General features: G+C 46.0%; 1 protein-coding gene across 3 annotated transcripts; it reads left to right on the forward strand.

The window, feature by feature from the left end:
* Positions 1-15692: 15692 nt before the first annotated feature.
* IRF1 (interferon regulatory factor 1) lies at positions 15693-33574 on the forward strand. 3 transcript variants are annotated; one of them, XM_086931554.1, is made up of 10 exons: positions 15693-15802; positions 18622-18716; positions 20665-20764; positions 21583-21759; positions 25331-25380; positions 26070-26208; positions 26902-27024; positions 30394-30437; positions 31672-31801; positions 32767-33574. In XM_086931554.1, the coding sequence occupies exons 2-10, from the start codon at positions 18630-18632 to the stop codon at positions 32877-32879; spliced, it is 963 nt and encodes a 320-aa protein (XP_086787680.1). In that variant the 5' UTR covers positions 15693-15802; positions 18622-18629; the 3' UTR covers positions 32880-33574. The 3 variants fall into 3 exon arrangements, with proteins under 3 accessions (XP_086787680.1, XP_086787681.1, XP_086787679.1); XM_086931555.1 differs by lacking the exon at positions 15693-15802 and adding an exon at positions 17340-17360; XM_086931553.1 differs by lacking the exon at positions 15693-15802 and having other exon boundaries at positions 18555-18716.
* Positions 33575-72089: the final 38515 nt, after the last annotated feature.

The raw sequence follows: 72089 nt of genomic DNA on the forward strand, positions 1-72089 counted from the left end.
ACAGGAGAGGACATGTATTACATCAAATTAGTTAAAGTGATTATGAAAGTTCCAGGTCGTTAAGTGGAAGCCCTAAAACGCTGCTGACTCTCACTGTCAATTTGCTGTATCCCACCGCCACACAATTCATGAGTGTCTTCCCTACATCTGAAGCAGTCTATAAACAGGTAGCCTCACCAGATACTGAAACACGTTTACTGACTCGATTTACAAGTGATACACAAAAGTTAAATTAAAATGATATGTCTGACTTTTGTAGAAATTGGTGCAGTGTGAATATGGGAAAGGGACAGAATGAAGCGTTCTCATTTTGGTACCCATTTTACCTTATAGCTGCATACATAGCACATGCTGTGTCAAGATATAAACATCAAAACTAGCCCCGATCCGGTAGTTTACTCTGCATATCTTAAGATTCCTGTCTGATGTGTTCCTCCTTACCTATTGAGTATCACTTCCTTAGTAGCTGATCCTGATTTTGACTTTTAATAATTGTGTTTGGAAGTGTGCAGAAGTGTGTAAAATTGTGATATTTCTATAACGTTAGACTCTTTGTACTTATCATTCATCGATGATGTAAAATCTGAATGAAACTAGGAATACAATTAAAAATACATCCAAGAAGGGGATATAAAAGTAAGATCAGTAAAATGTGGTGGGTTTGAAGTCTAGGACTCGGGTAGGAGCATGCCCATTCAACTACCTCCCTGAGAGTTAAATCAAGGTGTTGACACACCGAGCTTTGAGTATGTTCTGGAAGGGCATCTAAGACTCTTTCTAAATATGTCTTCTCTCCTGTTTGCTCTCTTGTGGCCATATGGAAATTCAACCATGGTCAGCGGGTAAATGTATACAAGAGTGCTTATGGAGTCTGTTCTGGTGTCCATTTTATAGCTTGAAATATCAATTGCTATGCCCATGAATCCCACCAAAGACTTATTAAAATAGTTTTCTTTACCTCTGCAATTGGTTGAGGGAAAATAATTATTTTTTTTTGCCTTCCATATTAATGTTTCCTTGCACATGTACATCACAACATACACTGATTTCATCCATTATCGAATTTGAATATCAATTTTATATTAACCTGAAGTGTTCACATGCATGTTAACTTTTGTGATTCTCGTAGGCCTAGAATTCGGTTTTTTTAGGTAGTACATCTGCACATTTCCTGAGTCTCATAGTTAAGCATTGCCTCAATTTCAATGTTGGCAAACAGAAGTGTGATATTTAAAAAACATATATGTTTAAGTATATTTATCTGTGATTGTAGGAATTCTCACATTCTCTTTGTGAGGCGATGCTATCTCCTGCTCATTATATAGTTTAGTTGTTGTGTGTTTATGCTCCATAGACTTGCATTGAGAGAAAAGTGTATAAGAACCATTCAAATTGCAAGCATTTAAGCATTACATGCTTTGACTGGCTTTTTGAGTTAGAGCTCTTATTGGTTGAAAAAACAACTGTTGCCTTATTATGTGCTGTGCCTTTTTCTTTTTTGCATTAAATGCATGTTAGATGTTAAAGTTTCCTGAAGTGTTGTGTTTTATTTTAATATGGTGTATTGCCATCTGGGTTGGCAGTCAGAAAGCAGCCTGCAGCTCTCTGAAAAATAAGGGGACAATATATTGGTCCCAGCGTTTTGCGGGTCTGGCTGCACTGGTATCTACCCTCTATATTTGTAAAAAACACTGGTGTGATACTTCTGAGAACTGTACTAGGAATGTTAGGATGACTCAGAGGATGTGAAACTACATTGGTTAGTCTAAGTAAGATGGCATCTTGACTTCGTTGTTTATTAATAACTAAAGCTGTTTGATCACATAAGGTGGCTTGAAAAGTCTCTCTTCTTGATTCACAGTCCTTGTATTCTCTTCCACTACTAGCTGCAGATCTTGTTAAGCCGCAGCTAGTTGTTGAATCATGGAGTAAAGCGTTATTGGCTAAGACATCTGAGAAATAAATCCCACTTCTCATACCTTTGTCATAGCCAAAACCAGATAGAACCTTGAAGGGCATGTGGGTCTTGACTTAAAATACTATATGATTCAGCCTGTCAGTTTCTTTTATTCCCAGTCTTAGTTTTAATCCAAAAATTGAGCACTTGGTGAAAGTTTTCCCACTTTCTGCTTGTTATCGTTATTCCCAGCCATCTCCCAGCAGGGCTAGTTGTTCCTCAACCAAAATTTTACAGACAAGAGTCATCAGCTCTAGGATACGAGCATCAGCTACGCCAGCCACCACTGATGTGCTCAAAATCATAGCCAAGTACTCCCAAGATCACACAACACACTTCTTATTACCTAAGCTCCCCATATTGCTCTTAAACATGGTTCAGTGCTCCCTCACTTCTCCATGTGCCTTCCGAAACCCCATGTGACCCAAACTTGCATTTGGCCATGGTTTTCTCCTAGATATATGGCGGACCGGAACTCTGCATCCTTTCCCCTCGAGCGTCTGAGTTTCTGCAGGCGTTCTTTTCCCTCGACAGAGTTGTTGATCCAACTGCTGTAGCTCCCATGCTTTGACTATCCTCTACTGGCAGCTTCTCCCAGTCTTGCCTCAATCTGACCTCTGATTCTTCACCTCCATTCCACTACCTCTTCTCCTGTCTGATTGACTTCTACACTTTGATACACTCTCCTGCCACTCTCCCTTGATCCTCCTCTCAAATTCTTCCACTCTGCTTCCTCTTGACTCCCAAACTATCATCTTAGTTCCACTGTGCCGATTCCTCCTTGTCTGTCTTTTCAAACCGTGGCCCGTAAGCAGTTACTCCACTCCTTCAGGTGTAAACATCCTCTGGTTCTGTGTGTCACCGATGTCCCTCAACTTCATAGTGCTCATTAAGTTGACAATGGTGTCTATTCAAGTTTTGAGATGTAAGGATGCAGTCCATTGTGGCTCTGTCTGTTTTTAAATTAGTATGGGCTTCGCACGGGCAAGTTAGTAAGCAGGAAGGCTAGGAAGTGGCCCTCATCCAGAGGTTAATAAAAGTATCTGGCTTCCCATGCCATGTAACCAAGAGTATAATTAATTCCCTTGCTGCACCAGCCTGCCTGAACATTAATGGGTGACAGATGGTTCAAAAACATAACAAACTGTGTGGGGTATGATGTTTGCAGGAAGTGCAGGCACTGTATTTTGCAGAGCAGATGCTTTGATACAAAGTTTCTTTCTGGGTGGTAATTAACAGTGAGGACCCCACATCCTGCACAATCCCAAACACCATTTTAAGCAGGCCGTGGGCCGCGCTGCCCTTCACAAGATCCTAGCCTACAGACTACATCCGCTGCCTCTCAAAGAACTATACGCCTTCGGCACGGTCGGCTCAGGAGTCCGGGAATGTAGGCTCTGCAGGTACAAACGTGAGTCACTGGCTCATCTACTATTCTGCTGCCCGGCCCTGCGCATGGTCCGCAGTCTCTATCTCAGGCCAATTCTAAGACAATCAGGAACCCGCACCGCAAAGGAGGCGACCATCCATCTTTACACCTTGACAACGGTAAAGCACATGGCCTCCTTCGGAAAGTTCATTCACCAGACACGATCCTTGCTGATGGCCCAGGAGGGCCTGCCCTTATAGTGACTTTGCAGACCCATGCCTCACCACGAACCTTAGTCATCGTAACCCCACCCCCAGGGCGGCACAAACTCCCTTGGTTTTAATTTTTGTAACTTTGTAACCTTGTATGTTGTTTTTAATGTAATGGTTTTGAGTAACCAAACAACAAAAAGAATTCATTCAGTGAGGACTGTCTTACGAAATGGTCAAGTCAGATAATTATCTTGACAACTGAGGGATTGGCTAGCCAAGAGGGTCTGAGCAGATAGCTGAGGTCTCTAATGGAAATATTGTTTGTATAAAGTCTTTGTATGACACCAATAACACTAGTCCTCCCTCTGATGTCTAAAAGCCCTATGGTGCGAATCTGACCTGACATCTACAAATGTTGGCGATTTAAGTTCCTACCGCAGCGCGCAGTCCCGGGACCTCTTGGTCCCCAGCAGTTGCCATTTATTCCCCTGCCTCCCAGGACACGTTACCATCCATGAGAAAGGTTGCTTCCACTATGAATTCGTTTTTCTGGATACACTTTCATTGAGTGGTCTGGCCCTGAGGAGAATCCCCCCCGACTACTAAGGATTCGAAACGCGTAGGCCCCCGCTCCCTTGGTCTGCTTTTGGTTGTCCTAGTGTTTAACTGTGCTACACTAGTTTTGACAATTTTACACCCACTCTTGTAAAAAACTTCGAAAAAGTTGATTTAATTTAACTCTAAGGAGTGTATTGTATTGATTTTGAATTTCCGTCCAGTGTACAGCAGACTTATTACTTCCCCCTCTGGTGTATTAATTCCCCAGTCTGTGTGAAGTATCTTAGTATGAATGTATGAATGTTCGTGGTATGACTGTGATATGTTTGATTTATGACTGTATGGTTGATATTTTACCCTATTCTGTGTCCTTTTTCATTATTGTCACAAAATATTTTATTGACATTATACACTAAGGTCAAATTTATTGTACCTTCAATATATTTTGTAGAATAAAACAGCTATTAAATAGCACCTCCCAGTTTTGAATAGTAATCTTTATTTGGTTGACAAATTGGTATATGAATTACAGTATCAGTATTGGCACTTCTCCTCTGTTGTTCTGTTTATCAGGCTCAGCCTTACTGATTAGAGCCAGCCCTAGTTGTTTCTAACTATCTACAAATGTTGGCATAAGTGTTCTGGTTATAGGAATTCAAGGTAGGGCAGAGGAACCTTGATAGCCGCACTATCAAGGTTCCTCTGCCAAGGTTCTATCTTTCTATGTGTGCCGCAGAATGCAGCACACATAGAAAGAGGAAAAACAAGGAGAAATAAAGTTGAGCCTTCCCTGGGGAGACAAAAGGTTTTGGTGCCTCCCAAGGTTTGCATGGTCTTGTAAATCTGGGGATGCATCAGAGTACAAGGGTGTAACGTGGGAACACCCACCGCAAAGCCCTTGGAATGCCTTCCTAGCGCATGGTGTAAGGCAATACAGCAGTTTGCGCTGCATTGCCTTACTCCATATTATGAGGCATTAACCGCATGCGCGCTAGCGGTTTTCCCGCTGAGCGCTGAGATTTTTAAAATCCCGCGTTACGTGACAAGGTCAACTCGTCACACGCACAGCACAGGTAACGCCCATGACGAGCTGACCTTGTCACACGCATCGAAGGGGTTAAAAAACGCACAAAGTGGCTTTGCGTGGTATCATTAATGTGGTGGCTCCCCTGTGTCACAAAAAGTGACACTATGGCAGAGCAAGGGGCTCATAAATATGCCCCTAAATGTGAAATAGAAGGGTCACTCGGGGCCCCCGAGAATATCACACTGCTTGAACCACAAATATGCATCTCTGAAGATAAGGAGTCTAGGATTAATCAGAACCAAAATCAAAATCAATTTGGAACAGGACAATCTCCAATAAGTATGAGAGAGGATAACTGACTCGATGACACAAAAAGAGAATGTGACACCTCTTGCTCCATGGAAGCAGAGGAAGACACAATTCTACAAGAGGATAATATCAATGTACGCTGTCACGTGTCCTCAGAAACAGCTAATAACAAAATCCAGGAGTCTCAATGGGAAGGCCTATCAAGGAAAAATAAAATAAGAAGCGCTTAAGAAACTAAACAAGAAAGGTCAATAAAAGAAGCCCATATAACTCATTCTCTACCCAGTGTTTACACCAAAAAGAGGAGACAGGGGAAAGTGAACTGGTCACAGCAAGAATATGTCCAAAGACAGGACGGGTCATAGCAGAACCAAAGGCCCGAGCAAAAACTAAAAGTATGGACACAAGCACTCAAACAGCAGCACCTACTACCCCCGATGAAGCACTGAAAGTAATTGAAGCACCACCTAGGGTGGGTGCATTACAATTATCTGAACTGTCAACAACATTAAACCGGCCTACTAGATAAAAGGAATCAGAGAGGAAGGCAGAATGAACGGGGAGCACCAACAACCATCTGTGAAGCCAATCTTACCCAAGTCGCACCAAAGAAGTCTGTGACAGAGGCAACTCATCGACCACTGGACCCCTCTAGGGGCAAGTGTACACTGTGGTGGCAAACCAGTTACTACAGGGAATACAGATACAACTGGAGTAACATAAGGGTGTCATTTAATGAATCCAGCGGCAGATGGGCTATATTAAATAGACAGAATATACTCAGATTAGCCTCAAAACCTCCAGGATTGGGAAAACTGAAGCCATATGACATCAAATACGGTACCTTTAGAGTGAAATGCATGAGCGAACAGAGGTAGGCCTTAAGGAGGAATTAACTGCACAGAGATTCAAACAAAACAAATCCTAACTGTCTTCATAGTATAAAGTTAATCTGTAATCAACCCTCCCAATATCTGTTAAAACTAATTTTTAACTCCCCAACCCGCATGGAAACACCATCAATGGGAGCCACTGGTTGGGAAAACTACATCCGTGCTAAAAAGGGCAAGAAGATGAGTGGCTACTAAACAGCGAAAATGATTGGCTCCCAGAGTTCTGGGAGGAAGAGAAGGAGCAGAGCACCAGACCCAGTGGACCAAGGAAGGTGACAATCTCAAGAGGTTGGGTTATCAAAAATGTGCAAGTGAAGAGGATACAGAGACAGTAGGAGCAACAAGCATCTGGCCCAAATAGTTACCCTGTTAGCATACCCAGCCCAATAGAATGAGGGTGAGAAAAGAGGCAATATGCCCAAAGGCCGCGCAAAGAAAGGAAAAGCATCAACGGTCAAATTGGGACTGGTTAGCAAGATCAATAAACAACCCGAATGAGGAACAAGGAAGTCATCAAGCAACTAAAGAATTAAAGGTGTACTTTTGGAATGCAAGAAAGGGTCTCGGGGGGCAATGACAAAAAAAGAGATATAAATGAACTAACGGTGAGTGATGTTAAATGCTTGCAAGAGACCTGGAGGCCGGAAGAAGATACCTCTCTAGATTATATGGAATTTGCTGCCCCAGCTTGCCGTCTCTGCTTGAAGGCTGCCCATGCCGCAAAGTGTTAATACAAATAAAATCTGATTGGGCAATAAATGCTTCGAAAATCTGGGAAGGCAATGGTGACGCTATTTTCCCCCGAGAAATGTGGCAAATGGTGATCATTTGGAATATATATTTACATCCATTACATACATGGAAACGTGAGACCACTAGGAATCTGGTGGAAAAACTAGAGGGCATAAAGTCAGAGCATCCTAATGCTCTGCTACTGATTGGAGGTGATTTTAACACTAGCTTATCTTGGTCCAGCCTCTCTGAAAAATTTAAAAATACAGAGAATGCCTATTAGGAAATCCCCCTCGGTGACCCCGCAACCTCAAAAAATAGAGGCCTTCGGTGAACATCTCATCTAGCAAACACATTGGAAGCATTAGGGATGTCATGCTTAAAAGCAGGTCCAAAACACACATATCTGTAGCTTTCACTCGCATATCCCCTTTTAGACTAGCAATGTTAGACTACATATGGACAACTATAGAACACTTCCACAATATTCAGGACTTTCATATAGTTCAGCAAATCTCAAGTTACTACGCAGCTCTGTCATATAAGAGCATCTCTAATTTACAGCGATAGTCAAAAATCCTGCGCATGGACAATAAAGTAATGTGGCGCCCCTCAATCAAATTGGTTGGAAGTGGTAAGAATCCCTTGGAAGCAAACGAAATATAACAAACCAACTACATAAATTTGGCAGGATTTTGGGAGAAATAGTAATTCGTTTGAGGGCTGGCTTAAATTGATATACTCCTTATAAAGTACAACGAAGGGTAAAAGCAACTCGGAAAGTGCTCCTAGAGTTGTACCCCAAATTCTCTAAGGACAGAAAGCCCAAAAATTAAGAAGAAACTAAATAAAGTTATAGCAACAAAAATGTAACTTCCAAAAAGCTGAATCAAAAAAATGTAATCTTTGAGGTGAGGTTACAGAAAGGATGAGTCAAATTGGGCCAAACTTAAGGTGTCCCTTAAATTATATGATTCAAGGAAATTCTGGTGCCTCACAAAAAAACTTTCCTGGAATAAAAAAAAACTTACACTTTAACATCTCCCCAAAGCAGTGGATTGAATACATAAAACAACTATACTATATGGAACCTGCATTACTGGCAAAAGGGCCTACACCAAAAAAGATCTAAACAGCAAATACATCGACAGGATTACCAACACAGCTGGGGTAGCCTAATTATACAAACAATAATCAATTGGCAGATAGGCCCAGCTGTAAGTTAACTGCATCAGGGGTCCTTCATCTTGAGGATTTGACAGCTGCTCCAGAAAGGAGTATGGAATCCTCTCACCCAGCAAACAGATTTCTAGCTATTGCATCCATGAGTCAGCCTGAAGAATCTGAAGTTACCTCTTGGCTTAACAAGACAAGTGTTTGTAAGACGCAAAGTAAATTAAGAGTGGCTGGCACCCCCGGCCCAAACGACTTGCCGGCAGCACTTCCTTAATCTGACCCCTTTCTGTAGATGCAATTTTTAACTACCATCTTTTTGCTTCCGCACCAGCTAGCTCCCTGATAGCTGGTGAGGGTCTATCTTGGATCAAATACATAAAATCAAGACAGTTAAATAGAGGCACTTGAACAAGGAGAAAGCAATTCTGTTATTTTACTGACCTCTACTTGTCGTTTTCTATCAAGACAGTTAAATAGAGGCAGTTGAACCGAAAAAAAAGTCCCTAAGCGGAAGCAGACAAGTCCTAGGGCTGATCTCCATAACCCACAAAGTGCATACACACATACATATATACTAAAGTATATACTAGAGGTCTTGAATGCTCTACCTAACAAGCATTTACAATGCAATGGTCTCGGTATTATTAAAGGTAGAGCTATCGGCATTGCTCATGACATTTTTTTTTTTTTAAATCATAAATAAATGGCATTGTCATTTACATTGCCAATAGCGTAATCGTTAAATAAATGGCATTGTCATTTACAATGCCAATAGCTTAATCGCTCGCAAATGCATGACCTATTGCATTTACACCCACACGGAGCCACACACACATAATCTGCACTCTGCACTTAGAATCCGCACGCTGCACTCACAATCTGCACTCTGCACTCACAATCTGCACTCTGCACTCACAATCTGCACTCTGCACTCTGAATCTGCACTCTGCACTCTGCACTCTGAATCTGCACTCTGCACTCTGAATCCGCACTCACAATCTGCACTCTGCACTCACAATCTGCACTCTGCACTCACAATCTGCTCTCTGCACTCACAATCTGCACTCTGCACTCTGAATCTGCACTCTGCACTCTGAATCTGCACTCTGCACTCACAATCTGCACTCTGCATCTGCACTCTGCATCCGCACTCTCAATCTGCACTCTGCACTCTGAATCTACACTCTGAATCTGCACTCTGCACTCTGAATCTGCACTCTGAATCTGCACCCTGAATCTGCACTCTGCACTCTGAATCTGCACTCTGCACTCTGAATCTGCACTCTGCACCTGCACTCTGAATCTGCACTCTGCTCTCTGTATCTGCACTCTGCACTCTGAATCTGCACTCTGAATCTGCACTCTGCTCCCTGGATCTGCACTCTGCACTCTGAATCTGCACTCTGCACCTGCACTCTGCACTCTGAATCTGCACTCTGCACTCTGAATCTGCACTCCGCACCTGCCCTCTGAATCTGCACTCTGCACTCTGAATCTGCACTCCGCACCTGCCCTCTGAATCTGCACTCTGCACTCCGAATCTGCACTCTGAATCTGCACTCTGCACTCTGAATCTCCACTCTGCACCTGCACTCTGAATCTGCACTCTGCACCTGCACTCTGAATCTGCACTCTGAATCTGCACTCTGCACCTGCACTCTGCACTCTGAATCTGCACTCTGTACTCTGAATCTGCACTCTGCACTCTGAATCTGCACTCTGCACTCTGAATCTGCACTCTGACTGAAATCTGAGTCTGCACTCTGCACCTGCACTCTGCACTCTGAATCTGCACTCTGCACTTTGAATTTGCACTCTGCACTTTGAATCTGCACTGTGCACTTTGAATCTGCACTCTGAATCTGCACTCTGCACCTGCAGTCTCCACTCTGCGCTCTGAATCTGCACTCTGCACCTGCACTCTGAATGTGCACTCTGCACTCTGAATCTGCACTCTGCACTCTGAGTCTGCACTCTGATTCTGCACTCTGAATCTGCACTCTGCACTCTGATTCTGCACTCTGCACTCTGAATCTGCACTCTGCACTTTGAATCTGCACTCTGCACTCTGAATCTGCACTCTGCACTCTGAATCTGCACCTGCACTCTGAATCTGCACCTGCACTCTGAATCTGCACTCTTCACTCTGAATCTGCACTCTAAATCTGCACTCACAATCTGCACTCTGCACTCACAATCTGCACTCTGCACTCTCAATCTGCAATTTGAATCTGCACTCTGAATCTGCACTCTGCACCTGCACTCTGCACTCTGAATCTGCACTCTGCACTCTAAATCTGCACTCTGAATCTGCACTCTGCACCTGCATTCTGCACCTGCACTCTGCACTCTGAATCTGCACTCTGATTCTGCACTCTGAATCTGCACTCACATCTGCACTCTGCACACTGCATCTGCACTCTGCACTCACAATCTGCACTCTGCACTCACAATCTGCACTCTGCACTCACAATATGCACTCTGAATCTGCACTCTGCACCTGCACTCTGCACTCTGAATCTGCACTCTGAATCTGCACTCTGCACTCTGAATCTGCACTCTGCATCTGCACTCTGCACTCACAATCTGCACTCTGAATCTGCACTCTGAATCTGCACCTGCACTCTGAATCTGCACTCTGCACTCTGAATCTGCACTCTGAATCTGCACTCTGCACTCACAAACTGCACTCTGCACTCTGCATCTGCACTCACAATCTGCACTCACGTTGTATTGTCCCTTCTGAAGTACGTGTTGTGATTATTAACGCAAATCCAGTCAGATGCGAATAAGTACCAATATGAGATGTAGCGTAATTAGGAATAATTTTAAACTGTAACACCGAGGTTGAAACGTCCACAATTGCGATCATCACAAGGAAGCTTTTGATGATAACGACTGTCAAAATAAGTACTTTTCTAAAGAGCCCTCTAAGTAGTTGTTATTGACTGTTCTTCACCTTACCTCGTGCAAAGGTAACCTGATCCGTTGCTCAAGGCGTATTTGACGACACCTTAAGACTCATTAGTTTGAGCAAAAGAAACAGTGGCCTGCCGAGTCAAAAATCAGACTCCTGCCCCCCTCAACACAAAAGCTCGACTGTGTCACCTCACAATGGCTGATGAAGGGTTTCCTGTCAGCGGGACGGGTCAATAAATAGGCTGCACCTCACCTGCCCACGAGCACAGAGCAACGACATTGTTTATGAGATCCTCAGGTGCAAGTGTCATGGCCTGCAGCCCTCTAATGAGTGGGAAAGGGCAGACCCCAGCACCATCGACAAAGCATCAGACAGCTATCAACGGGCTTCCCTCTGGTGCTCGGTCGCCGCAAACGTCCGAAAATTTCGGATTCGAGGGAGTGTTTTTGGCGTTCTGAGTGACGGATGACGTCACAGTCGAAAGAACGCAAAAAACACGCCCCGAATCCGAAAGAGACGGGCTTGAACTGAGTGATGCCCCTCTCATCCAATGGCTGGCCTCCGTTTAGGAAGCCAGCCAATGGAGGAGAGAGGCGGGTTCAAGCCCACATACTAGAAATCATTAAATCTCCTACCGGAGACTGCGCAAGCGCAGCCTTACGGTCCTCGACCTAAAAAAGGAAGCTGGCATTCTCTGGGGAACTACCCAATAATAGTGCTGTTAGACAATGAAGGGAAATGTTTTCCCCACTCCTAAATGAGAAGTTTGAAGATTGGCCTACAGAGAAACAGCTGATCACTTGGTTCCAAACCAGGTTCCAAATAGTACCACTTTGGAGAAGATTGCTACAATTAAAGGCCTAAAACAAGGCTGTATTTTTGCCCCACTGCTATTTAATCTATACACGGCGGCGTTAGGAAAGCAATTTATTCCCAACTAGGATTTGCCTCCCAAGTTAAGTTAGTCGAAAAACTCAAATCCTTCAATACGCTGATGATATGTTTATATTAGGTCGCATCCGTCTAGACTTTCAGAGGTCGCTTAATGCCCTTGCTCGCTATTGTACAGAGAATGCTATCATTATCAATTTAACACAAAGAAACATTTTATTTGGAAGGAAATTGATTAAACATGGCATCCGGCACATCAAAGTATCAAACTTAGAAAGAGTGAAAAGCTTCAAATATTTGGGGGTCCACCAGGATGAACGGAGTAGTAAAGGGATGCAAGCAGAAGCTTTAAAGGGTACTGTCAAACACCTGATGTGTTCAATGGGATGCTTAAAAAAACAGAGCTTAGCTTGTCAAAACACCAGAGCATTATTGATCCTCATGGGATGCAAAGTGATGCTCACAATGCCTAATGGAGCAATCATGTTTAAAGGCTACTTATTTGATTGGGCTAACCACTTTTAAGATTTAACCTGAAAGATGGGGTCCAACATAGGCGAGAACATTGGGAAAGGTGGTGGTGGGGGAGGGGTGAATGTATATATTTACCATATGTACTGATTGTAATTAATTGAACATATTAATTGAACATTAATATATTTAAAAATTTGCCAGACTGTGGCCTTACACTGCACAGAGAAAAGTGTGATTTCATGGACTCTCAGCTGGAGTATTATATGAAGAGGGCAAGGACTGAGATAAGGCAGACCACTAGCACTATGGAGAGGGCAAATCTTCGGACTAGGAAGAGGATTATACATTTATAATGAGGAAGAAGAATAAGGCAAGGAAGAGAACTAGGCACAGAAATAGGCAGAGTCCAGGAATAGTAGGACAGGGATGAGACCAGTACTTGGAGAGGAATAAGGCAAGGAGGGTAGGGGAAAAAAGAGAAGGATCAAGAGTTGGAAATAGAAGGCCATCAGGAGGACCTCGACAACGAGGCCCAAGACCAGGAGGACCAGAAAGAGGAGAGGCAGGACAAGCCCATGAATACTCAGAAGAAAAGGGGCCGAGGCCCAGAGGACAAGGACCTGTAAGACCAAGATCAGGAGGTCTAAGAATAGGAGGACCAGAACAACCAGGACAGGACCACCAGGAGGATCAGGAGAACTAAGGGGAAGATGGGAGAGTGACAGGAGGTGGCGGGCCCTAGGATGTCCAGGGCCCCCATAATCATGAGGAGTGGGACAAGCAGGATGATTAAAACCAGGACCAAGTGAACTAGGGTATGTAGGAAAAGAGGAACGAGGAAGTGGATCAGCCATTCATGAGATTGCTTTCCCTGAGCAAATTTCTCAGATTCTTAAATTTCCTTCCTTCTCTCGATCCTTCTGTCAGTTTGTGCTTCCTTCTATCCATCCTTGTTTGTCTCTTTCCCAACCTTATTCCTACAACTCCAAGAAGTCGTTTTTATCAGCTTCTTGAGACCAGAGTCTCTGATCATGGTTAAACATGCCATAAAAACTGCATAGACTTTATACTCGAATTGAACAGCGACAACCCACCCCACACCCGTTCAAACTGCTGAAGTGGCAGGTTAATATCTGCTGCACTAAATGGAACCATAAAACCTTTTTGTTCAAAAATAATACCCCACGTTGCAGCTCTGAAACTGTATCTATTGCAGCACTTTAAAATCAGTGAAACCTTGTAAACAAAGTTTAAAGACTGAGGGGCATATTTGTTAAAGAGTTGTGTCACTCTTGCGCCAGGCAACAGGGCTCAAGAGCGACGCAATTCTTACGTTTGATTTATCATGGCACGCAAGGCACCAAATCGCTGTTCCCACGCATCCACCCAAGGATGTTGGGGCATCCCCAGATTCACTGATTTTGGAAGACCTGGGAATGAGTCAAAATGCTATGCTTCTCCAAGTAAATGTAAATATAAATGTACATGTATTTATATAGCGCAAATCGCCCACATCGCAGGCATCTATGCGCTTGCTTAGGGAACCCATCCTGGTATTCCCCATGTGAGATACCGCGGCAGGGTATCCACAAGGTGAAAGCCAGGCATCCCGCCACGAGGGGCCGTTGTGGAGATTAAGCAAGCTATTGCCCAGAGTCGCAGAGTGTGAACCCGTGAGTCAAGTAGGCACCGGAGCGAGAATTATCGAGTCTGTGGAATTATTGAGCCCAACCCCCGTCGGGGCGGGGAATTGAACCCTGGTCCAGGGCTGATCTCAGCTTCCGGGTCTGCCGCCTCTAACCCCTGAGCCACACTTCTCCACAATGTGAGGCTTAACATGGAGAAATATCCTTATTACTCCTTGTTATTTCCCCTTTCTATGAGGAAAATGCCTCAGGGGATTGTTTTTGTACAGGAAGGTGTCCCTTTTTGCACAAAAACAATCCTGCTTACAAGGCAGGCACCCTTGCACCATGGTACAAGGGTGCCTGCGTTGGCGGTAGGCAGCGCAATGTGTGCCAGCGCTGAAGAAATTACAGGAAGGCACTGTATATTGTTACAGTCGATCATTCCGGCCCTTTCCCTATCACAGAGCGCAACAAGGTGGCTTGCAGCGCTGCATGATTTTCTAGTAAATATTCCCCTGAGTTCTAAAAATAATAGGCCTCATTTATTAGAAATTGGCATATGGCAGCGCCGCAAGTCTTCTTGCAGCGCTGCCCAATGCAAATGTGAAAGGGCACTGTATTTATGAAATACAGTGCACTCCTGTACTTTTCCCCTGCGCTGGCGCACAATTTGCTGCTTAGAGCCTACGTAGGCACCCTTGAACCATGGTGCAAGGGTGCCTACATTGCACGCAGGATTGATTTTATGCAGGAAGGGATACCTTTGTGCACAAAAAAACCCCGAGACATTTTCCTCTTTCTATGTATGCAGAACACATGAGAAGAAGAAAAAACAAGAATAATTAAAAATATTTCTCTTTGTTTCGCCCGCTCTGGGGAGGTGTAAGGTTTTGTCGCTACCCCAGATTTACGTGATTAAATAAATCTGGGGCTGCGTCAAAATCCATGTGTGTTGCGTGGGAAAACCCACTGCAACACCTTTGGAGTGCCTCCTTGATGCAGCAACTTGTGCTCCTTTGCCTTACTGCATATCTATGAGGTCATTCTAAGCCACGCAGAATTGCTTTGCGTGGCCTCGTGGACATGTTTGAGAAGCTTGCGCCGCCGGAGCCTTGAAAACGTAACGCTGAGGTGTCTTAAGCCTCTCGTGAAAAAGCCCCTATATTTGGGAGACTCCCATAAACACAGGAGGAATTGAAAAGGAAATGTTAATTTATCAGAGAAAAAGTTGGCCAGCGTAAATCCTGCAGCTGACGGCGGGTCTCGTTACTCCGCGGCACATGCATTCTAGCGCTGTGAGGGGCGTGCGCTGCGCCAGAAGAGGAAGCCAGAGCGGCATTGTTTGGAAACGGCGGCCGCTTCAATCGGGGAGGAGAGGGAGGAGGCGGCGGACTTCCCCAGCAGCTCTATATTTTTCAACGGCCTGATTTCCCCGAAATGATGCTGCCTCGAAGGCTTCCAATAGGGTGCGCTCGAGCCTCTGATTGGCCAGGCTCAGCACGCGCCGGCCTGGGAATTCCGCGCACTCACAGGTTAAAACAGGGGGCACGCGGGCTGGGACAGCATTGAAGACCTTGCAGAGCGAACGTGCGCGACACTGCTCTTAGAGAGGATCAGCTGTGCACACCGCCGGGATTGCAAGCCTCAGATCTACAGGTGGGCAGCGCAGACCAGCCGGGTGGCACCTATGCATGCATGATCGTGTGCATGGGGGCTCCCACACCCAGCGCGTCAGACCAGCCGGGTGGCACTTGTGCATGGGGGCACCCACACCAAGCGCGTCAGACCAGCCGGGTGGCACTTGTGCATGCAAGACTGTGTGCATGGGGGCACCACATCCAGGTCTAGCGCGTGGAGACAGAATGGGCAGTCTGTCTGCATGTGGAAGTACGCGCTGTGTCAGAGTGCACACAGCTGATGAAATGTGCAAAGAAGTCGGGGAGAGTGCACCTAAGCGGATAATGTTGCACTTAGGAGCTGACGCGTGGATGCGGGAAACCGTGTGGGCAGAAATAAATGGGCATTCGAAAGAAAAATTGCGCAAACTTCTGGAACCTTATTTACAAGCCCCTTGCTTTACGCCACCGGTGCGTGACTTTTAACATGGGGGAAAAGTGACGCACAGGCAGCGCATGGGGGCTTGTAAATAAGCTCCATGGTGTACACATGCATTCACTTGTGCAATCTTCTAAACTGCATTTATGGAACGGGCAGGAAAGGTGATAAGTAGCAGACCGTGGTGCACCTAGCAGAATTCGTCGCACATGGTACGGGAAGCTGCCCGCTGTAGCCCACTTGGAAAGGGGAGTGGGTGTGTCAGATTCGGTTCACTGTAGTGAGCTCTGGGAATATACGGGGGATCAAGTGTGAGACCTTCCATTTTTTTACATGCACAAATACACATGAAATACTCCTTCCTTGCAGTTAACCTCTGTGCACTTCCTGGAATAGCAGAGAGACACCGTTGCACGCAAGCGTTCGCATACGTGTAGGCAGTAACATTTGCTTAGTTATTTTAAGTTTGCCTAGAAGTGAACTGCTCTACTTCCAGCCCCGGGTGTGCACGTGACCATTTGTTGAATTTTCCATAACATGCCAGACAGACTACGTCCTCCCACTGCGGTCGGCCTGTTATTGTTATGTCATTGCATAGTTTGCTGATATATGGGGTTGCTTGGTTGTTTTTATTTCACAGTAGTGTGTGCCAATTCTGTTTTACTATTTTACATCGGTGACATGTTTTTTGTTTTAGCTTCTGGAAATAAATGTTTTTCTGTTTTTAGTGCTTAACAAAAATATCGTACTCCTTTGTTGTATACAATATGTTTCAAAGTAGCTCTTTGTCATAAAACTACTGTGCCCCCGAATTTTTAAAGCCGCAACTCCCTACTCATATCCGGGGTATAGACCACAGGTGGGCTGGTCGGTGGGGGCATCCTGACGAGTTATTGTTGCAGCATTTACGTAAGACCAGGAAGTTCAAGAAAAAAAAATATACAGAACGCGTGTGAGTGCAGACGACTTGGAAACACGCTGCAGCTCTGCGAATTCCTTTCTGAGCGACGGCGTATCTTTTCTCCACAGACGTTTTACGCCCAAGCACGGCTCTGATAATGCATCTATTTAAGTTCTTTAATCGGATGGTAAACTATGTTCCCCATGCATTGCAGATGACCGATAAGGACCCTCTTGATTTCTGCACACTCGACTAAGGGTGACTGCGCGGACTCATTTTTGTTCCTACATTTAAGATAATTTGCTGCCAGGGTCCACGTGCTGCTGCAGGCTTGCATGTTCCTAGCACCGTAAATAACTCGCAGTGCCCTCAGTCCCAGGTTATGTTATGTGTATTTGTTTAGCGCACAGCTCTGCAGGCGGTGAGTGAGGAGTTTAAAGAGAGTTCCTTTGTGGATTGGGAGCCAGTGAAACTCTTGAGGTGCGGGGTGGTGTGAGTGTGGGTTTGGGGGTTGTCGGCGAGCCTGGCTGCTGAGTTGTGTATAGTCTGCAGTCTTCTGGGCAGTTGAGGTTTAAGTTCAGCATACAGTAACTGTATTCACTTGGCTGTTCATGGTGAGTTGGTTGTTGATTACTGTTCCACGGTTCTTTGTGTGAGTTGCCAGGTGGTTGTTGGTCCGAGTTCTCCAGGCCACCAGGTGGAGACCTGTAGCAAGGTGTCTGTGCCAAAAATTAGTACTTCAATATTTTCTGTGTTGAGCTTGAGGCAGTTGGTTTCGTCCAGGTCAGTTGTTTACCTTTTTATCAAACTTTGTCAGGTGAAAGACTAAGCGGCCAACCGATTTTCAACCCCCGGGCCCTCTTCATGTTACGAACGCACACCTACCGACCCTAGTTACGGTGCGTGAACTTGCTGAGCTATCTTCCCCGGTTGTTCGAATCCTATCCATAGCACTAGCACCTGTATTGTCGCTTTCTTACCCTCAGTTAAAGCAAGTGCATTGCATTGGTTGGCGATCCATAGGAGCTTCATAGGGACTGTAAGGTGTAGACTTCCACTCTGCAAAAGTTATGTGGCTGCAAGTTTCCTCTGCATATCAAGCCTGGTGCAGAGTGCAAAGGCCATTTCTTGATTGGATGTTTGCACTGCTATCTATAGACCAATTCACGTTAGCAGTTAATTGTTGGACCTGTTCTCAGGTAGCGCAAAGGTTGAGTGAAAACACCTGCCTGTTCAACTGTCTTTTAAACAAGTAACTCCTTTTCGAACGGTTTCCTGACCCAGAATATGTGAAGCAGTTTGTGCGTTTCGGCCCTAAGACCCCTTTCTTTCAATTCCAATGTAATATTGTGCCCACTACGCCAAAACAATAAACAACAGTTTTAACAGTCAAAGTGATAACTACGTTACCTACTGTAATAAAACACTAATCTTCGGTAAATGTGTGACGTGCTGACCTTTCATGTTATGAAAATTCAGGTCTCATGTGTAACCTCAATGCTTTATTTTGATTTTCTAGGTAGCATAATGGCTCCCACAAGAATGCGCATGAGGCCTTGGCTGGAAATACAGATCAACTCGGAGGAAATTCCAGGCCTGCGCTGGGTCAACAAGGTAGGCTTCCCAGTTTTGATGTCCTGTAGATGGTTATAGAGAAAATAGCACTCAGTGTGCATTCCATGTGTTGATGTGACCAGTGTAGTGTTAATGCTGAACTGTGAGAGGCTTAGTGAGTCAGAGGTGTGCCCTGGCCTCCTGATGTTTCCACATCAAATGCTGGTGTAGTGATCCATGCCACATCCCACTAATGCCCAACATTATTTTGAGCACATAATGTATGGTTTCCTAGCTTTGCAGAATATCAATCATTTAGATGCATAGAGCAGTATCTGCAGAACACTCGGTTTTGCAAAATGTCAGCTGGTGGGTGCAAGAAACCACTGGCGGCTAGGCACCACTACATGTGGCATAGCAAGGGTGCGATGGGTCCCAATTCAATCAGGAACATTAGGCTCACATCCCCAGTTTAGGCTATAATTGGGGTACAGCGTGCCCCTCAGACCTCTAGGTCCCGGTGCCAGGGCCCCTGCTGCCTGCTTCATTCTTACTGCATGTTGCCACGCAAAGGGCGGCTGAGGTCTAAGGAATCATGGCCAAGCACTTGAGTGAGATTTGCCATGCTATGTAAGGTGGCTCTGCGTGGAATGGGAAATATGGAGCGACGCAAGGCAGCGCACGTGCTGCCTGCGTTACTCTGCCCTGAGAAGGCGTTCTATGGGTGGAGCGAGGGCGTTCCCACGCAGCCACCCATGGATTTTGGTGCATTCCCAGATTTACTAACACTATTAAACCTGGGAATGTTTCAAAATACTATGCTTTCTCAAGGGAGGCGTAACGAGGAGAAATATGTTTATTGTTTCTTGGTTTTTTTTTCCTCATTCGATGTGTGCTGAATTCTGCAACACATAAAGAAAGCGGGAAAAAAAGCCTCCCAGTACTGTTTTTGTGCTGGAAGGTGTCCCTTCCTACACAAAACAATCCCCCCTTGCACCATGGCGCAAGGGTGCCTGCGTTAGCGCAACTCTGCACACAGTGCGCCGGATAGAGCAGGAATGCATAACCTCTCAGTAGATATGACGCATTCCTGCGCTCTCCCTGTCACACAATGCAGTGCAGCCAGTTGTTGTGCTGATTTCCAGCTTGCTTTGTTAGTAAACCTGCCCCTCAGCGTCCATAGTGATGCATCGCATGGCATTAATCTGGCTGCACTCACACTGGTCAGTCAGTCACAATGGCGGAGTCTCTGGACAGGTTCTGGGCAAGGTGCCTGTCCTCAAACCTCACCAGTATTGTTTTTCAAAGTGGTGCTGGAAACGTCTCTTTACAGAGTAGCGACCGCAACTGCAAGTTTTACTATTAATGCAAGAAGGGGTAGGCCCCCGGCAACGAGCATGTGTCACCTGAGAGCTTGATGCTCCTAAATGAAACGCTTCGTGACCCGGAAGCGTTACGCCGGCTCACGTTCGCATCCTCGAAAAGCGGCAGCGTGCCTCTGCGGTGGGACGTTACCGCTCTGCGTCACTGCTCTCCAGCCAGACTTCTGCTGGTTTTGTATCAGGTGTGCAGCGAAAAATAATCAGGTGCCATGCAGTTAATATGAAGGCCATTTTTGGCTGAAGTCTGCCTTTCAGGGATTATGTAAATCAGTGGTTTATGTACCGATGACAGTGGTATGCGGTTCTAATATAAGGAATACGATGCGACCAAGTCAAGAGTTTAGGTTTCACGGTATAACTACTGCTATGTGCTCAGAGTTGTACTTCAAAGATTCAAGATTCAAAAATACTTTATTCGGTTAAAAAAGAAGAATAACCATAAAAGTAGCATGAAAGGTACAATTTACAAGGGGTCAAGTAAACATTTTTTTAAATCACAAAGAAAAAACACCAAAATTAAGTACATGTGTGAATCTTGAATCTTGAATCTACTTATGATGCGCAAATTCTCCTTTAATTGAAACTGTAGAAAATGTAATTCTAACACGCGCACTCTTTCCTAACAGGATGAACAGATCTTTGAAATCCCTTGGAAGCACGGAGCCAGACACGGGTGGGAAATGAATAAAGACGCTTGCTTGTTCGAGAAGTGGGCCATTCATACAGGTAATATTCTGCGTTAATGACATCTACATACCCAGCTTAAATACTTTGTATGTTAAATGTAGAGGACAAGTGTCTCACACGCTCCTTGATGAAAGTATTGAGTGTAAAATTCTTTGTAACCTACCTATACATGCATGGTTAGTCATAGTTGGGGGAATTTCATCTCCACCTATTGCTTTGCCTGAAAATGTCTTACATCACACAAGATGGACAGTTACAAGAACAGAGGTATTGCTTTGAGTAAAATGTTCAAATATTTTATATCCTGTCTAGAGCTTTTGGTGGCCATTTTGAGCAGCTATGGTAGTCTGTTTCTGTAGCAAGAACAAGGAAGCATAATTAATTTATTAAAGATCTGTGATACTAATGGTTTAGTAGGTACTGCCTATATTAAAGTACTAACTGCATTTGTTTGAGAACTTTAGAGCAGGGAGATATCCTGTCAGAATGCAGTTTTCCTTGGTATAGTGTGTCTACTCGCGCAGGCCTGGGCCAGCATACCACAAGCAAAAACAAGCTTGTTTTTTTTTAATAAGAGTACATTTTATTAACCAGTGCAACGCAAGCACAATGGCACAAGAACCTCAAAAGAGGAAATCACATACTTAAATCACAGGTCAAAGGAAGTATTTGCACACACACCACTCACTAACGATAGAGTATCCAGAATGGCGGCTTCTTGTAGTTGAATTACTTTTACTTGAGGCATATTGCAAATTAAACCATGTTGTTTAAATGGAAACTACGATGTTGCTAATGTTTTTTCTATTAGTGATAAAACGTTTTCGTAATAGTGACCTTTTTTGTTGTTAATTTAGGAAGGTACAAGATCGGTGAGAAGGCCCCAGATCCCAAGACGTGGAAAGCCAATTTCCGCTGTGCCATGAACTCGCTGCCAGACATTAAAGAAGTGAAGGACAAAAGCGTCAACAAGGGCAACAGCGCCGTCCGGGTCTACCAAATGCTTCCGGTATCTGCGAAGATTGAACGTAAAGGTAACTAGACATTCCTAATATCTGATAGGACATAGGAGTCTGTATGGGTGTGCTTACTTGGTCCTGGTCCTGGAGCTGCTGCCAGGCAGCTTCTAAGCAGTTCCCTATTGCAGGTAAGGTCAGGATTCACTTTCAGTTTTTTCTCTTTTGGTAATGATTATGAACATCAGCCCCTTGGATGCTCTTTACCCACATCCCAGCTGAAATTGTCTGTTTTGAAGGCAGCATGCTCCACAGGGACACAAGGATTCCAGCGAATCTTGGTTTGGCCTGGGTGTAGAGTCCGCAGACTGTTCTGTGTGGCACTAGTTCCTACTGCTAAGTGAATCTATCTGGAACAGCATTTACCCACTTGCTGTTTTTGTTTACATTTTTTAACCCTCCATACCTGGTTACTATTAGCAGAGCAGGATATAGGGTTCTGAAGAAAGCACTTACACCTTATTTGAGGGTGGCAGACAGGTGAAACATGTTGATCTCTCTATACGAGTCGAATCAACCCTGTGCCCCTTGTTAATCGACCGTTGAGGTTATGAGTAATGTTACTTATATCCACCCATAGGTAGATTTAGCTAGACACGTTCCCCCTGCGATATATGTATTTTAATATCGATCACATAAACCCACACCTTCTTTGTCCGAATAGACAACCACCTGACTGGTTTCAGGAAGACACATCTACATCTCCCCTGCCTGAGGGTCGTAACTCGCCCCAGTGCTTGCCATGCTGGTACAAGGAGGGCAGGGTGATGATAACGAATGCCACCTATGGGGAGCAGGTGAGGGATTTTTGTCCTTAAATAAAAGGCCATCTAAGTATTCTAAGTATTCTTTCTTATTAAGTATCCAGCAAGGTGTATTTTTGGGATTTAACCATTGTCTGAAGGATATAATCTCTTCGTTTCCATCCATGTACCCCTTTTTTGTGCACACTTCCTTAAAAGGAGAGGCATGCACAAATGCAGCTAATCCATGTGTCTTAATAAAATCTTTTTTTATTCAATACCCTACTTTCTAAGACACTTTAAACCCTAAAATGGTGCTCTGCGGGGCTTCAACGTGCCCTGTGTTAGCCAATAGATCTCTTCGCTGTTTCTGCCGTATTAGAAAGTGTTTCGTGGAGCAGCATAGGCCCAGGGAGAGCTTTGTGTGGCTGTTAAGAGGTCTCTTCTCTGTTGATCATTTTAGAATTGGGAAAATACATGCTTGATAAACTACCGGAATCAAGGCAATCGGCCATTAGTTCACCGCTGAAAGTTATGAAAATGCAAAGTAATCAAGTATTTCTAGCTTTCTTGTGCAGAGGAAGCGACCTGTAAACAAAGTTTGTTGTGGAATTTATTGTAAATACCTATTTTTTAGCATATGCTTGGTCTTTACTACTTTTATAAACAAACTTAAAACCGTTTATTTAAACAAAAAACGGTAAGTGTTACATTTGTCGGGCGTGGGGCTCTCAAATGGACAATTAGCACACATGTCACTTTGGAACCAACAAAGTTGGACCCAACTCGTAATCCTCCCAACATGAAGATGTCCCGCACTGCACTCTTCCACCCTTAAGGTTTGATGATTCACCCTGTGACAGATAATGCACTTTGGGCTTCCTTTCTTCCGCTCCTGGGATCCATCTCTGCGCCTCTATTCAAGCACAGTTTGAACAGAGCAGTCTAGCACCTAATCTACAATCTGATGGATCATTTCTGATCCTAGCCTGGCACTCCTGCGGCCCCTGGTCTCATCCGGCATGCCCCGTGCTCCAAACATACCTTTGTATTCACAAATCTCTCCTCCTTGTGAACTTGATGCTCCAACTTCCCTAACACTGAAGGTGGACTTTTCTACCCTCTTGCTTCCCATCACTTCACCAGTTTAGTTTCGGGATAGTCTCTAAACGGAATATTTGAAATAACTTTTTCTGTTCTCCATTATCTATTGGAGCTTGCCCCACTTCCTCTTTCTCATCAGAAATGGCAGACAAGCTTCTCACAGCCGGTAGCCACGTCACTTCCTGTTTCCTGTAGGGAATGAGCCTGTATTGAAAGAGGGTGAACCTGAACCCCAACATTGTCCAAGCCCCGAGGCATGTAGGCAGTAGGGCTCGTCATGGAAGGCCTCTCCTGAGTAAGTTGAGGATCACAAGGAGGCACCTGCTGTGTACAAGCGCATCCTCAGCCTTCCTTGCTGAATCTTCTGTTTGCCTCGCTAAGGCATGGACTGATGTGGGTGCAGCGGGGGCAAACTGTTGTAAAAGTGGTACGATCGCTGCTACGATGTTAGTCCAGTGCTTGAAATGGAAAAATAAAAGTGCAGGTACTCTGTAGCAGAGTACCTCCTTTTTCTGAGAAGTGCCGGTACTCTCCAACTAAAGGTATTGCATTTCTCTTGAAAAGTGCTGGTACTCTCCTACTCAAAATAAAAAAGTGCCGGTACTCCGTACCGGACAGTACCGGCCCAATTAAAGCACTGTGTTGGTCCACTGTGAAGGCTTCAAAACAAGAAGCCTACACGGCTGAAAATGTCTGGTCGAGAATGGAAGTTTGAAGTTATGAACACCAAAAAGCTGACCCTGCGATAAATTCAGCGCAATATTGTTTGTTAATCAACCCTGACTCCTGAACATGGCTATTTGTGGTCCCCTTGAATGTAGAAAGTATAACACATTGTGAAGACACCGATCTGAGAGCCATACTTGTTTTTCTTGAACTTGACTCGAAGGTATCGGAACGCTTTACACGAGCACCAGTTGAGTTACACAAGGACACATTCATTTTTGCACGGGGATATAAAGTGATTTGCCAAGAATCATAGGCTGTTAAGCGTCATTGCCGAGACTCGAACCCAGTACCCCACATTTGAGATCAACGGCCCTAGCCACTAGACTGCATCTTCTTCATATGTCCACTATAGATTGGGGCAGTAGTTTGATTATATACCAGCACAGTGTCAATTTTTTTGTAGACATTCCAATAGTATTGCCGACATATTTAAATGGAATAAAACATGAGCTACCACCACCTCCCACAAGTCTGACGTGCACATCACACTGAATATGCCCTCAAACACTTGTCCTTCCAGTTTTATGGTATTCCTACAGCGCAGCTCTTCCAGAATCCCTTGTCATGGTGACGTACCCTTGTTTTTAAATTAAAAAGTCGGGCTAACAAAATCGCAGGTAATACCAAAGGAAAGCAAAATCATTGGATTAAAAATTCGAAAAGAGCACAGCAGAAGACTTGGCGGTGTGGTGGAGAGGAAATGTCCACTATAAATGTAAATAAAAAAGGAACATTTTAGATTTGCATCAGATTTCCACAAAAAGTTAAGCATAAAACTAAAATCCTTTTTTTTTAAAAAAGGATCCAGAGATTGACCCTAAATAATAATCACCCATAGCTTAATCCAAAAGTGAATAGCCCAAAAAATATAAATGGAGCTTTTGTAACTTTCGCATTGTGGATCTGTGGTTGCGAGATGCATTTAAAGTGTTTTTTTTATTGTTGTCTCGTGAATCTCACTTAATGATTTTTTCGAAATCCAAAGACAAATGTATCTTGTTTTTGTTTTCCAGAGCGAAAGTCCAAGCTTTGCAGAGACTCGAAGAAAAAGATCCCCAAAATGGTAATTTTTGATTATGAACATTGTATTGCTTTAACTGGGATTAAATGTGGCCGCAGGCTACTTAACACTAATCAATAATAACACTGACAGACCACTTAAAAACAGGGGTCTCCAACCTTTCCTGTAATGAGAGCTACTTCGGATCAGTGAAAATAATCATGTGCTACTGAAAGCTAAGGAACTGGCGCATTGCTACCAGACACCCTCTTGCCCAGCGCCATTGACTTTAAGCCTAATGTCCATAGAAACGTTTGCTGATCATAAGGAGGGTCTAGCTCTCCTGTGGAGTATATCTATAGGGGTAACAGGCACAACATGATTGAAGGCATGCAGTTTTAAAGGGGCTGTCTACAGAAAGATGTCAAAATTGGTTTCATAGCCCACCCAGACGTCATCAGAAGAAAATTCCGAAATCCTTGTTTTTGGTGATTTTGATGATGTGAGCTTGGATAAGAAAGTCAGATTTTTCATTTTCATTGGATGAACCCTGTAACCAATGACCCATTGCTGTGCTTTACCATTGCTTTACTATTGACAATCAATAACCTAATGTGACTGCAATAGTGCAATGTTTCACCAGTAGACGCTCCATGAGACTATTTCTACAATAAATGTTTCTACTTGTCAAAATGCTGTATACTTTCACAGGTGTGTCTTTTTAAATCGCATAAATGTTTTTTTATTTACAGGAGTTTGCGGATAATTGCTCAGAACATAGATCAGAAGCCAGGCTACGCGACACCATCGACGAGCACGGCCGCTACACAGACCACAGCTACTCCGGGCAGGAAATGGAGATTCACAGCACAAGCACAAGCCTGTCTTCAGGTGGGGTTCTCACTTTTGATAGCCCACATCCTCAGGATGCGTAGAGTTTAGTGATGTGAGATTTTAGCAAAATGATGCGTTATGCAACAGCCGTAAGATTTGGATACATCTGCTTCTCATTACCAGATTCTGATCTGTGTCATAGCAGAAGATAGAACCTACCCTTGCACAAACCCTAGCCCTTGTTGTCCTGAAGAAGACAAGCAGGCGTATTCCCATCTCTGAACCTCATAACTGGTCCAATTCTTGCTGTGCGTTGCTTTTAATACGCTTAACCCACAATAGTTCACTGATTGTGCCCTACTTCACAGCTTAAAGGCAGCCCTTCTGCGCAAGCTGCAGCATAGGTCTGTGCACTCCAGGTAGGCAGTGAGTCGTTGCCAGTTTTAGGCCCTTATGCTTCTGCATCTGTGTCTTCGACACGTCAGGTAACAGTTTCAGTGCTGTTTTACCATGTTAGCATTGTATCTGCTTTAGAGAGAGATTCACCAAAAGACCTTAATATCTCTGGTCAGCAATATGATATATATATATATATATATACTAAATGCAAAGAATGTACCTTGAAAATAATCCCACAAGTGCTTAGTTTCTTTCACTTGATCCAAGTTCACATAAATAGCACTGTGCCTTGTGGAAAGTCATCCTGGACATCTGAAGATCTTACATTTGTGTCTGTTGTTGTTTTTACAGCCCCCACACAAAGTGATACAAGCAGCCTGGCAGCGATAGGAAGAGGCTTGGAAATATCAGTCGCAGACAGTACGAACGACCTTTATCCATTCCAGGTGTCGCCATCGTCTTCCTGCACATCAGGTTGGTTGATGCACTGTTATAATATCCATTCAGATATGCTCACAAATGCCTGCATGTTAGTGACTGCTGAGAGATAATGCATCTGCATCTGAGACCTGACTGGAAGCAACCAGGAGGGAAAGGGGTCAGATCGGAATAGAGCTAACTCAGTCTTGATTTCTTCTGAGGTTGATGACATGAGGGCCACTGAGTTGGCTCGCAGTAACTCATCTGTTGTTTACAACACTACAAGCCACATACATGTCTGGCAACAAACCATTTACTCAACTTGCTCTTATTGACTTTAATAGGCCAACAATAGGTATCGGGCCAGCATCCCATTTCCAAAAGGTCATTTGATACATACAAACATGTACAAACCCATTAAGCAGTCTACAACTACCACATACTAGTGACCCCATCTATTCCACCCTAGGACTACAAAAAGACCACAACCCACAACCATCCTCGACCCACCCTGCGAAGAAACTGGAACAAAATCACCAGCGACCAGATCTCCTCATCGCTTCTACTAAACCCCCCCGCCCACTCCTCAAACCCCCACCAAGCAGCCATTAACCTCACCCAATGGCTATCCAACAGCGCCGACATTCTAGCACCGTTGAAAAAACGCCAAAGCAAACCAGGCAGCAAAAACGCATCTTGGTTCAACGATGATCTTAAGAAATCGAAGAAACACTGTCGCTCCCTCGAAAAGGCCTGGAAAAAAGATCCAAACACCAGCACCAGGGACGCCTTCAAAAACGCCACCCGCATACACCACCAACTTATCCGGTCTGCCAAGAAAGCCGCATTCAAAGACCGTCTAGATAACAACGCCCACAACAGCAAGGAACTATTCAACATCGTCAAAGAATTTACCAACCCATCAGCCAACTCCAACCCTCTGTGACTCCCTAGCTTCCTTTTTCCACAACAAAATCGCAGACATCCACAACAGCTTCGATAACCAACCCGAAGATCAACCCACCCAATCTTCTGCAGGACCTTCACCCCCCCTGAACATCCTTAACGACTGGAACCCAATCTCCACGGAAGACACCATCCGCCTGATGAACTCCATCCACTCTGGATCCCCAACAGACCCATGCCCTCACCACATCTTCAACAAAGCACACTCCATCATAGCACCACACCTCCGAGATGTCATCAACTGCTCCCTCAACTCCGCCACCTTCCCGGAAAGCTAGAAACACGCAGAACTCAGCGCCCTTCTGAAAAAACCCACAGCTGACCCCACCGAACTCAAAAACTACCGCCCCATCTCGCTTCTTCCATTCCCTGCCAAAGTCATTGAGAAAGCTGTCAACAACCAGCTCGCCGCCTTCCTCGAAGCCAACAAATCCCTCGACTCCTCACAGTCCGGCTTCCGAGCCAAACACATCACTGAAACTGCCCTCATCGCAGCAACAGACGTAATTCGAACTCTACTGGACAATGGAGACCCAGTCGCCCTCATCCTCCTCGACCTCTCCGCTGCCTTCGACACAGTCTGTCACAGCACCCTTCTACAACGCCTCAGAGACGTAGGAATCCAAGGAAAAGCACTGGAATGGATCACCTCGTTCCTCACCCGAAGAACACAGAGAGTCCGCCTCCCACCATTCAAGTCGGAGGCCTCTGAAGTCATCTGCGGCGTGCCACAAGGATCTTCACTCAGCCCCACCCTCTTCAACGTATACATGAGCTCCCTTGCGGCCATCGCTCGCCAACACAATCTCAACATCATCTCCTACGCGGATGACACTCAACTGATCCTATCACTCACCAAAGACCCTAACACCGCCAAAACCAACTTACACGAAGGAATGAAAGAAGTAGCCGAGTGGATGAAGCACAGCCGTCTGAAACTGAACTCAGACAAAACAGAAGTCCTCATCTTAGGCACCTCTCCCTCCGCATGGGATGACTCTTGGTGACCATAAGCCCTTGGAAAAGCCCCCACCCCGACGGACCACGCACAGAACCTGGGCGTCATCCTGGACTCCTCACTCTCGATGACCAGACAAGTCAACGCCGTTTCATCATCTTGCTTCAACATTCTCCGCATGCTCAAAAAAACATTTCGCTGGATCCCCACCGAAACTAGAAAAACGGTCACCCACGCTCTGGTCACGAGCCGCCTGGACTACGGAAACACACTATACGCCGGTACCACCGCAAAACTCCAGAAAAAACTCCACAACGCATCCAGAACGCTTCAGCCAGGCTCATACTAGACATCCCGCGTAAAGAACACATCTCTGGTCACCTGAAAAACCTCCACTAGCTCCCCGTAAATAAGAGGATTACTTTCCGCCTCCTAACCCACGCACACAAAGCACTTTACGAACTTGGGCCCGAATGCCTCAACACACGATTGTCCTTCTACACCCCCTCCCGTCAGCTGCGATCCTCCAACCAAGCCCTTGCCACTGTACCTCGCATCAACAAAACCACCATGGGAGGTAGATCCTTCTCCTACCTGGCGGCTAGGACCTGGAACTCACTTCCCACTCACCTTCGCCTTACTCAGAACCACCTAACATTCAGAAAGCAACTTAAAACTTGGATATTCGACAAGTAATTCCCCACCCTTCCTATAGCGCCTTGAGACCCTATGGGTATGTAGCGCGCTTTATAAATCTCTTGACTTGACTTGACTTGAATGGCGGACTTGTAGGCGCAAATTAAAACACAGAGTCAGAGGCGTTGTGCCGGAATGTTTGAAATACACCCTCCTCCCCCAATCCCACCTCTACAAACTAACAACCAACCACCCAGGAACATGAACTCTCGCCTTTCACCCCATCCACCCTAAACAAACCATTTTATGTGGATATCTGTTGCACCATCCACACATATTGTAAATATGTTGCCATTGCAGTGCTGAGAATGTAGTATGATACATTTTCTGGCCTAAAAGATACACGTGTGTATATATCCTTTTGAAAAGTAAACTTAGGTTGGAATACAAAACAGACACATTTGATTTCAAAACTCCTGGTATTAAGGAATGGTTTTATACTTTGGTTCCCAATTTGCACGCCCCTCACAATCTAATCTGTCAGTCTGCTAAGTGGTATTTGTTCCATTTAGCAAGAGCTTGCACATGCCCATAAATTATAAAAAATGTATATTAAATTATTGTTTTTATTTGTTATCAATTACACTTCTCATGTGGGTAAGGAGGCAGGTTTAATATAGAAACACCCTGCTATAAAGGCATTTAATATTTACAATACTGAGGAACACTTTTCTGGATATTCTTATCACTTTGGAAAGAACGGAATTTGCCCTTCACTAGAGTAAATCCTGAAGTATTTGCTGGATCACGCCTGGAATAGAAATTTTAAAGTAATTTATCTCTTCGGTTTCTTCACAAAACAGGAGAAGAAGAAGAAGAAAGTGAGCTGCCAGAGGAGATAATCAAGGTAAACAAGGAAACCTTTTTCAAACCATGCAAAGTGCAAATGTCAGATACACAAGTGTTTTATTAAGAGACTGATAAAACATCAAGAAAATAATGATGTTGCCAATCAATGATATGAATGTGCCAGCCATGTTTAGGTGAACAACTCCAAAACATAGTTCTTATGGTTTGTAGTTACCTTAATTAATGACCTAGTCTTGGCAGGAAGGGGTTACTTACTCGAGAATTCCCCTTGCAAAGAAGGTTGGTAGTTAGCTTGCCACGCCAAGAGTGAGCCTGGGTCTCAAGACATTTGGCGAAACAAGTCACTCTATAAAAGAAGTCCATGGTGTAACATAGGTACAACCAGAATTCTGCCCTAGTTATTTTCTGTGGTTTGTTAGTTTGTTGTCATGTGGGTCATTGTTAAAGCCTGCCGGTGGCCAACACCAGTGCATACAAGATCACTGGATTGGAAGAAAAGGACTCTGCTTTTCGAGGAAATTTTTGAAATGCAGCTATTTTTCCTGCTATCCTTCGTGGGCGCGTGGGCCACTTTCAAAATTAAGTATCTGGATAGTTTCGCATAGGTGCTGCTTGTAATCGGTTTGACGGAATCATATGACAGACATTTACTCCAGCAACTGGGTGTCAGTGTGATCAGTTTTGACTTTTGTATGTTGACCGAAGCCTTGTATAACCAGTGTTTGTAAATGGTTGTTGACGTTCTGGTCACCACTTGGATCTCTGGCAGTGGCATTGGTATATTAGGGAATCCAGGAAGGGGCAGGGTGTGGCTACTGCTTGCTGCCTCGTGGTGAGTTTTCTGGCTTTGGCTGCTTCTCGCGGGAAAGCCTTGATGTGGGCCTGGTTTATGTGTCACAAATTGGTAAAATATCCTGCAGAAAACTTATATTTGCATGAAGACAGCAATTAAGTGTTTGCTTCCAATAAAACTGGAAAAGTGGGCAAAATGTTAGTGAGTGTTTTTGGTGCTTGTTTTATTCCATTATTAAGGTATCTTTGATACATTTTTAAGTTACTGTCTAATGTAATTAACTTGTGCAATAAAGTACTGTTGACCATTGAGTATTTTCGAAAGTAAAAATATTTATGCAAAACCATGGTCTTACTTTTATAGAGTGATTTTGTTTAACATGCCATAGGATAGTTTTCGACAGATATCCTGTAATGTGTCAACATTGGGTTGAACATCAAATCAGGAGAACGCTTACATTTCTTTTTAAATCTTACAGATGATATACCCAACACAACCTTGGCATCAGGCAAATGTAGATGGGAAAGGCTATCTGAGCAATGAAGCGGGCGTCCACTTCTGTGACCTCAGCTCTAGGGATCCACCCGCAGAGTTCGAAAAAATGACAGGTACTGTTAACGCTACTTTAGGTAGAGGCATAGGGTCAGTGGGTTTATTCTGTGCTTTTGGGATACATCATATGTCTGGTAAACCTAAAAAAGTAAGCTAATCACATTATTGTAGGATGGTAGGCGGTAGTACGTGCCGGTGCTTACTACTGACCAGTAACAACATTGGCCAAAAATACCCCCAATAAACCGCAAACATTTTAATCAAACGAATACACTTGCAAACTGTGATAACTACTGTAATCAGCTTTCAACTTCTTATTATACATACATATACCAAACATATGTAATTCCATCCTTTTCAAAGGCTGATGGACTTTTTCAATATGTAAGACTGTTGGTGCGTGTGTTGTATGAGAAAGATTTGTAGGGGTTGTGTTTTAATTATATGTCCTGAGGAACGTTGGATGATTTTTGTATGAAGTTTATAAAAATACAAGGAAACATTGTCGAAAAAGTAGTTATAATGACAATACTTTAACTAAAATGGAATGATATTTATTTATTATATATGTCATAAGCAGTTAAAAACTGATTACCATAGTTGTCACAAAACGCAAGTGTATTCATTTGATTATAATGTTTACGGATTAGTGGGCGGTTCTTGTTTTGATCCGTCATCACTGTCTCCGTCGTATCAAATTACTTTTAGGGGTAACCTTTTCTGAATGAACTTACTGCCAACCACTGCCAGTGGAAATTCATAAAGACCAAACAAATAAAAAAATGCTTTACACAAACACTGCTTAGTCTAGAAACTATAAACCCTTTAAACTGCGCCCACGCGAAAAGCGCGCAAAATAAATACATGGGTCTAGTGATCTATACTTTGATCATTTGTTTACGGTTAGATGTTCCCCAAAAAGTGACAGGTCCAGGAATGTTGACATCAGGAGATAGGTCAAGCGTTTACTATAAAACTGGCTGAGAATAACCTACACCTTTGTTTTCCTTTTTTGTTGCAGGAGAAATAGAGCTCAGATTTTCTACTGACATGATGAAGACGACAGCTGACATTGTATCGTGGTTGGATCCCAATTACGGATCCTACCTTCCGGCAATTTCTTGCATGTATTAGCCCCTCTGGACTATGAACTCTAATCGTGCAAATGCTGTTAATGGAAAAGCATAAGCTTGCCACTGGTGGACAGAGCCCATTCAGCAATGTTTATCTTACACTGGCCTTTCAGGAATATGGACAATAAAAAGGCATCCAGTAAGGAAAACCCCACTACCTTGGACCCTGTCTAGAACGCTGCTTGATCGCCATGTCTACTTTAGACTTGGCATCTCACTTCCGGATGGAAAATATTTTTTTGTCCGAGAGAATCTGTACATAGACTCTTTTTTATCCAATTCTGCTGCATCATGCAGACAATTTGGGGAGATATTAAATATGTTCAGCGAAGAAACCAGCTTACAGAACAGTTTCTCAGAAAGTTGTCATGCACATAAAGACAGTTTACTTTAGGCCAGCGTTTGTTTTGTAGGAGCCCTTCTTTTTGACAATCCTTAAGGCCTTTTTTTTTGTTTTGTTTATCGCTCTGCTTTGTTGATATAAGTGGCCTAAATGTTTGGCCCATAGCTTTGGCGCACTTGAATGTGATATTCACATCCAAGCTATGTTTATGTTTCATTCTAAAGCCACTCCTACAACCCGGATAATACATAAACCAAATGTTGTAACTTTTCTGTATATACAATATGTGTTGTTTTGCCTGTGTCTTGTAAATTAGTTTTGATATAAAAATAAAAAATATATTAAATATAAAATGCAGATTTACGGAATTTCCTCTGTCAGTGTTTCATGGAAGGAATTTAAAGCGTGGGATTCAACATTTTTGTAAAAGGTCTGTAATGTATTTAAAATCAAAATTCACAACAAGCATAATGAGAACAAGAGTGGTAACAAAGTATTTGAAAGCACAGCAGACTGTTCCCGATGTACAATAGACTAAAGTTATTTACACTGCTCTGCAGGAGGAAACATAGCTAGGATTAAAAAGATAGAATTAAACTAGGAGTGGGAAGAAAAAGAGAGAGGGCATGAGTAAGAACTAGACTGAAGGAAAGTTTATTGCAAAGCAAAGAAGAAAGGTCTGTTGGTTCACGTACAGTCAAAAAAAAACTACTCAAAGGGCTTTACCGATATGATTTGTGTCACTTTTGGTGCTTTTCCAGTGCGGAATGTGTACACATTGCCAAGATGAAGGCACCAATACTTGCAGCAAGTCTCTTTGCCAGATGAGCAACATTATTCTTTTGGCGATCCTTATGGCCCTTCCTATGAAATGTCTTAGAGGAATACCATTATTATACCTTTGAGAGGTATAACTTGTGTTAATGAATGGGTATGTTGTCCTAATGGCTTTGGGGTTCTTTCCATTACTTATCTTCAAAGTGGGAGAAGTTTGCACACTCGAGCATGAATGTATATACTATTTGGAGGTTTACAGGTCCATCAAGAGGGGTTCACTCTACTTTCTTTACGGATGGGAAGATGAATCTCTCATCTGCTTAGGGATGACAATGCCGTACTTTTTACACTGGAGGACTGGGGTAAATTCCAATATTAAGTCCCTTTTAGCAAGAGTAGCCTTTCGCTGGAATGTGAAACCTTCCGTAAGACAGACTGTACCCATGAGCCATAAGCATGCTCCTTCGGGCATCAGATCGGGCGACAGATCTAGGAGGTGATCAAATGAGTAAGGTCCAGTTGAAATAATATTGTAACTCCAGAATACAATGCCTGAAGAGTGTACAATTGGACAATTCCCTTCTCAATTATGGAAAATGTAGAAACTGCACTTTAGAACTGGCCTTTTTATGGTAAGAGACACATGCAGGAATTAAGTTATTCATGAGTGCCAAATCTATGACAGTTAAGTATATACTTGCAGAATTTGTAAGAACTGTAAATCTAAATGCAAAAAGGAGTCCTTAGAGAAATACCTGTTTTTTTTAATACAAATAATTAAGTTTGCATTTTACTGTTAATACTATAACAAGGAGAGCCTTTGCCATGGTTTATTAATTGAGACCGCCTGTCCCTGCATAGTTCGTATAAGAATATGTGCTGGCGTCCAAGTTTTTGCCCAGAAGCCGCAGCTGGTGCTACTGAATGTGGACATGCCGAACACCAAGTCTGCGTAGTCTTGATTCCACATCCTGCCTCTTTAATTCACTGACACGTTTCCTGCCTCTTTGTCTTACTTTTTAAGGCCCTTGCTTTCTCCAGTTGTCATTGTTTTACGCCGTTCGCTGCCCCCTCCTTTCACCCATGTGTGCATTTTTTTTACTCTGTTGCTCTGCGTCTAAGTCTGATGAGGAAAAAGAGGTGCCAGGCCTTAAAAATGATCGCAGCAGGGCTCCACGTGCAACCATTGGCCAAAATTAAGCACTAATGTCTACTGTCATTACTCAGTACACCGAGTACTTGGCTGTCTCTTCAACTACTGGATGGGTCCAACAACAAGCAACATTACACAGTTCTTTTAGTATTTTTTTTAAATTAACTCTCCTTTAGCGCTGGGACTCTCTGAACCTGTTGAGCAAGAGGTTTGAGGTTTATAGGGGAATAGGGTGGAAAGTAATTTAATAATAAGTAATTAATTAATATATGTTTGTTAATATTTTTAATTAATAATTGATTGATAATTAATTAATATTAATTAGTTAATTAATTAATATAATTTTGAACATATTTTGTATTAGTAATTAATTGTTAATTAATTATTTGTAATTAGTTAATTACATTAATTAGAGTAAATTTTTAATATATATAATTTTGTGTTATTTTTAAGTAATTAATTTTGAAAAAATAATATTAATTATTAAAATAATTACAGCTAATGTTCTAATATATTTACTTTATTGTTATTGTTAATTAATAATTAATTGGTAATTAAATAATATTGATACATTTTGGGTAAAGGAGCATTTTTAGGGTTCAGGGTCAGTTTTCAGTTCTTGGGTAAAGGGGTATTTTTGGGGTTCAGGGTCAGTTTTCAGTTTTTGGGTAAAGGGGCATTTTTAGGGTTCAGGGTCAGTTTTCAGTTCTTGGGTAAAGGGGTATTTTTGGGGTTCAGGGTCAGTTTTCAGTTTTTGGGTAAAGGGGTATTTTTAGGGTTCAGGGTCAGTTTTCAGTTCATGGGTAAAGGGGTATTTTTAGGGTTCAGGGTCAGTTTTCAGTTCTTGGGTAAAGGGGTATTTTTAGGGTTCAGGGTCAGTTTTCAGTTTTTGGGTAAAGGGGCATTTTTAGGGTTCAGGGTCAGTTTTCAGTTTTTGGGTAAAGGGGTATTTTTAGGGTTCAGGGTCAGTTTTCAGTTTTTGGGTAAAGGGGCATTTTTAGGGTTCAGGGTCAGTTTTCAGTTTTTGGGTAAAGGGGTATTTTTAGGGTTCAGGGTCAGTTTTGGGTTTTTGGGTAAAGGGGTATTTTTAGGGTTCAGGGTCAGTTTGGGGTTTTTGGGTAAAGGGGTATTTTTAGGGTTCAGGGTCAACTAATAAGATTGTAAAAAATTATTTTTATTATTTTCATTTATTATTTAATTATTATAATTTAATTTAAGTAGTTTTAAGTATATTTTAGTAATTTAAATTTAATATTAATTTAATTTAACACTGTTTTTAATAAAGTCGATATTTTTTACATCTATATTATTGTTAACGATATTTTGTACTCGATATTTTTGTACTTACCTGTTTGTAGATACAAACTCGATATTTTGACTGTCGATATTTTGTCCACGATATTTTGGCAAGTCGATATTTTGTCCGTCGATATTATTTCAGTGATCCGTTTTGTAAGGATATAAGCAATGGCCATTGAAATGGGTCCATTCAGGGCCCTGTAGTCGTGTCCTTAACTTTTCAGGTGAAAGCACCCACTGATTTCTGAATAGTGAGTGTAAAAGCATGGTTTGATAAATTTTGCATTCCCTATAAGTGTTTGCTTCTTCCAGGATGTTGTTCCTTTTTTTTTTTTGTAGGCCGCACATTGATCTTGTCTAGTGCGTAATTTAAATTGAGCCGCATCCAGGTGTTTATAGCGGGCAACAATTGGGTTGCAGTTGAAAACAGTGGGAGTTTTTCTCAGTGGGGCAGTACGGTGTTCAGTGGGGGAGAGGATGTGGCACTATGGTCAGAGCTGCTGAATTTGGAACTGGGAACCAGGTTCAGCCTTAATAACCAGCCCACCAGACCACTCTCCTGCGAGAGCACAATCACATGCTAGACCTTAGAAGGCTTCGCAACACCTTAGAAGTCCTGGTGTCTTCGTACCAGGAGGTGGACCCTAGCATGACAAGTGTAAGTTAACCTTCAAGACTTGTCCACCACTGTCCATACTGAAGTTCACCTTCTGTCTTGCGGGCAGGCCTATGAAGCAGCACACCCTAGAACAACAGTCACTGAGGTCACAGGACCCTTGAGAAGGGCCAGCTCTAGGGCGGTGCAACCAGTGTGACCGCACCGGGTGCTGACTTTAGGTGAAGGCATCATGTTTGCAAGTATATTATGGTTTTAAAAACGCTTCCTGCCTCCTTCCTGGCTTCCAGCAATTTTCGGCAACAATACAAATGTCATGATGACTCTGGTGATTAATGTTCTTCCTAGAGAGAGATCAGAATTTTGTCTAGTGGAAGTTTTGCCACATGGAAAGGTAGCTCAGATAGTTAATGTACCGGCTGCAAAGAACATGCACCATGCAGATAATGTAAACAGGACGGTGGGCTACTGCTTTTGTCAGAGATCCTTTTGTTACTTGCAGTTTATAAGTTAAAATCCTAACTTAGAACAGTGAGCTACTAAATGTCATCTAAGAGCTGCATACAAACTGCAAGGTATAAATTTGAGCGTTATGTGACTCCAACACCTTGTAGTCCTTAGTCTTATGTAGCATTTTCTATACAGTGATTTACACACATATTAATTGTCTCTGTGTAATGTGTGTGATGTAAGGTGCTCTGACACCCTACAATGGTATGAGTGGCACTGTAAATCAAATTAAATGCATCTGGGAGAGAGTGGTTATGGAGACTTGGGGGGAACAGTTAAAGGGTGGTAGTGAGGGAATCCATGGCAGAGGTGGTCATTGGGGGGCACTAACAAACATTAATGGACAGGACACCACCAGTGCTATGGCTGGCCCTGCCCTTGAGGCCAGTCTGCCTCACCCAAAGGTACCTCCATTGGCCTTGTTTCAGCAGCAGTAGCTGCAATTCACCAGGGATTGGCAATGCAGGATTTTCACACACCAAACTAAGTTTGGAAACTTCACAGACTCCCTGCTTCATTCACAAGCACTTTTAACTGGTGCTGCCTGCTGTGGGGCCACTGGAATTAATTATGCAGCAAAGGATGACTACATTATGCCGTAGTGTTGACTAAATTATGCATTAAAAAAAAAGGCTGCAGCGTAATGCAGTATATTTTCAGATATTTTATTATTTTGACGTGTGTACACATGCTAACAGTCTCTGGAAAGATTTTGCCTTATTAGTACCAGTGTAACATACAAATGCAGCAGTGAGAAAGGTGACAAGTCAACCTTTGCAATAGGCCATCCACTCCGCAGCAACACAAGTCACATTTTATATTAGCTTTTGATATGTTTGAGCTACAAACAATTTATTAGTTTAAATGGTCAGATCATGCAGCAGATCTTGCATTATGAGGCAAATATGGCAGAGCCATAATTTTAGAGAAAACATTGGCAAACTAGGATATTTTGCCATTCATGTTTGAACTGCTGTTGAAAAAGGGTGAAGTGCTGATGACAGAAACTCCATGGTTCGGAGACAAAGTGCTTGTGTTTCCACATTTTATCACATTTGGAACATTCTGTGATTAGAAGCATATCCCACTTTGTGAATATATTTTAATGTCATATAACTCATTATAACCTTAAATTATCATGTGTATCCATTGGTTGATTAAACTGGGCAGTGAAATGCCAAACAAATACTAAAATTTGGGATGTCTGCGCATTCTAGCCACACCTCTGGCTTCACCCACAGATCCAATCCTTGGGTTATTCCCGCCCTCTGATTCACCGCCCACTTTTCCCCTACTTTTTTTTACCCCACTTCGACCACTGTGTAAGACTGAGCATCCCTGAACCTGTGATGTGGTGCAGCTGCGGGCGCCGCCTGTGCCACACATTTACAGTGCCGGGCTTCCGCATAAGGGAGCTGGCCATTATTGTATCCCTAAACGTGCGCACGATATCAGTTTGACATTGACTACACGTAGAGGGACTCTAAGTTTCTTTTAAAAAATATAGCTAACATTTGGACCTATACATTTTATTTTGTATAAATTAATTGAATGTGTGTAAAATTTAGCAATGCCCGGGGAATTCTAGTAAAGGGAGCACCCAGTGTCAAATCACTAGCGTGTGTGATTGCTGCATTATTTATTACTAACTTTGACGTTGTGCTTTAACTTTGGATAAAAGTTATCATGAATTCTAGCACCAAGAAGCCAATATTGGTAAATATGTGTGCTACAAATAATCCCCAACATACACTGTGCAACAATCTGGTGCTTTAATCATAGGCTGTTTCAAAGTATTCTGATAAAAATCGAATCGTGCTGAAGACAGCCTTGATTGGTGTTGGATCGAGGACCCAGAAGTCTGCTCACCTAGCAGACAGAGATAAAGCACCTTGTCAGAAAGTTTAGCGTTTTCCCTACAGGTGGTGTTTGTTGGCCCGTGGCAGGGTCAGTCACATGTCCTGGATTCCTGGCATTCAATTGAGTCTATCCTAGTTCTGCGCCCCAGTGTTTCGTGTGCCCCACCTGCAACACAAAATGTCGGAGGATGGTGATGATGTTAACATTTTGCCCCCCCCCCTGGAAAAATTTCTGCGGACGCCCATGGATGAATGCTTGTTTCTGTATTTTTTGAGTATTGTTTTATCTCGAGACCCCTGTAATGATCCAGTGTGTTTTCCCGGGTTCCAGTAATGATTAAGTGGGGGTCTGCAGAAGTCAAATGGTTAAGGAACGCTGCTATTGATTGATATTCAGACCCTTTGTATGCTTTTACCTATAGATGAGTGTTCTATAACTTAAATACTAGATGCTGGGTCTTACCCATTTTTCATGAAGAGAAACGAGTTAACGAGTGGTGAGACTGAGGGCCATATTATGAGTTTTTGGTGGAGGGGTGGCGCGGCGGTGCAAACTGCTGCCCCACTACTCTGCCAAAGGTTGTGCCGTCCGCCTGCCAGATTACGATTTATTAGTATTCTGTCTGGCAGCAACGTGGTAGTCCCATGGGGTTGCCTCTTTTAAAGGCATGGGTGACATTAGAAAAGGCATTGCAGTGGGACCGCACTACAAGGTTCCTTCACGACATGGACTGGAAAGTCCATACTGCGCAGGAACCTATGTGCATTCACACTGGGGGCAAATGTTATGCCTGCTGTGTGCATGCACATGGGGTTGAGGCACAGGGGGACCCTGTAGGGATCCCTTTGTTTCCTCTCAAATTTCGGCCTCTGACCACCACTCCTACGCCAGGGAACGTCGGTTCCCTGGCAGAACTGGCTGTCTCAGGGCGGTCCGACTGTCTGAGTCGTAATCAAACTGTCGCACCGCCGGTGCAGCAGTGGCTGGCCACGCCACCGACGCGCCACCACGAGTCTGGCAGTCCTTGACCGCCGGACTCGTAATAGGGCACTAAGAAGGATAGTATTTAGTCATGTATAGATAGCAAGCATTGGTAAAGCCAACAGACCTAAGTGCAATGTGCTAATGTATGCAGCTCTAGTACTTTACAGCTACTCACACAGAAGGGAGCTAGCAGGATCCTATAGCAGTAAAGTACTCTCTCATGCAAGATACAAGAATACACCCAAATCCCATTAACATTAGGTGAGAGATGAATGCTCCATGGGCTGTGCCAAGGTGTGAATCACAAAGTCTCAAGTAAATGTCCTAAAAAGGCTGGTTGAAGAAAGCCAATGTTTGAAAGGGGTGGACCCAAAGCCCACTCTATGTATATTGTTAGCAAAAGGATACTTTAACAGCTGCATTATAAAAACCCAGATCAAAAGACGAGTTTTGGAGAATTATGTCTGAATTTCGAAAAGTGTCTCATGCTTGTCATTGAAAGTATGTAAAGGTCTCGCAGCTCATATGAATTGCATCTATGTGACTTGCCTGGGTTTTGTATGCAGCAAACGTGACTGGCAGAAACATGAAGGAAAATAAAAAATAAAGAGAATGATACTCTTTGCTGCTTTGGCCCATAGATGCAATGCAATGCATTGGCATCCCACCACTAGAGGAGTAACAATGCAATGGTCTCGGCATTATTAAAGGTAGAGCTATTGGCATTGCTCATGACATTTTATTTTCTTTTTTAAATCATAAATAAATAGCATTGTCATTTACATTGCCAATAGCTTAATCGTTAAATAAATGGCATTGTCATTTACAATGCCAATAGCTTAATCGCTCGCATATGCATGACCTATTGCATGTACACCTCCACAGAGCCACACACACACACACAGAGCCACCCACACAGAGTCATTCACATAGAGCCACCCACACACACAAAGCCACCTACACAGAGCCACCCTCACACAGACAGAGCCACCCACACATAGAGCCACCTACAAAAAAAGCTATCCACACATAGCCCCACACACACACACAGATCCCCCCCACACACACAGAGCTCCACAAACACACACACAGAGCCCCCCACACACAGAGTCCCCCACACACACAGAGCCACACACACAGAGCCACACACACAGAGCCACACATACAGAGCTACACACACAGAGCCACACACAGAGCCACACACACACAGGCAGAGACACACACACACAGCCAGAGCCACACACACACACACACACAGACAGTGCCACTCAAACGCAGACAGAGCCACACACACGGACAGAGCCACACACACACAGGCAGAGCCACACACACACAGGCAGAGCCACACACACAGAGACAGATCCACACAGACAGAGCCACACACATTCCACTACAAGGCCATCACATTTACTGAACTGAGCCCTGAGGCTTTCACAGTCTGCACAAATTGATTCATTACAATATTAGTGCAATGCTGGCTACCTGATAGCGTGCTCAGGGTAGCCGGTTGGGCACAACAGCCCCCTCTTTGTCATAATGTCCAAATGGCAGAGAGAGCAGTCATTGGCAGTAGTGTCTGTTCCTGTCTCACCATAGCTCAGACACATGTTTCTATTATGCATCAGGCCCTTGCTTGCTGTCCTCTCTCCGTGACCTCAGACTGACCCACAGTTTGGAAAGGCATATCCATGCTGACCGCCTGCAGCTACTTCTACTCCCTCCCTCAACCCCAGCCGGAAGAAAATGACACTCGAGGGCTGTGTGGTTACTACAACTTGTGAATCTGCTAATCTACAGACACAAGTTATTGTTGGGACTACCTCTCCCTGCCAGACTCACTCTCACAAGAGACACGAAACTGAGGCTTGCGAGAGAGGCCACGAACTGAATGAGCACATTCCCATCAGACTGAACAAGCATTTACAATGCAATGGTTTTGCCTTTGTTAAAGTTAGAGCTATTGGCATTGCTCTTGACATTATTTTTATTTATGTTTTTTGTAAACATAAATAAATAATCTCTTGCCCCTCTTCATGAATGATGAGATTCTTTAAAAGATGTCGGTATTTGTCTAACAAGGTTCCTTTTAAAGTTAAACTGACTGCTTGGAGCTAAGGAGTGGGTGTTCCCCATTGAAGGCGATTCACTTCTGCGGTTCTGGGGAGAAGCCGTTCAATTACTGGTTGCAGGGCACCATTTATGTATTTTGTCATTTATGTTTCTGCTGCATGCAATGCTTAATTTGAACCAGTGGTTGACGGTGGGGCCCACAGGCTCATTTTTGCAGACCGGCACTTATTTTCTTGCATCAGACATTTACTGAGAGCAAGAGAGGGGAAAATTCACAAAAAGGAAAGAAGGAGGAAGAGAAAGAAAGAAAGAAAAACATTGCAAAGGGATAAAGCAGGAACCTGCAAGAGTTGCACTTTACAAATACTGACTAAGATACAGGGGGCGGGAGTGCCACGTGGTGGATTAGAGAGGCATGAGCTGGATTTAACACTACGAAGCCTTGGTATACACAAATTTCTTTGCGGCTTTCTGAATGGAGTTATTTGGAAAGGCAGGCAGGTAGGTGGCAGGCGTGGGGGTTGGGTTCATGCACAGGTGTGCACGCGCCTGCCCGTGTATAGTGACACCCACTGGATAATGTCCCGGTCAGCTGTGCAGGGAGGAGGAAACCCAGAAGGCTGTTGATGTGGAAGCTTATATGGACTCCATATTTCAGTTGCTAGACAGAATATTGTCAGATGGGGCAAATTAAATACAAATACTTTTGTTTTTTTGCTTGCACAGTATGAAATGCTCCACGTCACTCCTCCCATGGGGCCCCCGGATGTGCTGGTGAACAGTCCCGTGTCGGATGCTGGGGGCTGGGTGGATGTAAACAAGGAGACCCTGCAACACAAGAAGTATCCCAATGTGTTCGGAATTGGAGACTGCACCAACCTCCCAACATCGAAAACGGCGGCAGCTGTTGGTAATACTGAGCACTTATTAATCTTTTTAAAGTGTTGTTTTTACCTTTGTGGCCCACAGTCTGACACATTATGTGCAGAGCAAAGCATATCCACGCACAACCTGCCTATAGACGATTTGTTTATCTGTGGCAGCCATGCACGTGTCCTGGAACTGATAAAGATGGACGCAGGTTCTGAACTTGACGCCTTCCCTCTTCGCAGCACAGGGTGTACTTAACACTGAATGTTCTCATGTGACAGTGCAGAGACAATTTTTAAACGTCACCTGTTGTGTTTGTTACAACTACTGTGACATCGTGGCTTTCGGGTTCATGTAGCAGAATGATCTTACTGAACATGTGCATGATATCAGATAATTCTGCGGCTGGCCTCGTGAGACCCCGCTGGTTCAAGAATATCAAATATGTGCCTTGATAATTTTTCGGAAGTAAGACTGTGGTTTCCTCTGCAAGTCTTTCTCCTGCTCGCACAGCAAACGAGTCAGTGACGTGGAAACGCCCCGTCCATCTTGACGTCACCTCGTTATACAACTCGCTTGGGTACAGCTGTCGCGCCTCTGCTATCACGCCGAGGAATCCAGGGTAGAGAAATCTAGGCTGAAAACGTTTTCTTGGCACCTTATCGGGTCGCGCGCTCAGCCTGTCTGCTGTGACATGGCAATTTCATGGGGCCTGGGCAGTGACACCTGCCTTTAAAAAGAAGCCAACAAACTTTGTGCTTACAACAATATCAAGAGGGCATAAGCGCTATACAAGCATCCAGCTCCCATAGTATCCCCCTCTTTTCCCGTTCCATAATTCAGCACAGCGCTTTGAAGCAGTATTAGTAATACACAACCACATGACCTAACAAAAACCGCGCTACTGCAACAAACATTCAGTTGTGTGCACCATAACGCAGGCGTAAGGCTTCATCAGCAGGTTTGCAAACACTCAAATCATATCTAAATGGAAATGAGGGCAAAGAGAGATACAATGCTTTGCCCAGTATCACACTGTGTGGTCAAGTGCTGGAGCCGGGAGTGTGAAAAGGATTGCCAGGTCCACATCTCGTCCAGGAGCGCCCTCCTGGGCCGTAACGCTGCCGTGCTAATCCGTATCTGAGACAGGATCACACCAATACATTCAGCCGCCCACGCCTCTTCCACCAGGATTCAAACTAACTACCACCACGGCAGGTGAAACGCAACAAGCGGGGCGAGGGGGTAGATCCGACCTATATTTCTGCCAGGCAAAAGCAGCCGAGAATTACGTACTTTCCACTCCCTCCGCTTGCATTCCCTCGACGTGGCCAAAATGCAGCTCTTCCCGAAAAAAAGATGTAATCCTTGGGGTAGGTTACGCTCCAAAGTCACTCACTAGTGCACACTCTCTAGTGCCATGCTCCACACAGCCTGACCGGCTTCCAGCACGGAGGTTCGAGGCAGACCACGTCGGGAGCTCACGCGACAGGTCCCTGGTGACTGCTCCACAGTGGGCGCATCCTTCCAGAGCGGCGCATCCCTGCCCGGCATGGCCTCACCTGGCCCCGGCCACGCCACCTGTCCAGACTCCAGTGGCCTGCGATGCCGCGTAAGGGTAGGTCGGAGGCAGACTGGTCCTCAGGGGGTGCACAGAGCCACCTTCACGGAGGGGCCCAGAGCCACCGGTTGGTCGTCCCAGCGGTCGAGGGAGGGGGGGGGGGCGCACTGCAGCCCGGAGAAGCCCAGATCAGCGCGGAGGGGGCCAGGCGTCGCCGCGCTCCGGCAGAGCAGTAAACGTGTCCCGATCTCTTCCCTCGGGTGACCTGCGGGCTCCGCGCATCCGAATGTGACCTCCAGGCGCAGCCAGCAGAGGACCGGCCCTGGCACCGGCCCAGGTTGACAAAGGGCGCGGCTGGCTTGGCACTGCTCGCCTTGCCTTTGCACTCTCTCGCCCTCTCCCTCCCTCCGTCTCACCGCCCTCCCTTCCCCTTATCTGAATGTCAGCCCAGTGAGTGATCCGGGAAAACAAAGCTTTCCATTTTCATTTGCTCTGAAGGAGCTATTCAAGTGTAGCAAAAAAGGATCCGTGCCTCCCTCCCCGCACCCCCGGCCGCCCGGCTTATTAAAGGGGCCACTGATAGATTAGCAGGTCCGAGTTACAGATACAAAAACGCCGACTCTGTGCCGCTTTTGTGTACAGTGAAAACTCATTTACTTCTGCAGCCGAGCCTTTTTATTAACCCATTGAGAGCACGTGCAGCCGAGACACGCGGATACCTTTCCAGGGAAGGTCTGGTCGATACACCGCCTGCTGTGCGGGAAGAAACTTTACAGCACGGCTCCTCGGCGATAATGAAGCCGTCATCACTGAACACGCGGTGTTCTTTTCATCGCGCCTAGAACTCTGCGAAGTTTGATTTCGAACCCCTATGAACCCGAGAGAAAGTACGCACTGTACCGCTTTCTAAGCAGGGAAAGGCTGAGCCGGGATTTGAACCCGTGACCCGCCGGTTATAGGCCCCTCCGTCCAATTCCCTACAGTCCAATTCCCTACAGTGCCGGCAATGCCGGACCAGACACGGGGGCGTTCCCGGCGTCCCGTGACGTCGGCAAAAGCCAAAGAATGTCGGGAACGCCCCCGTGTCTGGTCCGGCATTGACGGACAGGCCCCTCGTCCAATGGCAAGGCTCCGTTTACGGAGCCAGCCAATCAAGGACGAGGGCCGAACCAAGCCACCCTACGGTTCTCAACAGGATTTCGCCTGCGCCGAAAAGATGCGCAGAGCGCATCTTCGGCGAGGCAAAACCTAAAAAGGGGCGATATGCGCTGGTGGGCAGTGTGAGGAGGTTTGCAATGTCATGGAAGAAGCAGAACAACAGGAAGCACACAATCCAGGCATCTGTCACCTCCCGGGGAGAGGTAAATGGATTAGGCAAAGCCACAAAGGCACGGGAAGTCCCCTCAGAGTGTAGAGAGTGAGAACGGAGAGATGGTGTGCATGGAGAGAAAAAGGAAAACGAGAAGACAGAAATTGAGTTAAAGGAAGGAAAGGAAGAAATGGCGAGAAAGCAATTAAAAAAAAAGTGAACGAGGTGTACGTGAGGAAGAGGTGTGGGCTGAGATAAAAACCAAATGAGGGAAATGGATGCGAGGAAGCATACCAAAAAGTTTCAAATACTTGACAAATTGGCATGACAGTTCTTCCAAAACAGTCAGTTAAAGTGATATAGAAGCATTACAAACTGCCAACAGCACAACATCTGCTGTACATTGCTTACAATGCAAATGATAATATTGTGATAATCAGATAGAAACACTAACGTTTTAAGCATAGTGACATTTCTACGGTCGCTATGAGCCGGCAAAGTGCTTCGGCGCATCGTCGGGAGTAGTAAACGCTATATAACACCTAATACCATAGCACATTATACTGAGCCTGGAAGCCCAAGGCAAAAAATGACATGGAAGGAAGTATGAATGAACCCGGATCATGCCCTAAATGACAGTGAAAGTTTCTATAGTCATTCAACATGTATGTGCTTCAAACACCAGGGAATGCTCCGAAATTTAACACCACCTCGTGTATTAAGGGACCATTAGGAATTTGCTGGTACATCCAACTTTCGAAGACCATCAAGTGTTAATTCTCATACCTGCAGGATGACTGAAAAAACGGCTCCTTGCAGCCTCACAGTGCTGTCTGGCGGCAGGGTTGGAGTCGCTGCTATGTCCCTTTTTCCAGCGCTTTAGCTTGCCGGTCGTGCCAGGGCGCAGTTTCCCGGTCTTCCCCATGATGTCTACCGGCAGCAGGGTACAGAGTCAGCGGGGTAAGGAGAGGGCCCAGACAAACACACGTGCATGCAAACACTAAAGGGCATGAACACAAAAGAAGGACAAGCACCGTAATGCTTACCGCAGCTTGTAATGTAATGAAAACATTGTAGCCATTTTAAAACGGCAATATCGGTAGTTCGGTGGAATACTTTGTGTACAGAAAAAACAAAAATGTATAACAACAGGTTACAAACTAAAAACAACTTTACATTTCTTTAAATATCTTCAAAAGTGGTAGCTATTTGGCAGAAATGTCAGTTTTCACTCTTAGTAAATATTAACCGGTCATACCAATATGCCGCTTCCACACGGGCCCGCCGAGATAAGACCCCCGATATCGGACCTCCGCAGACTGTAATCGCCATCGAGGAATTCACTGCCAGCTGCAATTAGGATTTGTGCTGAACATCCCAGGTTGTGTTAGGCAAGAGGTTTACTAATGCAGGCGAGCTCCTCCTGGGAAAGGCAGCCTTACGCGGGCTTGGATCTGCTCTGTAACTGGTGCACACTGCTGAGTGAAGTTGCAATACCGGCCAAGCGTGAGAGTGGACAGGGGAAAAGGGGCCCGGAGCAGAGATTACAAGCTTACAAGCCTCTGATGATAAGGGCGGGCACGGGAAGGGGCTGAAGCACCACCATCTTTCTCTGAGGCGAGGCAGAAATGCCTCGGAGAAACACACGGTCATTTTGCGATTTGGGGGCGTGTTTTTTTTAGGTTTGAGTGACGGATGACGTCACAGATAGAAAGACCCTAAAAACACGCCCCCAAATTCGAAAAAGACGGGGCTTAAAGGGAGTGACGTCCCTCTCCTCCAATGGCTGGCCACCGTTTAGGAAGCAAGCCAATGGAGAAGAGGGGCGGGTTCCAAGCCCCCTCTTAGAAACATTAAATCTCGGGCTCCGCCCACTGCTACGCAGTGCGACGGTCCTCGACCTAAAAATGGCTTCTACCTGCCAAAATTCTGAAATGTGAACCAGATCAGAGCTAATGATAAAGAGGCATCGACCTAGAGGATGTCATGGAATATAGTAAGTTATATTCCATAAATGAGTCTGCTTTTATCGCTTTGTCCATCCTTAAACAACTAAAACTGCCAGCATATTCTGCAGCGGCTGAGCTGTGAGGCATGCATTCAAATTATTTAACAGCTTTCAGAAGGTTCTTCGGAATTCATGAGTTGACTTTTACCCCCTTAATTCGCCTCTTTAGCCCAAGCTACACTTTCTTATCCTGTCCTCTTCATGAACTTGTCTCCAAGTTCTGATGTCATTTGAGATGTCATCCGTGATATCATCAATGATTTCCTTTAATTAGTCTTACGTAAATTTATGAGGTCATAAGCAGTGTATGGTGGGGGCACAAGTTGTTGTTAGCTCAGTGAACTATAACCGGTGAATGTCAGTGTTTTTTTCCCCAGCTTTTAAGCATTAGATTTAGTCTCATTTTAATACCTAAATATAATATCACTTTAACTTTTGTGTTTTTTTTTTTTACAAATCTGTTTTTATTATTTTAAGTATACATTCAATGATAACAGGCATTTCATACATATGTTCCCAATCATGCATAACTGAATAATCAATACATGGGCATGTGGCCACATTGGTTTAACATGCGTTCAAATTTCACTTCAAAGAAAACAAGGAACGCTCACCGAGGAGCTAGTTGTATTGCATTCTGCCAGATCTTATACAGTCGTTAAATTGCATTAGAAAAGTAGTGTGTCAACCTCCCAGTTACTCATGTGGTCTAAAGCTGATCGTTCAGCTTGATCAATGAAACAGATGTTTTACTAACAAAGAAAAGGACCAATAACTGTGGCAGCTCATAGCATTTGTACATGCGTAACTCCCTCCCTTTAACTTTTGTGTTTTTTTCGGGAATTTATGTTTTTTTAGTGCAAGCTACAATCTCACTATCATAATTAACTATAATGTCAGATACATTAACCTTTGTTTTTTGTCAGTCAATTTAACCATGGTTTGTCGATGACTGTCAACAAAGATATGATTACGGGTGACTTACTCATAGAAGAGGTTGTCATTACTAATCTCAGATACTTGAAGCATTTGTTGATAAAGGTACAGAGGGGGTTTTGTGCGTTTTAGTAATGAGTAACTATATATCTGATTAAATGTGCATATGCATTTTTACCTTTGTGAATTGGGCCTTAGGTTTTTATTTATTTTTTTTTTTTTTTAATTTTTGTAAACCTTTATTGTGCATGAAAAAAAATTGACAAATACGGGCCCACAACCGTCAGGCCGGCCACGATACTTATGAGCACAAGAGCAAGCAATACAGATTCTCAGCGGCACCCGGATTAATAGCAACAATCAAATAATAACACTCTGAATGACTTCGTGTCGCCGGGAAAACAGGAGCAGTGAAGGTTAGTTTTTAAAAGTTTTTGACGTATAAAATATAAACAGTGAAGAATAGAGACCAAGGAGAACTGAGTCCGTACCGTAACTTCACAGCATGAGCAGGCAACAGCATCGTATGAAACCAACTGTATAAGCTAACATCTCAGGCAGTATGGCGGATCAAAGCAAAACAACAAGATCGTAAACTGGCAATTACACGCCATGTACAGCGCCACCCACTCCCTACTAACCCCTATCTCGGACCCAGAACAGAAATAAGTTAAGAAAAGCGCAGGAAGTATAGAAAATAAGGCCCATAGAAACGAACTGTATAAAATTAAACCCCCCCCCCCCCCCACCCTACATCAATGCGGAGGCTACGGCCTACCCCCCCCGGCAGTGTGTCTGTCGCCCACTAAAGAACCCGAAATATAGGCAAAGAAAGGGAGGAAAAGAAAAAGAAATCCCTAATACTCGAGGAGGGCCAAATTCTAAATCACCCGAACTCCCCGGCCATTGAATACTCTCCACCCAATCCACAATACCAAAAGTCAGAACTTCCGTGCACAAAATGAAGTAGGGAGAGACATCATAAAACACAGCAGTACGCGTTTAGGAAGCGTCCCATCTCGGGCCCCCACCCGTCCCTCATTCACAATTCACATGAAAAAGGTCCCACCTAGCCCTGGCCAGATTTCAAGCGACCCCCTAAACATGGCTCCGGAAAAGGAACCGCCCCAGATAGAACAAAGGGGTAAGATGGCCGCCCTCGGCAAGGAGAAGGTCCCCAAACACAAAATGAACACCTCCAGTTACAAGCAATGATAGCGATCCAGAAGATTGCCGCTCCCAGGTCCGCCCGATGTAGCATAGGACAACGACTTGAAGCCACACCATGCATAGCATATGCAGTGAAGGAACATAGTTGCATCGCCAGCGGAGCCATGAACAAGGATAAAGGTTCAATGCCCGACAATGAAAGCTGAGGCAGGATAGGAAACAGTGTAGCTTCCACGACATGGGCTGGCGGCAGTCCTGTAGAAAGTTCAGTCCCAGAAAGTTGCTCCAGTTCACATTCACGCGGCAACAATGTTTCCATTGCGATGTCGGGAGGGGGCCGTTCGATGCCACAAGAGGAGCCAGCTGACGATGCATTCTCCGAACCGAGAGCGGCTTTATCCAGCTTCGCGCCGAGTGCGCGAGAACACTCATGCCAGTCTGCCCTCAAGTCGGCTAGCGCTGCAAGAATGGAGGCACGGGTGAATACAGGCGGGCGATCCAATGTATCCTTAGTGCGAAATGCATCAAAGTGTTCCATACGCCTCCCGAGGCCATGTAGGGCGGCCCATTCAGGGGCCGAGATGGAGCCCATCAGTGCTGTGGAGGAGACGACCGCCATGTTGACTACAATAAGGGGGTCACCGATCATATAGGTGATTCTCACGATAGGCAGCGGGGGTGTGATCTCACGTTATATCCTGGGCTCCCCCATTGCGAGCAATAAGCCACACAAGTCCCTTTGTGGAGACCCAAACAGGGGTCAACGGAAAGGCGAGCTGCAGCAGCAAGTCCCGCACCAACAAAGAAAGGAACAGCGCGGCTCACCTCAGCGCCGCTCTAAGAAGGAGTAGCGGTGGAGACCCACAGTCGGTCGATTCACGCTTCCACAGGAGGGAGCAGTGCGGGCGCTTTCACAGGCGATGGATTGTGGCGGGGAACAGCAGTCACACCACCCGTCAGCAGAGTCTAAGGAGCTCCGGCCGTCTCCGGCTGTGCACAGCGACCCGGGGCACTGATCCAGGGCTCGGCACCGATCGTCGGGTGAACACGCCAGTACCACCATCAATCGGGCAGGTAGGGACACCGGAGAAACACCCCCGGCAACAGCGCGCTTTCCTCGTTCTTCCGCGGCAGCACTGTAACAGGATGGCAATCAGGATAGAGTTGCTAAAGGCACAGGCTCGGGGAGCCGGGCGACTACACGTCCGTCACCGCCGCCATCTTGGCTCCTCCCTCGGGCCTTAGGTTTTTAGTTTGCATTCTGATACTTGAAGTTCTGAAATTATAATGAGATAAACTGGACTACAAGTACCAAGATACACAAAAAGCCTTGGCTTGTTTAGGTACTTATGCCCGGACCTGGGAAATTTGAAAAACCTGCTTTCATGTAATCAGGTGGAGCTTCCTACTACTCACGCTGATGGGTCACCTTGGTCCATACATGTAACCACAGAGGTTATGTCAAAGCCAAAGCCATTGCTGGCCTGTTTGCATTAGGGTGGTTCCTCAGAGCTCTCACATTTCACTGGCCCATCCATGAGAAGTTTTTCCAGTCCAATTTTTCGTTTTATTTATTTATTTATTTAATGCGTTTTTATAAAGCGCAGACATTACACAAAGGTGTCAGAGCACTGTAAAACAGAACCAGTATTTATCCTGCTCATCCCATTATAAAATCAGGACTACGAGCCCAAGAATGCAAAGAAAACAAGCATTTACAATGCAACGGTTTCGCCTTTGCAATGCCTCTGCACTGCCAGGTCGTGCATCTAAGGATGGAACAAGTACAGAAGAATTCACTTTAATAAACTATCACGTTTACTTCGATTCAAGGTGAAGATTTTAGATGCAGTTGAGGGGCACTGGTCATGGTCCCCACGCAAGAAGACAAACTAACCTCCTACCTCTGGTTTTAGCTATAGGCGGCCATAAATGCCAGTACCTGCTGTGCTTATGACAGCTACGTCCCTAAAAATTTGATTTAATGGCCACACTCAGCTTGATTGATGTGGTTCCCCTACTCCTTTTCAAATGCCTTTCTGCCACGTGTGATCCTCGACCAATAAAGTGGAACACGCGCTCAGTGTCTTGCTGCATGTGTGTCGTTTTCTTGCGGGTCACTCTTTGATGTTGGTTGCCCTTATGGTAAATGGTTCTCGCGTCTTTGGTGCATTTGTGCATATTTATCAACACATAATTAGCAACACGACCCTGTGTGAGGGGAAAAAGTTCAGATATATATACGTGTCAAAGTTGTAAAGGCCGGTGCACGAAGGAGCAGGGAAGGGTACCGAAGATACAGGTGTGTCCGTGCCTGTGATACCTGTTGCAGCGGTGACATGGGAGGCTGTCGGAAAAGTTGCACTGTGCCCAGATAGAAGCTGTGTGTCACCTTCCCTCTAAAGGGCGGTGGGGGGGTGGGGCGGTGCACAATGTGACCGCTGTCACTGTAAACAACGCGTTCACACACCCAATGCGCTCCATCCCTCTCGGCGCAGATGTTCCTTCCATAGTACAAGACAGTATGAACATAGAGCTGTTCGTCGCCGCGATCCATTGGTGCAGCAGGTGCAGTGGCACCGAGGCCCAGTGCCTTAGTGTGGTGGGGGGTGCATTTCCTCTCTAGCACTAGGGCTCGTGACACACTGGGTGCTCTAATGAGTGCACGCATGTTTATAACAAGGCCGGTGACTTTGAGGGGCCATATATTACATAAAAAAAAGAACAAATAAATCGCAGAAAAGGCATGGCGAAAACACTACGAGGAAAATAAACAAGAAATTAATAACAAGGAACACCTTTATGCAAACCTCCGCGGATATGAGAAACAGTTGCACTTCCTGGTATGTCAAGATCTCACTCCCCACAGGGGAGTGCCATTTCACGGGAGGGGGAAGCTAGGTTGGGAGGGGGCCTTCATTCGAATAGGCAAACAAAGGAGGGAGGGTTGCAGCCCGCAGGCACTTATCGCCACAATGACTAAGGCAACCATCTTCAAGTGCCGAGCACTAAATAAAAGTGAACATGAAGCTCTGGAGCTTGGCGGGCTGTCCCGGAATCTGGCTGCAAAGTCAGGCGTGCACAGGTGCCACTTGCCAGGGAGAAGGCCAACGAACAGGCACTTTGGGGGCTGTCAACGAACAATCTGGTGGAAATCCCGACAACCCAGAGCCTTATTTAGAGTTTGGCAAATGCGGGGCATCTACAAAAATTCGAGATTTTCCGCCCGCCCAATAATGGGAGCATCGGTTTCAGCCCGTGATGACAGCCCAGAGTTGGTCACTGTTCTGTGCCCCTGTTCATGGATGCCAGGTTCACAAAAACGCAGTTGTGGCCGCGCTCACAGAAACGAATATTTTAAATAAATTAGGACGAATTACAGGGCGGAGGGAGTGCGGCGCATCTATTAACTACCAATTTGTGCGGAATTCAATTCATTTTAAGGCTAGCCATGTCACTAATCTCAGCTCCTCTGCACCTACACTGCCCCTTCTGCTCCCTGCAGCCCCTGAACTCCCCCCCTCCCCCCTACCCTCTCCCCCCTCAGCTCTCACACAGCCTTGACTGCTCCGCGCCTCTCAGAACACTCGCAGTTTTCTGATGAGGCGGCAATGTGCACAGCACAGGCAGGTTTAAAACCTCCTCAGCGTGGCTGGCAGGGGTCCCGGTCTTGAGCATCGAGTCATCTGAAAGGATTTACAAGAACCATCTACAAATCTTTACACCGAATAGTAATAACATCAATAGCTTGCGAGCAGCTTTACTAAAAGTAAGCTTTAAATTAATTCCAGGACTTTGTATCCATGCGTGGGGGGGGGCAGGGGTCTCCGACCTACCCTTCATTCGTTCTCGAAGAGCAGGGCAGGAGCACAACCTGGAACCGAGAGGGAGCAGCGAGTACGTGAGAGCGGTGGGGAGGAAAGTATGAAACACATCGAATATGAAGGTTTTGAGGGTATGGGCACACAGCGGAAGTGAGAACAGCAGAGGGGTCAAGGCGGGGATAGCAAAAGGCAGCAGAAGAGAGAGCTCCTAAGCAGATGGACAGACAGGAGTGGGGAGGGAGGGAGCAGGAGGGCAATCACGAAACTGAAAGAGATCGCTTTTAGGAACGAGCACAACGAGCAACAGGGGAGCGGGGGTCAGAAATGCGAGGATAACGAGCAATGAAGCGTGGCGCCCGTGCATATGGTGCCCGTGCATATGATAAAAAAAATAAAAAGTAGTGGTTAGGGGGACGACCCCACTTTTATCACGATGGGATAATTTAATAAAGGACACGCACTTGAATGGCTCCATTTTATACATTGCTAAAATCCCAGCCCACGACCTCCGAGCTCAGCGGCCAAGTGAAGGAAGAAGGGCGAGTTGGGCGGCCTGTGTCACCCGAGCAGCCTGCAGCTGGACTCCCGGCTACCTACCCCTGGACGGGCTCTGAGCCTGGGCCACAATGCGGGATGAAAGCGTGCTCTCCCTGTACCGAAACGGATAATGTGCCCCCACCCCTCCCCCTTCTTGACACAACACACTGAGACTAATCGCTCATAATTTAGGGGGCGGGGCAAAGGGGAGGCGCGAGGGGTCATCTATTGTGCCGAAAGTGCAAATGGTCAGCATATGAGGCGTCACTCCCTGTGCTCCTGATGGAGAAAAGGTACCACAGGAAAAAACAAGTGGAGTCACAGATGAATATATCCCGTATTTCCATTCGTCATTTGGGTCCGATTGTGGTTGTACCCTTCATTCACACGTAAATCTCGCATACATTCCACGAACGAAAAGTCCTATAAGCCTTACACAGGTGATCAGTCGCGGGCTACGAGTTTCCCATATGAGTGAGGAATGGACTTGTAACTAGGATGCACCAAACGCTCCGACTGACCTGATCCCTTGGCTGTGCCCGCTCTGGGATGCTCAAAAAATGCTGCCGAACCCCTGCTGCGTTTCGTCTGAAGCGCAGTCTCCATCTGTGAAGTTACCTGCACCTGTAACTGGACTACAGAGCGCTATTTTCATTCACCACTAGTAACTATGCAGCTCACATGAAACTAGGCTCTCCTAGCACGAGCCTGCAGTGACAGCCAGCCCGCGTGTGGATGGGGCAGTCTTTTCCGGGGTAGCCGAATAATCTTTTCCGGGCCGGATGTTTCTTTTTTTTTTACCCAACCTATTTTAATTCAATATTTAGACTTCCCTACCTGTCAATCACGGTACAATTACCGTAGTTTGCTTTCACTTTGTTGAAGGCGTTTGAAATCGATACCAAGAAACGAGCAAATGCTTTTCAAGCCTTGGTGTACAATAAAACAAAAAAAAAAACAGTGTTTTTTCATTTGAATTTGGAGGCATTCCATTACAATAAGGACTACACGGAGAGATGCACTGTAAAACGTGCGTGCAACTTTGTAAGCTGTCCTTACTCATAGCCGTCTCCCTCATATACATATAGCCAGAGTTCACCAGGCAGGGCCCCATGCTAGAACACAAGGTTTAACCCTTTTTTTGTACACACAAGTTGGTAAATCGATCTCCACATTTTGGGATTCGGGGCGTGTTTTTCGCGCTCTCCCCTTCCCATTGGCTGGAAGGTAAAATTCCAGCCAATGGGAAGAGGAGAGGGCGGGACTTAAAAAAAGACCCAGAAACGCCCCCGAATCGCGTCAAGGCGGGCCCTGAACTCAGTGACGCTCCTCTCCTCCAATGGCTGGCCAGCATTTACGAGGCCAGCCAATGGAGAAGAGGGGCTTGTTCAGGCCCCCATAGTACTAACAAAAGATTTCGGCTCCGCCCACCCACTGCTTACGCAGTGGGACGGTAGCCGAAACCTAAAAATCAGGACTGGATGAGCTATTCAACGCATGGAGCCTAGACACTTGAGAGCCCTGGCATATCTATAGCCCTCTGTGCTGGAGTCATTATGCTGCCTGTCATGTAGCAGGTAACATCATGAGAAGAACCCTGGCATAACCTACGGATACACTCGTCGGCATTTCTTGGGAACTGCCCTTACTTTAGGAGAGTTGATAGAAATAGTCAATAATTCATTAATGGGACTCATAAAAGGTGCAATGTAGTTCAGGTGCTGTGTGATCATTTCCTTACCCTGCCAAAGTCCTCCACATTTCTCTTCAGGCATGTGTGCCTTCTCCCACATGAAACCAGAGATGCCTGTTCTAGATGAAGAGGAAGCAGAAAGCCAATAGCTGGCTCTGGGAAGGAAGTGACGCAGAGACCTTTCTGCTCACGCTCTCAAGCGCTTGAGATGGGTAAAGCTGGGCTTGCCATGCAGGGGTGCGCTTCCGACCCAGAGGCCTGCTTAGACGGACCCACATTGGCACTCCCAGCTTCCTTTGGCAGGAGGTCACCTTATGTCTCGTTTCCGGTCCATATTCATCTCACTTCGGGAGTCCACGTTGGCACCGCCTGCACTACTTTCACAGTTGCCCACAGACTTGGCCTTCACGGGCTGTTACATCTCGGCCACCATGGGGGTAGCTAGCAGAAATGTACGTGCCCCTCTGTGCATGTAGCATGAAACATGCGCTGTGGGAAACACATCTTCGTCTCTTGCTGGGGGCTTAGACGCATCATTTGATCTTACATAAGGGCCACTGCCACAGTTGTGCCTGCACATTTTACTTCATTTCCCTGCTATGCTATCCTAAGTAAGCCTCTAAGTATTCCTAAGAACCCCTCAAAGATGCCAGGCATATTGCTGCAGCAAGTGCATTTACCCAATGCGCTATCTTAAAAGCTGGGACTAGAGATAGATAGTGGTGATGGTCTGTCTTCCAACTGGGACACAGTACCTATAGTATTTGAGGGGAAAGAGATTAAACAGTCAAAGGAGAAAGACCATTGACTGCTACAACATTTGGATTAAATTGCTCTCGAAAGTATGTTACTTGCTTGTTTCCAATGTGTTTATTACCTATTTCTACATTCCTTTCCAAATGGATCCACGAGCAAAACAAATGTGAACAAATGAGGAAGAGGAAAAATGAATCATAAGCTTTAACTTTTAGGCTTTCTCATCTGTTAGACGACTGCGGTGGCCCTGCACGCGCTAGTTCCGTTCTCACAGTCGCGGCGCACAGCACGTGAACTTCTGTTAACCTCTTAGCTGCATGGGAAAAACAAACCGCAGAAAGAGACTACCTGCAAAGAAAACCACGTCTACGTGTTATTTCGTCGCGTGCTCGAGTTCACAGGCTTTGTGCCACGTCATGGCGTCACGCGTCTGTGCGTGAACTACTGGCTTCAAAACCAACTTAAGTGCCTGAGGGAAGAAGGATGCTTGGCAACAAACTGCTGGTTGTTTTAAGCTCCTATGTGGCTCTATGCCGTTTCCAAGGTCACATACTTGAGCAGGTAGCACACCATTAATATTGGTGTCTGTCCTGCATTTGCCTCCAGACAATTTAGGGGCAGATTTATGAAGGACTTGCGCCACGTTTACGCCGCTGTTGCGTCACGCAAGGCGGCGTAAACGTGGCGCATCCCTACAAACGATTTACAACGTGACGCATCTAGGCAGATGCGTCACGTTGTAAAGCCCTGCGCCGCTTGTGTGCGTTCCGGTGCAGGGTGGGCGTTCCGGGGCAGGTGCGCCTCGCAAAAGTGGCTGAGTGAAATCTATGAGATTTCACTCAGTCACTTTTTAGCCAATGCTCCGTCAAAAGCCTGCGCCTGCTTGAAGCAGGCGTAGGTCTTGACGCAGCATTGTTAAAATGGGGCACCCCGAGCCTTGCTGGAGCTGCGTCGCGCTTGCGACGCAACTCCAGCAATGCGCCACATTTCCAGCACAGATGCGTCACGCATCTGTGCCGTTTTTGCACCATGGTGCGCCGCATTATAAATGCGGCGCACCATGGCTGGCGGAGCTGTGGCGCACTGTGGCGCATGTTAACTGGTGCATCCCTGGGGATGCGCCAGTTAACATAAATCTGCCCTTTAGTTTTTAAAGGTTATACTTCAGAGTTAAAACCCGAAAACCTAAAGCAAGGTCAGTTGAGGCCGCTCTAAGGTTAGTGTCTGACTTCTTATGGGTAGACTCCCTTGTTGTTCCGTAGTACCATGTTTTCTGTGGCATTTAGCAAAGAGAAGCTCCAATACATTTAGTGATGGGTGCCAGAATTATTTAAATTGCTCGTGTCTTCACCCAGCAATCAGAGAGAAACACAAAACAAAGTGATTGACTTTCACTTACAATATATCCATGCACAAAACACTAGGGACATATTTACAAGGAAATGGCTAGCTCAGCGCTGCAGCAAATTTTGCAGCGCTGAGCTGCACCATTTCCAAAAACCATGGGATGCTCCGTATTTACAACAATACGGCATACCCTTGTGTTTTCTATAGCGCTGGCGCTAAACACCCTTGTGCCATAGTGCCAAGGTGCCTGTGATGCAGGGAATGATTGCTTATGTGCAGGAAGGTGTCCCTTCGTTACATGAACAATCAATAATGGCGATTTGTTACTTCTATTTGTGCTGTATTCTGCAGCACACATAGAAAGAGCAAATCATCATTATGAATCGATTGTTCATGAGAATGCAGAATGGAGCAAACATAGAAAAAGCAAAAACGATGAGAAGTAAAGGTATTTCTCCTCTTCGCACCACTCTAACGTCTCGTTTTCAAAGGCGTTAGTTTTTGGCGCTGCCTCAAATTTACACATCCTTGTAAATCTGGAACAGGGGCAAAAAGCAATGGGTGTTGTGGTGGAACGCCCACAGCAACACCCACTGCACTCCCCTTTCACACAAATACCTGGGAGAAAGGGTACCATATTTACAAAGCGGCGTTAAGCCACAAAAAGTGGCTCAACACCACTTTGCAAATATGGTGCAAGGCATTGTGCCACTGGTACATCTGCAAAAGTGATGTTACAGTCGCTCAATACTCTTGGAAATATGCCCCAAAGGGGCTTATTTACAATCATCTTGCGCTAGCCGGTGCATCACTTTTAATATGGGAAAAAGTCCTGTCCCGTCAGTACAAGGGGCCAGTAAATAAGCCCCTACAGGGCCTATTTACAAGCTCATTGCACTGCTGGTGCATCACTTTTTTTGACACACCGGTGGTGCAGTGTGTCTGGCAATATTTACAAGGCCACATAAACCCACAGCATGCACTTGTGACCTCCCAAACACACCAGACGCAGTGAGAGCCAAGAGTGGAGAGTCTGCCTTGGAACTTCACACCAGACGTATACTGTCCAGCGATCTGTTTTCTGAACCAGCGGGTTTTATTTAGCTTTGCCCTGTGCTTGCTTCGTGACCTCAACTGCTGCACTCCTGGCCAATGGATTTTCCAGACTTCCTGGACTTACCCAGCTTCGTCCAGTCTGGGTCACTGCAGCAGCAGCCCACGCCTTGTTTGCCTGTTAGCCACTGCACCCAGTACGTCTTGGGTGTACAGCAGGGCACTAGGCGGACTGGTACATGCAGGTCAGTGAGTGCGGGGGATGAGGTTCAGCCGGTAACAAAGCCCTCATTTGAGAGCAGAGGGCATTTCCATCACCTAGGGCTCTCAGGAAGGTCCAGGTTGTTGGCTGTTGGCAGCTGGGTGATACACCATGCTTCATGGCCTGGTGCGTATTCATTGTCCACTGGCCTAATACAGTGGCACTTGTGGTCTGGGCCCCTGAAAAGGGGGTGAAGTAGCCACACGCAAGGGTCTAGACCCCATCTACTATGACAGAGACTGAGCCGGAGACCGTGCCTGAGATCGAGGGGTGGTCTGTGATTAATTTTGAGACAAAGATTGCTACAAGCCCACAAAAGAAAGACTTTATCATGTTCTCAGGGCTCCTGGATATTCTACAAGTGCTACCTGCCTGTGTGTGGGTGGAGACGGCGGCACCAATGAGTTCAGGGGGGTGGTAAGTGTCAACTGATTTGTCCTGCCTGCTTACCATCTTCAAAAAATTGTGTTAGCTTCATAGATGCTCCACAGTCAGCTTGCCCCTCTTATCGTTCCTGTATCATCCTACGATCATGGTTGGGTGTAAACTAACAGTGGGGAAGGCGAAGAAGAAGGTTATGGAGACAAGCTCGCTCTCACTTGGACCTCGTCCTGGTCTTAGTCCCAGCCCCGGTTATCGTACAGGCACCACTCTGGATGCTTTCTTGTCCCAAAAGGTTAGCGTAGTCTCAAAGGACCAAGATGCTACACAGGAGGCATTAGCCCATCAACTTGATCCTGCAGTCTTCTGCCCAATTCTGCAAGAGGCTACCCCCCCCCAGGCTCAAGAGGGGTGTGGCTCTGACTCTGCTTCAGAGGCATCGCCTGAGGATATATCTGATCTCACCGCTATTATATCCCTGAGTGAGCACGTGGCTAAGAGGAAAAGAAAGGCACGCTCTGTCCGATATAGCCAAAACACCTAGCTCATAAATCTAACAGGAACTTGGCTAATCCCAGCATCCAGATACTAGCACCCCCTCCCGCACCGGCTGTCTGGACTCTTAAAGACTTTAACCACGCGAAGGTGGGGAAAATGGACCAAGTTAAAGATGCACTTACAGTTGCTACTGAGCCTATTTTGGCTAGATTAGTGGCTCTTGAGAAATTGGTGAGGGATGCTGTCCGTGTGTCGAAATCTTCCACCTTACTTTCTCTATCAGCTTTTCCTCCCTCTCTTCTTTCTCCCTTTTCCTTTCTGGCAGCAGACCCGATTGGTGAGGGCATCCCTAACCCTTACCCAGTTAGCAACCAAACCCAAGCCCAAATTCAATTTACTAGCTCTATATTGGCTAAGATAGACCTTTTACTTTAGGGGGGCCTTCTGAAAAACCACATGGTAAATTAGGTGGCACAGGGGATAACAGCATCATTCCTCAAACGCCCCAGGAACTAGTTCCGGTAGTGTGAAAAAACAGCCAGTCAATCAGGATATTTCTAGCTCACCCCTCTCCACCCCCCACAGCCATTTTAATCGCAGGAGAATCTGTCTCCCCCACCGGCTTGTTGTTCATAATTTGCAGTACTGGTGAGGGTCCCCCCAGCTAGAGATAATAGGGAGGAGAATTTTCAGGTCCTAAAAAACAAAGTATGCCACTGGCTTTCTAGAAACACAGTTTTTTCCTTCTATGAATACGATGAAATTCTCATGGTGAGGAGAGTGGGGTGGGTAGGCCCCTCCTGCAAATGTATTGAAGAGGGTTGTATAGTAGTAAACTGTTGGAACCCTGAGTTGCCTCATTGTTTGATTACTTCGGGCATCAGGGCTATCCTGCTCCTTTATCAATTGTTCCACTATGTTATTTTTACCATCCCCGAAATCTGGGAAGAGATGAGACCAGATCAGGTCCCCCCTCCACCTACGAGTTCTAGCAAGGGGCCCGTGCACAACTTCAACTTCCTATAAACCCCACTCTTCTAGCAACAAGTCAATAAGCTATCCTGGGGGGTCCATCGCTAATCCTAGCCAAGGCAGTACTACCATCCCAACACATACTTTTTTTGAGCCCTCATCAACTTTAGATGCGCAAGACTGATGGTGGCATCATATGCTACCCACAGGTGCAGGATCGCAATTACTAATGAGGGCTAAAAAACTCCATTACTCCTGCCCACTCCTGTAGCCTCCACCTGTAACACCTCAAAGAGGGGCCATAACCCCCTGCATGGCGTCATCTCTCCAGACAACTTAGTGTCGAGCAGACCTGGCCTATCTTTGTTGCCAGGGGATCTGGTTCCTTCCACAACACCTCCTCCCCCCTCATTCACATCACAGGTGTATTCTTCTTGACTAGGCCCTTCGAATATGGCAGTTGGCCCATTGAGTATCATCTCTTTGAATATTGCAGGCATCAAGCCCAATCTGATAGACCCAGACTGGATGCAATACCTAGAAGACTTTAATATCTGCATGTTCCAAGAAACCAAGGCCACAGAATCTTACCACAAACAAGGTTATACCACCTATCATGTTAATGCCCTACACTCTACCTATGGAAGGGCCTCTAGGGGGTTATTGATTTGGATAAAAATAGACCTAAATCTCCGTAATTCGAACATGGGCATAGTCTCCCCAAACCTTCTGGCAAACGGGCTGAGACCCTGCAATGGCAAGTCTACAACTGATAAACAGGGAGCTCCCACATGTAGGAAGGGCGAGTATCGTTCAAAAATAGATTACATCATAATCAGGGCTTCTATGTGGGACATGCTGGATGATTTTGTGCTATCTTCCTGTAGGGTTTATAATCAGCCACGGCCCATGGAGGGAGTTCTGTGGGGCAGAGAGGCGGGGCGGGGGAGGGGCAGGGTGGGGGGTACTAAATACCGGAATATGGATGATTGCAGGTAAGAAAACAATTTAATAAATAAAATGAATTTCGTAGCGTGCCCTGCATCACATTTTGCAATGCAGGGCGCGCTACGAAATTCATTTTATTTATTAAATTGTTTACTTACCTGCAATCATCCATATTCCGGTATTTAGTACCCCCCACCCTGCCCCTCCCCCGCCCCGCCTCTCTGCCCCACGGAACTCCCTCCACAGGCTGCGGCTGTTTATAATGTTCCCTGTTACCTGGTTCTTAGCTGCTCAGCCAGTGTGAGTGTTCTGTGTGGAACGTTGGTGTGACGGACATGAGTGGAATGCTTGGGTACCTGGTATGAGTGTTTGACAGTTGAAGATGGGCTGAGCAGCAGTGAGGCTGGGCCTGGTAGGGCTGCTTCTGTCAAGTACCTGAACCAGAACTCTGTATTTCCACAGGAGCCGATGCTTATTCCTCAATTCCCAAACTCCACTATTCAGCGCATATAGCATCCAAGCAGCAAAGAGGGGGGAAAGGGGAGTGGGAAGAAAAGAGAAATAACGCCACACTATGCTTCAGCTGGACTGGTCTGCTTCTCTTCGTGCTTGACCTTCCTGTGAAAAGAACAACTTTAGCAACATAAACCTTTACCTGAATATACTATTACTCTGACTCTAACTGTGATCACCTTTCCTAGCTTGGTGGCTATCTGATTCTCTTGAGCTGTTTATCTGATTTCAGCTACTCTGTGTTTCATGTAGAAGTTGACACTAATGAAGAGATGGAACAATACTGTTAAATATTTAGCGTATTTCTTACTGTTACTTCTCTATGTCTAAACACTAAATAAATCTGTAGATACCTATTAAATGTGTCTAACTTTTCTTCTCTTTTAGATTGGAGACTTCAATGGCACCAGCTTGACGAAGTTCCACAGGAAATAGTTCCAGTGAGGTCCTACGCCAACGTTGGTAAGTATTTATATATATATATATATATATATATATATATATATATATATATATATATATATATCAAACACACAAAAAGCCCATTCAGGAGAGCCCACGCAGATAGCAGGAATTTCGTTTTTATTGGGAAGTTGCAGCACACTGAATGCAAGTCTTGTTCCAAAAGAAAAAAGCAGCCTGACGCGTTTCATGCTTCACACAGCATTTCCTCAGAGGCTAGAGTCCTTGTTAAGTGAAGCGCACAGCATTACTAAAATAGTCTCACCAGCTGCCCCAGTGGGCGTTGGCTCTCGCTTAGCCTGCTGGTTCTTGTAGTGCCATCCATTTTACCACAGTGAGTTGCTTACACTTAACAAAATTTGGACAAGAGATGAATACCCCAGTGGGTCTGGAAAAGAGTCCCGCTCTCACCATGTTGCATCTTGTTGCCTCCCAAACGGCTATTCTGCCCCTTGCGCTGCTGATCAGTGAAATGCAGCGCGGTCCATCCTTTCAAGGCAGGGCTCTCCTACAACCTACGACCGGGACCGGCCGTTTTTCAATCAAACACACAAAAAGCCCATTCAGGAGAGCCCACGCAGATAGCAGGAATTTCGTTTTTATTGGGAAGCTGCAGCACATGCCTTGAAAGGATGGACTGCGCTGCATTTCACTGATCAGCAGCGCAAGAGGCAGAATAGCCGTTTGGGAGGCAACAAGATGCAACATGGTGAGAGCGGGACTCTTTTCCAGACCCACTGGGGTATTCATCTCTGTCCAAATTTTGTTAAGTGCAAGCAACTCACTGTGGTAAAATGGATGGAAGGGAATTAATGTGGGCCAAACCCTGCATTAATCACTCTGGGGACTCGAGCTTGTGACAGGGTGTCAACAGAAATCGGCATGATGCCTGTATTGTGAACTCCGTGACAAAGATCATTCCAGTTTGACTGTGGAGCAATGCACCGGCATCTTGCAGTGAGCGCAATACTAATTGTGCCCTAACAACAAGAATTGTTCTTTAAATCAAGCATTCAAGTTTAAGTTCCGGTTGCATTATGGGACTTGTATTCCAAGATATGTCACGTGATGTCAAGACGCATTTAAAAGGCGTGCACAAATGCACTTTGTGGTTACCTTCCTATCCGTGAGCAAGGCTAATCGCCGAAACATGTAGGTGAATGGAAGTTTTCCTGTGCCGCCTACCCTGAATAAAGCTGTTTTCCTCGGAGAAGGGCCTCTGTATTTTGTTGCATTGGTGAGATGGTTAGACGGGCCTCTCCGTGCCCGCCAGTCAGAGGCCGCCCTGAAGGGTTGGAGGCTCCTTAATCGGAGGTTGCTTTGTGGATATATATATATATATATATATATATATATATATATATATATATATATATATATATATATATATATATATATATATATATATATATGTGTGTATATATATATATATATGTGTGTATATATATATATATATATATATGTATATATATATATATAACCACACCTACAAGAAGATCTTTTGTCCTTTCTGTGAAGTCTCTGTACTATCTCAATGTTCGTGTCCAAACTGTCTCTTTATTCAAATTACTAAATTTGTGAATACTGTCTTTGACGTGGAATGAGCTTTCTTCAGAGTGGCAGAATAACAATCTCTAAGAAGGCACTCTGAATGTTCTGTAATGCAGCCTCATTAACTCTCTCTGAATTACTCTCTTAGTGCTCTGAAATGCCGCTGGAATTCCTCACACTGGTGACTTTCGAATTCTCAATATATACTTGAAACTTGAATTTAGGTTTTCTTTCAGCGCTAAACTATAACTCCAAATGCGTCTCCATAATCCTCAAATATGAATAAATTAGACTTACCGCAGCCGCGGAATGAAGTCTAACCACCAGAAGTTCCTCGCTATACTCACTGCGCCAAATTAGAATTTCTAAAGTCGGCCGCTACGGAAAAGCAGCCGTTCCTCTCGGGGCTTCAGTTGAAGTGCGCACTTCGGAGCGCACGAAGGCTTCAGCACAGGTGAGCTGCTGAAGAACCTTCAGAGACTAGACCAGCAACTCTAAAGAATCGCGCCAGCGGCCATCTTGAAATTCCGCCGCAACGCGATCATCCGAGTTGTAAAGAGAAGAGATGACCATCGGTTAGGCAGGTACCTACCGGGTCTGGAACAGTGATTCTTGTGTATTTGCACTACTACTGGGAGATGTTTTAAGCAGACAGGGAGTTTACCTTGACCAGTCCTGACAGCTACCACTGATGTGATGAACTTAATAAATAAATTACAAATACACTACTCGGCTACGTTCACTTCATTACCTCTACATATGGAACTTCATCACTACCTTTTGGTGACACTGATGGGATACGAACCCACGCATGCAAAGCACAATGGATTAGTGGTTTTCCATTTGGCGGTCTGAGGTGACATGGAACTTTCGCCATTCAATAAGTCACCTCGGACATTGGACTTGGCCCTTTTTGCAGGGCCATCCCTGAACTTTTTGCCTTCCTCCTAGCCTTTTTTTCTGAGATGGTGTTGGTGGCTCTAGGACTCTGGGCACTTTAGCACTGCTGTCCAGTGTAAAGTGCATGTGCTGTCTGTGATAAACATGGTAAGATTGGTCTACACCTGTTTGGCATATTTAATTTACCTGTCAGTCCCTGGTAAAGTGGTATCTCAGATACCCAGGGCAGGTAAATTAAATGCTACTGGTGGGCTTGCAGCGCTGATTTCCCCACCCACCAAAGTAGCCTCTTAAACCTGCCTCGAGCCTCTGCCATCGCAGGGCATGTGCGTGCAGTGTTACTGCCACTGCGACGTGGCACCTATAGTGTGTGCCATGTCTGTAACCCCCCTTTTCCTGCATGTCAGTCACCCCTAAGGTAGGCCCTAGCTAGCCCTATGGGCAGGGTGCATTGTAGGTGAAAGGTAGGACATGTACCTTAAGTGTGTGACATGTCCTGGTAATGACAAACAGCCATTTTGGTTTGTCACTGCTGTGAGGCTGCCCACCCATAGGAATGCATTGGGGATTCCCTGATAAGTGTTTCAGTGGTAATTCCTGATATGAGAGGAGCAGCGTGGTCAAGTTTAGTATGGTTGGAATAGTAATAATAAATGCTGCGCAATGGTGTGCGCAGATTGATTATACCTATTTTAGAAATACCACTTTTAGAAGTTGGCATTCCTGTGTGCTTTGTGTCTGCCTGCCTGATGTGTATTGCATGTCTGGCTTTGGAGTGTCAGGGGCGTTTGAGGTGTGTGTGGCTCCCGGGAGGGCAGGGTGAGTCAGCGCTAGGCTGAATAGGGAATCTGCATTTGGAGTAGTGGGTGGAGTAGTCCCCTGATCCTGAATAGGTCTGTGCCTGCCTGTGTGAATGCTAGCTCTGCCACCCTGTGGTGATCTGATGACCGAGCCCCACCTGACAATGGGGAAGAGGAGCCCTGTAATCAGAGTGCTTAAAAAAACAGAACCAGTTCAGGCTGGTTCCCCAAGCCCTGTGCCAAAGGCAAAACAAAGGAGAAATGGTGTATAAGTACTGGGGCTGTGACCTCATGAGTGTGGCTGTTGGTGCTTACTTGGACTGGCCAGAGGACTGCTACGTGCCAGGAGGTACCGTTGCCTGGGTGGCTGATAGGACTGCCCCTCTGCTAAGGGGACCCTGCGTGCTGACCTGCCTGGGCCTGTCCTTTTCCCCAGGGGTCTCTCAGGCTTTGAATCCTATCCTGCATAACTTGCAAAGATCAGCTCTGAAGGAGCGCTGGATCTGGGGGGTGTGCCTTCTCCTTCCTGTCGGGTAGCCCAGGCAGGATGCTCTGCTTTTCCCATGACCCTTGCTGCATCACGCTCCCTGGAATCCCCAGTAAACGCTAACCCTGCTGCCCACAATTGTCTAGATAGGAGTGCTTTCCCCTTCCCTGAAATCCGGGCTGCGCCGCACTCTAGTAGACAGGACGAAGTGCTCCTTTTAGTGAGCGCTGCAGCCGCGAAGGAAGTCAGGTGAAGGACGCCTGGTTTTGGGCGAGGCTCCCGGGCATTGAGGAGAGCCCCACGTGTCTTCTCCGCCGGATCGTGAGGAAGAGGAGCAGGATGGGAGAGCTGCGGGGAGGAAGTGCTCCCCCTTTCCTGGATGTTGATTGCCGTAGTGGAAAAGTGGGCAAGAGCCTACCCCATAATTGTGCGCGTTGAAGGGGGCCCCCAATCGCAGGAGACTCCGCTCTGGAAAAGGGGCTGCACACAGGATGCCAGGTCCTTACTGCCTGGATGTGGGCAGAGCCTTAGTCCTGGAAGAGGAGAGCCCGCGTGTGGCCACATTGAAGGAGTCCAGGAGCGGCTTGTGGCCGTGCAGCATATGTCAGGCTGCACCAGCTGTGCGAAGGCATTGGGGAGACTTCGCTCCATTATCAAGAGATCGGGAGCTTCAAAAGAGGAAGTCAGGCAAGTCTGTGCCTGGGTGTGGGCGGAGCTCCCGTGTTGCCAGTGGGAGTCCCGTGTGCTGAGCTTTTTAAAATTTTTATTATTTGGGTGCTACTTTCGCCCAGGCCGCGGTGGTGACAGGCCCACAGTTCGAGCCTTGTGCAGCTGCGCCGCGGTGTCGTGGGCAGTTGCCCCCTTACCGGGTAGGGGAAGCATTACTGCAGCTGCATTGGCAGCCTGGGGCCATTTTGGAAGCCCAGGTCCGGTCCGCTAATTTCCTACAGCTGCCCTACTGGACAGAGGGCAGCTGCAACAAAGGGGGACTGGAGAGGCACAGTGGTGCCAGACCTAATTGGCACAGCTGCACCACGAGAGAGCGGGCAGCAGCAGGGGGCATTTTCTTTTGGTGAGAAGAAAGGGGTGAGATGCAAACCACTCCCCAGCACACTGCGCACCTTGGCTTAACTGCTTTTGCCGAATGCGGTGATGCCTAAAGAGAGGTATAATGTTTTGAATGCCTAATATGATGGTGCATACTGTGTTTATGCTAATGTGATGCCTAAAGCTATGCGTTGTCATGCTGTGTTGTTGATGCCTAATGTGGTTTCATAACGTGGTTTATGCCTAAAGTGAAAGCCTAATGTGATTTATGCTCCATGTGTTGATGCAGACGTAATGTGTTTAGGTTGCAGGTGCTAATGCTATGTACAGTTCTTTACCAGTAATCACTGGTTGTGTCTTCTGTCTACTACAAGTGCTTCCTAAAGGTTCTGACACTGACCCGATTGGCCCTGGCATGTATATAATCCCATGTGAATATTGCCTAGTGCCAGTTGGCACAGTGTATATGTGTGATTATGATCTAATGTGTTTTGGATAATACAAGGGCTATTTTTTTTATATAACCTTGTGTGGAGTTTCTTTTGTGGTGTGCCTAGTGTGTTGCTGCTGTTTGAGTGTGTTGCGCAAACGCTTTACACATTGTCTCTGGGATAAACCTGATTGCTCGTGCCAAGCTACCAAGCGGGTGAGCAGGGGTTATCTTCAGTGTGTAACTCCCTTGCCCTGACTAAAGTGGTGGTTTCTGCCTGGCTTAGGCGCAAGCCCTAGCCAACCGGAAATCCCATTTCTAACAGATGGGAAAGATATTGTATTTTAACCTAGGTTTTCTGCTGCTGTGGGTATATCTGTCTGCATGAGATCAATGGTAAGACTGGTCCAGTTATGTTATAAACCAGGGGTACTCATAGTATGGCCCGCGGGCCGCCAGTGGCCCGGCAAGCCTTCCTTGGCGGCCCGCGGACCTTGCAGACAATCGTACCTGTGCTTAAAAAAATAATGTATTAGTGTTAGCAAACACCGCCGCAGCAGCGCTTGACTCAGAGAACTCAGAGACTGGCAATCACTGCTCCCCCGGCCCTCACAGAGCAGAGGCTTTGTTGTTTTTCACCTCTTAGCGCCCCTGCATCTCCAATCTGACAATCACTGCTCCCCCGGCCCCCACAGAGCAGAGTGGAGATGCAGGGGCGCTAAGAGGTGAAATACGACAAAGCCTCTGCTCTGTGGGGCCCGGCGAGCGGTGATTGTCAGAGTGGAGATGCAGGGGCGCTACAACAAAGCCTCAATAATATGTAAATGGTCTTTTAAAGACCTGCAAAGTACTTTGGTGCGGCTGTCTGTGTGTGTGCGCTGAGGAAGCTGTCTCAGCCCGGGCTGAAGGCTGACACAGACAGAGAGACTCACAGTGAGATGACAGAGGAGGAGGGAGAGGGAGGGCAGGAGGGAGAGAGAGATCGAGAGGGAGGGCAGGAGGGAGAGGGAGGGCAGGAGGGAGAGGGAGGGCAGGAGGGAGAGGGAGGGCAGAAGAGAGAGAGATCGAGAGGGAGGGCAGGAGGGAGAGAGAGATGGAGAGGGAGGGCAGGAGGGAGAGGGAGGAGGGAGAGGGAGGGCAGGAGGGAGAGAGAGGGAGGATGGAGAGGGAGGGCAGGAAGGAGAGAGGGCAGGAGGGAGAGAGAGATGGAGAGGGAGGGCAGGAGGGAGAGAGAGATGGAGAGGGAGGGCAGGAGGGAGAGAGAGATGGAGAGGGAGGGCAGGAGGGAGAGAGAGATGGAGAGGGAGGGCAGGAGGGAGAGAGAGGGCAGGAGGTAGAGAGAGATGTAGAGGGAGGGCAGGAGGGAGAGGGAGGGCAGGAGGGAGAGAGAGGGCAGGAGGGAGAGAGAGGAGGGAGAGGGAGGGCAGGAGGGAGAGAGAGGCCAGGAGAGAGGGAGGCAGGAGGGAGAGAGAGGCCAGGAGGGAGAGGGAGGCAGGAGGGAGAGAGAGGCCAGGAGGGAGAGGGAGGCAGGAGGGAGAGAGAGGGCAGGAGAGAGAGAGAGGGCAGGATGGAGAGGGAGGGCAGGAGGGAGAGGGAGGGCAGGAGGGAGAGAAAGGCCAGGAGGGAGAGGGAGGCAGGAGGGAGAGAGAGGGCAGGAGGGATAGAGAGGGCACGAGGGAGAGAAAGGGCAGGATGGAGAGGGAGGGCAGGAGGGAGAGGGAGGGCAGGAGGGAGAGAGAGGGCAGGAGGGAGAGAGAGAGCAGGTGGGAGAGAGAGATGCAGAGGGAGGGCAGGAAGGAGAGAGAGATGGAAAGGGAGAGAGAGGGCAGGAGGGAGAGGGAGGGCAGGAGGGAGAGAGAGGGCAGGATGGAGAGGGAGGGCAGGAGGGAGAGAGAGGGCAGGAGGGAGAGATAGGGCAGGAGGGAGAGAGGGCAGGAGGGAGAGGGAGGGCAGGAGGCAGAGGGAGGGCAGGAGGGAGAGAGATGGAGAGGGCAGGAGGGAGAGGGAGGGCAGGAGGGAGAGAGAGGGCAGGATGGAGAGGGAGGGCAGGAGGGAGAGGGAGGGCAGGAGGGAGAGAGAGGGCAGGATGGAGAGGGAGGGCAGGAGGGAGAGGGAGGGCAGGAGGGAGAGAGAGGACAGGAGGGAGAGAGGGCAGGAGGGAGAGGGAGGGCAGGAGGCAGAGAGAGAGGGAGGGCAGGAGGGAGAGGGAGATGGAGAGGGAGAGAGAGGGCTGGAGGGAGAGGGAGGGCAGGAGGGAGAGAGAGGGCAGGATGGAGAGGGAGGGCAGGAGGGAGAGAGAGGGCAGGAGGGAGATAGAGAGCAGGAGGGAGAGAGAGAGGCAGAGGGAGGGTGGGAGGGAGAGAGAGATGGAGAGGGAGAGAGAGGGCAGGAGGGAGGGGGAGGGCAGGAGGGAGAGGGAGGGCAGGAGGGAGAGAGATGGAGAGGGATGGCGGGAGAGAGAGAGATGGAGAGAGAGGGCAGGAGGGAGAGGGAGGGCAGGAGGGAGAGGGAGGACAGGAGGGAGAGGGAGACCAGGAGGTAGAGAGAAATGGAGAGGGAGGGCAGGAGGGAGAGAAATGTATGTATGCTGGGTCTGGTAGCTGAGTGGATGAAGGCATCTGCTGCAAGGACCTGTGTGCAACCTCATGGTCACAAGTTTTCGTTTTCCTTTAGCCCCGCCCCTTCCCCCTCTGACCCCGCCCCCACCAGTGCGGCCCTCGGCCACAAACCACACTGTAAATTTGGCCCCCGAGAGAAAGTTTGTGAGTACCCATGTTATAGAGTATTTTGAGTAAGTTTTGTGACAAAAGAAAAGCTTCAGTAGGAAGGACTTTCTGCCTGCAGATGCCGGTTAGTACTCATTTGTGTAAGTTATCGTTCAATGGTGTCTTAAAAGGACAGTTTCGGACTTGTTTCCAATTATAGTGTTTTCAATTCTTTTTCTTTTTAACATGACAGTTTTTTGGTCACTGGTTTACGGCTCCACGTTCACAATGCCTTTGAGGTGGTTACTTGTACATTACCTATATTCTGGTTATACATGGCTACATAGCATGCCACATATTCTACATGGAGTTGTTTTATGGGCATTGTTTGCCCATTTACTTTTGATAGACTAGGTACCCTTACTTGAGTGAGATGCTAGTTTCTTAGTGGATGGCTACCCAAATTGCTGTTTGATTGTTACCCAGCCTTAAATGAGGGATTGTTTTTATTTGTGTGTAAGTCACCCTGTGCTGCACATTGTTTTATTGTGTTTAAGTCAACTCATGCTGCACATGTTG

This window comes from Lissotriton vulgaris, chromosome 7 (genome assembly GCF_964263255.1).
Source record: "Lissotriton vulgaris chromosome 7, aLisVul1.2, whole genome shotgun sequence".
In the NCBI taxonomy this organism is placed as follows: domain Eukaryota; kingdom Metazoa; phylum Chordata; class Amphibia; order Caudata; family Salamandridae; genus Lissotriton; species Lissotriton vulgaris.

What these genes read in the sequence shown, in the direction of transcription:
- IRF1 (XM_086931553.1), top strand. Translation starts at nt 18,570, where the DNA reads ATGAAAATTCAGGTCTCATGTGTAACCTCAATGCTTTATTTTGATTTT. An exon ending in GAAGTGGGCCATTCATACAG is followed by an intron (nt 20,765 to 21,582) that starts GTAATATTCTGC and finishes TTGTTAATTTAG; the next exon opens with GAAGGTACAAGATCGGTGAG. An exon ending in TGCGAAGATTGAACGTAAAG is followed by an intron (nt 21,760 to 25,330) that starts GTAACTAGACAT and finishes TTTGTTTTCCAG; the next exon opens with AGCGAAAGTCCAAGCTTTGC.